General features: G+C 35.8%; 1 protein-coding gene and 1 pseudogene across 2 annotated transcripts; one reads left to right on the top strand and one right to left on the bottom strand.

The window, feature by feature from the left end:
* Positions 1–10649: 10649 nt before the first annotated feature.
* On the bottom strand, positions 10650–57749 carry ETNK1 (ethanolamine kinase 1). The gene is made up of 8 exons (XM_081127522.1): positions 57333–57749; positions 43678–43937; positions 33861–34001; positions 30747–30889; positions 22160–22243; positions 20100–20260; positions 14420–14493; positions 10650–14083 (listed from the first exon to the last, which is right to left on the bottom strand). Exons 1-8 carry the CDS (start codon positions 57486–57488, stop codon positions 14011–14013), a joined length of 1092 nt encoding a protein of 363 aa, XP_080983648.1. The 5' UTR covers positions 57489–57749; the 3' UTR covers positions 10650–14010.
* Positions 45120–46861, top strand: LOC308553596 (eukaryotic translation elongation factor 1 epsilon-1 pseudogene; annotated as a pseudogene). The gene is made up of 2 exons: positions 45120–45173; positions 46311–46861. The product of its transcript is annotated as a eukaryotic translation elongation factor 1 epsilon-1 pseudogene (transcript).
* Positions 57750–72089: the final 14340 nt, after the last annotated feature.

The raw sequence follows: 72089 nt of genomic DNA on the forward strand, positions 1-72089 counted from the left end.
CACCGTCACACCTGCAGCCTCATTGTCACTTCTAACTCCTTCAGCTCCTGGAGCACCTCTCTTATCTTTTCCAGCTCCACAGAAGTTATTTTTCTTGCTGAATGTGACGGAGCAGCATGGTGTACTCACAGGGAGCGGGAGCGGTGCCATAAGACGGAGGAGACGATGGGGAACCAAAGGGATGCTGTGGCAGGATGGCCCCGCAGCACCCAGGTCCTTCTCCGAAGCACAGCTCTAATCATGTGACTCTCCGCTTAATAACTTCCAGGACTTCTCCCCACCCGCAAGGGAGGGATCCTGAATGCTGACAGCGGTCCCCCCACCGTACACCCTCTGCCCCAGCAATCCCAGGCCCCTGGCTGCTTCAACCAGGCCCCCGAATGCTTCAACCAGGCCCCCAGAGGCTTCGGACTCTCTCGCCTTGGCACAGATTGTTACCCTGTCTGAAAATTCATTGTAATGCCTGGTGAACTCCTAATCCGTCCTGGTTTGTCTTAACTCAGATACTGAGCGAACCGGAGACCTAACACTCACGCCTGGCTTCACTTCGCAGCCGAGCCTTCCCACAGCACCGTCACTCTCTGGCCCTTAATGCACTCTCTTGGAGTGATGGGTTTACTGGTCTCTCTAAACGCCTACCTCGGGGCCCCTTGAAAACAAGTGGAAGGGGGCTGGAGGGCGCTGTATTTCCTGAAGCGCCCCCGCCCAGCGCGGGCCCAGCCGGTGTGGCCGTGCAAGAAAGGCCGGCTGCTCTCCACCCGCAGCTCTCCAGGACACAGAGGATGGCCAGGCTCGACTAAAGAAAAGAGGATGCCATTTCAGGCGTATCAGATTGGGTATCTTTTAATCATTAGGTGGCAGTAGCAAGGATTCTCTCTTCAACTTCAGGCAGGAGTAAAACATTGTTCAAGTCTTCTGGGAGTAAACACAACAATATACTGTATATCAAAAATATTCGTGCCTGGCCGGGCGTGGCTCAGCGGTTGAGCATCGACCTGGGATCTAGGCGATCAGGGTTCGATTCCGGGTCAGGGCACATGCCCGGGTTGCGGGCTCAATCAATGACTCTCTCATCACTGATGTTTCTATCTCTGTCTCTCCCTCTCCCTTCCTCTCTCTGAAATCAATAAAGATATATTTAAAAGGAAAAAAAGAAAAAAAGATATTTGTATTATTAGACCCAGAATTTCACTTGTAAGAATTGAAATTGATAATGTGCACAAAGATTTGCATATAAGAATGTTGTCACAGCAGTAATAATACAGTTCAAAAAAATCTAGAAACCCCCCCAGCTCCCCCAAAATCTAGGAACCCCCAAACGTCCAGAATAGAAGCATAACAAACTGTGGTACAGTAGTTTCCCCTCACCAGGGTTTTGCTTTCACGGTTTCAGTTACCCATGGTCAGCCACAGTCTAAAAATATTGAATGGAAAATTCCAGAAATAAACAGTTCACGTTTTAAACCGCATGCCGTTCTGAGAAGTGTGATGAAACCTCATGCCGTTGCCCCCCATCCGCACTCTCCCCACCCAGTCGCAGTAGCCATCCCCTTGATCAGAATGGGTATTGCAGTGCTTATGTTTATTTTGCTTAATAATGGCCCCGAGGGCAGGAGCAGTGATGCTGGCAATTGGGATGTGCCAAAGAGAAGCTGCGGAGTGCTCCCCTAAGTGCAGAGGTGAAAGTTCTTAATAAGAAAAGATTGTACGCAGAGGTTGCTAAAATTCACGGTCAGGACGAATCTTCTGCCCATGAAATTGTGCTAGTTTCTGAGACAAACCACATTCACATGACTTTTATTAGTATATTGTAATATTTTTTCTACTGTATTAGTTATTGTTAATGTCTTACCGTGCCTAGTTTATAAATTAAATGTTATCATAGGTATGGATGGATGGATAGGAAAAAACATGGTATACATGGGGTTTGATATTATCCACTGCTTCAGGTATCCACTGGGGGTCTTGGAACGTGAACCCTGTATAACCATATAATGGAATTCCAGGCAGCCATTAAACATGATATAATATGAAATTGAAAATTATTCTTTTGAAAAGGAAAAAAAAAGGTTGGTTATGAAACACCTGTGGTTAATTTTATAGTGTGTGTGTGTTCATTTCTATCATGGACTAATGCAATAGACGTATGTACATATATTTACTTCTACACAAACATAAGGTACATATGCATAATAAAAGCTTACGAAATATAAATACAAAAATGAAAATAGGTTTATATATTATTTAATTATTGGTATCTCTAAATTTTCTGATTTTTCTCCAGTAAATAGATATTATCTTTATAATAATGAGGGAGAAAATAATAAAGGCGTGGTGTGTGTTTTTTAAGAGAAAAAGAAAAAAGAAAAGGAGTCTGAGTCCCTGAGGCCATTAAAAGGAGAAGCTAGGTAGCTGGCCTGAATTTAAAACAGCCTTTGAATCTTAATAACAGAAAGACCTACGGAATTTTACAGAAGGTTAAGCCAATTGGTTGCCTGTGCCTCAGTGTCAAGTACTCAGATCAATATGTACTCGAGGTCAGTGTCAGTGAAGGGAAATGATCGGGAGAGGAGGGAGCTGGGAGGAAGAGGTGATACCTGCCGATATTATGGGTCAGGGTACTCACATAGCCCTTTCCTCGGTCGTCCCCCCACCCCACCCCCCTTCACTATGCCTCCCTCCTTGCTACAGGAACTTGGAGAATACTAGAAATGTCCTCCATTTATTAAGAAGAAAGATACCTGTGGAAGTAGTACACAAAGAATATCTAGGTCATATGCCTGTCCAGTCTACTTGGGTCTGCTTCATAGACTTGGGCTTCCCCCCACTAATCAGAGCTCATGGGCAGACAGAACTTTCCAAGTGCTTGAAATTTACTTAAGTTGAGGTTTCATCAAAAATTACAGATTGACTTGGAAAGAAAACCAATTTTTAAAAAATCTGCTCTCATTAGAATGGATATCACATATTTACTTTGAAAATTCTTTTGTTCTAACAATACATTAAAACCATAATAGATAAAAGAATTATTGAAGGTTGTGATGCTTAACCATCTCTGCCAGGCCCAATCCTTAGGAGCATAGGGCTCTGAGGAAACGTCTTGGGGCATCTGGTTGCCTCATGCAGGGTAGAGGGCCAAAGCGCTCTCCAAGGGGAGAAGTGGGAACTGGAGCCCAGAGGGTCCTCGTCTAGTCTTGGGGTGTCCTGCCTGGATGGCAGTCCCAGGCCAGCTAGTCATAGCACCAGAGGAAGACTTTTAAAAAATCACCGGGAAGGCGTCTGCTTGCCCACATCTAACGGTGATGAGGATCTCCTCATTCTGCACTGGCCAGGCTCCCTTGGCTGCAACCTCCTGTGCGCTGGTTACTTTAATAACTATGACTCCATGGTTTCTGGCAGTTAAGTGCCACCGTTTGGCCTCTACATGTCCGAATGGTATTATCCCTGTTATCACTGTGACAAGTTCTGTGGTAGCTTCTCTGAACTTCTTGGTGACGCTGGTAACCCCTTCACCTGTTCATTCCTGGTCACAGTAAATGATGTGTCCTACCTTTGAAACATAATCCCTGGGTGAGTCTTCTGGCCTCGAATATCCAATTTCAGTATGTCCATTCTCCTGACCCTTTAGAACCCGTTCTCTGATGCCTGCCGCGGCAATATTGGCCCGTCAGCCTCAGCCTCACCGGGTGGCCACTTCCTTTGAAGTTTCTAGTAACCAACCTAATAGCAAGTTTGGATTGTCCCCTGAAGCCCTTACTAGGGTGTTAAATTTCATATCCCAGGAGAGTGCCCCAAATCAATAACTCCTAAGCTACCAGAGAGACTAGCTCTATTACTTAGTTTTCAGGCACCTGTTAATTGACCCGTTTTTCATTACTCAGCTGCAGGATGTCAGTGCAATTTATGAACAATTCAATTCTGGAATCTCCATATATATCATCCCTCTTGTTTTAAACTTCTGAATAACCACACTGACCAGTGCATTCCATCCAGGTGCCCACTACCCCAGCCCACCAGCAGTGAAAGTATTATCAGTCGGCCATGTAGTGCCAGGATCTGCCTGTGCCCCACCTACGAGAGTGGTGAGTGGACCAGGTCCAAGTCTAATGTTCTTCTTACTGCTGCTTTCTTGGACCACTCCTGTCATCAATTGTTGCACGTTGGGTTTTTCAGAAACAGATGCCAAGATAAGAGTTTGAAATGTAAGAGGCTGCGAAAGGGGAAGCAGCAGTATTTGTCAGGGGGAAATTCCAGACCATGAGGCACACCTGACAAAGTCTCTGCCAGACCAATGGGGAGCTTCAAGGCAAGGACCTCCGACCAGGGGCATCCCAAATGGGGCAGAAATGGCTAGGTCTTTGCACGACCGGATGGGGAGCTACCCTGAAGAGTGTGAAGTCAGTGTGAATGATGACGCAGAGCCTGTGTCAGCTAATCACACTCCACAAAGCAAGTTCCTTCTTGGTGATTTGAGCAGCACATTTCCAAATCTGCCATAGATATTGATATACAATATTATTAAGTTCAGTAAGATAAATATGAGCATGGTTTATAAATTAAGGTCACCACCAAAATAATAAAAATGTTTAACTTTTAACCCAGCAATGATAAATTTTACATCTACAATAGAAAATAGGGAATAAAAGGGAACGGAGTACAACACAGTGAAATATTGAGATAGAATTGGTTTTAATATCATTGCACTAGATGTTTTAACTCACCAATTAAAGGAGACTCTGAGATTGAATTTAAAAAATATAAACTGTTGTCTTCAATAGCCACTCAGAGCAAAAAAAACAAAAAAACCCACAAGGCTGAACATAAACAATGGAAATAAAAATATACCAGGCAAATATGAACCAAAATAAAGCTAGGAAACCTATAGTAGCGGATTTAATATCTGAATATGTATATTCCTTATGAGATAGATGATAGATCTAAATATAAAAGAAACAGTACTCACAGACAAAAGGGACATGAGAACAACCCAGAGAGCATTCTGGCATAACTTTGCCCAAATAAATGAATCACCCAGCAATTTTTCTTCTTGCATATAACCCAGTAAAATTATTCTCATGTCTGTTAGTAGATATATTATGAGCAAGTTCATTATTGTATTATTGTTGGTGGTAGCAGATTTGGAGGCAACCTGGGTGCCCATCATTGGGAGAAAAGATAGATGAGAAGTGTTGGATGCACATTATAAAATATTATGCAGCTGACTGAAACAGTACCTTAGAGGTATATTCATACAGCTACACAAATTATCTTAGAATACTTGGAGAAAAAAGTGAGAACAAGAATGGTATCAATAACGTATCAGTTGTGTGACTAGGTGATATCCTTAGGAGGAAGGCTATTCTCATCTCAGTTAAAGTAAGAAAAAAAAAAGTACCTGGTAAAAGTTAGTAGTTACATACTCTCGTTCCTTAAACCCCACCCTGCGACACTCTGCCCTGATGTACTTACGATAGAAAAGGCCTAATGGTCCCCAGTCCTACCAGCTGCGAGTCAGCTCAGGATGCCATGCCGAAATACCAGACTTGGTTGCTTAAGTAGAAATTTATTTTTTCATAGTTCTAGAGGCTAGAAGTCCATGATCAAGGTGTCAGTTAAATGGTTTCTGATGAGAGCTCAGCCTGGACTGTAAATGCTGTGTGCTCACATGACTTTGACTCAGTAATCATTCAAAGAAAGAGCTAACATCTCTTTATAAGGACACTAATCCCATGGGATCAGGACCCCACCCTTATGAATTCATTTAACTTTAAATACTTCCTTAGAGGCCCCATCTCCACATATAGCCACACTGGAGGTTAGGTCTATAACACAATGAATTTGGAACATACTCAGTCCAAACACCATCCAAAACCTAGGTGAAAATGGTCCCTATAAAAGGATAAGCCAAATAACATTTCAGAGATAAAAGACGAAGACTTAAAGCCCAAAGCCTAAGACCTCCCAAGACAAAGTAGCCAGTGTTCAGATAAGGGATTGTCAGCTCATGTGTCTTCTGAGTTAGAATTCTAAGCAAGGAGCACAACAAAGAAAAAGTGATGTGCCCAAGTGACAGAATAATATCAGAGTCCCAATTTTTATACGAAATCTTTTCAAAAGTATTTTGGTTACTGTATTCTAGCATTTTAAAACTAGAGGAAACTCTATAGAGGTAATCTTATTCAATCGGATCATTTTACAAATGAGAAAACAAAGCCCACAACACCCATGGTCACCACTGGAATTCCCTGACATACACAACACTTTACCTCTAGTTTATGGGTGTCTCCAAAGAGATACTCTAAATTGACAAGAAAAAGAGCAGAAACTCAACTCCATTCAACATCTTTACAAAGACTGGTGCTTTTAGCAACGACCCCCCCCATTTTCATTTAATTGCAAAACATAAATGAGCTGTTTTTATATATATAGTATCAGGTAACAAAAGACAAAGAACTCTGCTTCCCTAACCAAGGAAGAAAACTGACTGGCAAATGTGGTCAAGTGGTTACATTTGTTTTGTTTTGTTTTTCTCAGAGTATTTCAAAGCTGGAGCTCAGAAATCGTTTATAGCAGGATTGCTTTAGGTTCTTGTTAGGGATGTCACCAAGACAGCCTTTTACAAGGCACCTATAAAGCCTTCTGCTAACATGTGAAAAAAGAAAAAAACGGCAAGAAGCACAATAAAGTTTTTAATTTTTCCAAGTGTTACAAAACTGGGGGGGGGGGGAACAGTTTTAGATTCTTAAAGTGCTGTGAGATTAAAATGGCAATCCTTTATCAACTCATTATTAAATATATAGCGTTTCTGTAAAAGAGACTGAATAAGTTTCAACTATTAAGAGTCACAATATAGCTCAGAAAACAACCAGAGAAATTGCAGTAAAAACTAAAATTAATTTTTACAAAAATCAGTTTCAAAGTAGCTCCTCCCACAAGACACAAGAAAATGGAAAGACACCTGACAGACACCACTTTAATAAAGTGACTGTAAGGTTAAAACCACTGGTAATATAAAGATCTTATACCTCATATGTGCGCTGCTAAGGGCACATCAATTCTATGGTATTCTTAACAAAAATAAATATATTTATCAGAGTAAGAAAAAAGTGAAAAATATGAAATGGGAGGAAAGGAAAAACTCTGTGAAGCTGAATTAGAAATTGAAAGTGTATGATCTCAATTTCTAAAATATATATTTACATAAAATGTGAGGCAGGGGTGTGTGGGTGTGGGTGTGTGTGTCCTTGCTTTGCCAGCTAAAAGGGCCTAGGATCAGCCATATCCCAGGAGCAATAAGCAAACATAGTTGTTATATCTAAGTTTCTAAGTACCATTCCCCCTAAAAGGAATCAGGCTCCTTGGAGAAATGGTTGATTCCAGGGCTCAGGAGGGGAAAGAATAAAATTAGTCTGGAACATCTTGTTTTACTAGAAAGTGAGGAAGTGCTCAAAAAATGTTGGTGTATATCAAAATGACACAGGAACCAGATTTGATGGGGCTCCCCAAAGCCAAGTCTCAGACAATTTTAACATCAATATAAATACGTCCAGAAACATTATAATCCACACAATAAAATAGAAACCTAAGAGTCTATATTTAAAATACAGCCACATGGATGGTATATGATAGATACATCAACAACGAGTCCCTCAGATGTGATACTCTAACAAGGACACATCACTATCTAGTATTTTGGCTGGATAAAGAACCTCAATCTAATCATTGGAAAACATTCTATAACACACACATGTGCACACACATACTTCCACTCACTAACTTTTTTTATTATGGGGAATTGATCTCATAATAAACATTATCTGAAGGTAGAGATCATGTTTTTGTATCTTCATCTACCACAATGAATGATAATTAGAAAGAGCTTAGCACATGCTAGTTGGATGGATACTCTCTGACTAAACTGTAGACCAGAGGTGGGAAACCTTTTTCTGCCAAGGGCCATTTGGATATTTATAACATCATTCTTGGGCCATACAAAATTATCAACTTAAAAATTAGCTATGAAAAAAGCTCCTAGATGTACTGAATTTCGTTGGAGTCCCGCCTGAGGCTGGCTTGGCAGGCCTGCAGGCCGGACGTTCCCTATCCCTATAGATGCTAAGTCCCAGACAGTGTCTGTGTTCATCTATGTTTCCAGCCCCAAGCACAGTGAAGACACAAAGGATAATGGTTAAAAGAATAATGAATTTTTAAACTAAGTAAATGGAATTTGTACATGAGTTATATTCTACACTCGTCTCAGCCAAATTTTCTAAAGTAAACTTTTTTCAAAACCTTTTAACACTATAAAACCAGAGAATTTGAAATTAAAAAATTACTTCAAATATACAAATAGTTGTACATTAACTTTAAAAAGTCTTTTACCACAAAAGGAAAACTACAAAAATTAGTTGAAGTGACAAGATTTATGGAGACATTGCAACTAGAACCCAACTTTATTGTTACAACCAATTTTTTATTTACAGAATATAAATCTCTTCAAAAAGATACATTCCTTCATTAATCAATGGTAAAAGGCCTTATTAAACAGAAATAAAGCCTAAACATCACTTATATTTAAACAGAAATACAAAGTTTCATTAAAAGTTTATGAACAAAGAGCAAAAACATATTTTTACTTAAGCAGTTACATGAATGAGGCTGTTTTTAATTTTCTTCACTGGCAACCCCATTTTATCCACAGAACAAATTTTACTTAAATAAACAGTAGTAAAAATGTAAAAATTAAGTCTTAAACATGAAAATATGCAACAAAAAACAGGAAGTATCTTCACTACCAAACAGATTAACAAGTTCTCAGAATCTCAGATACTTTCTGAGGCATATCAAAACACCTCCATCAAAAGTTGCGTTCACTTGAGAGGTATCAATACATGTTCAGTGCTGAGACTATTTGTAGCACTTACAGTATATACAAAGCAGCATTATACTACTATGGTTCACATTTGATAAACACAAATTTAAGCTTTATGCCAATTTCCCAATTTAACATACAACTAAATGCAATGACAATTATTCATTTTGGTTTTCTTCTTCTGAATCTGAATAAGAAAATTATCAATTAAGAGCATGGAATACGCCATGTCTTCTTTCTTACAACGGTATATTTTAAAATTCAAATATTTCATATCACGGAAATTTCACCCAGCTGTACAAAGGCTCCTAAATACAGTACAGTTTAAAAGTTTCCTCTTCACAAATTCCACCAATTTATAGTTACTTTAGTACAAATAACAGGAAACTTCTTCAGATTTTTGGACAACAAAAATTTCAGTGTGTCACTACCGAAACTAAAGTAGCAGCACACCACAACCATGGCAAGTAAATTCTCTCATCTCCTCCACTGCTTTTGGGGGGTTCTTTTCCAGGCATGTGAGTTAGTTTACATGGATACCATCACGTCTCAACCTAGCTTTGAAAGTTTCTTTGTTAGAGTTAAAATTTTAATGTAACAATTTAAATCAGACAGCTTTTTCTTATTCATCACTGGTTTAAACACAGTATGTAACCTTTTCAATTTTTATAAGTATCTTGTAAGTGTTTTGTTAAAATGATTAATGGGTATTTATACCATTAATGGATAAGAAATAAACAAAAATATGCCTACATTAAGAGTATTTCACAACAATTTTTTCATAACTAGAAAAGCTATAGGATTCATAATTAACACATTTTATTTTAACCTTCTGTTTGATAACATCAGTAGCATAGTAAGTGCATAGGAAAGAAGAGAAAGCAGATTTCAGGACAGAAACCTACTAAAAACTTTAATTTTGGATTCCCAACACAAATGGGTATTCTCTGTAAGCACTACCATTATTTTTTCCATTGAAATAGTTGAAATCTCCTATTTCAAATTATGATCCAGAAATGAAACTTTTAGCATAAAAATTGTGTTCCGAAAAATCTAATTCATAATGTAATGTATCTTATTAATTTCAGTTTTCAAGATTTCAAGTAATGCAAACCCAAGCATTTTCTTTTACAGTAACACATTTTAGAGACTAAGCTTCAAAGATGGGGGGAAATTCACTTAAAATAATTGATATGCTATTCTATCCCAAGACATCAAACCCAAAACGAAACACTGTAATCACACAGGTGGTATGTAAGAAGAAGAAAAAGGCAGTTCAATATAACTTTCTTTTTAAAAAAGAAACAAAAACAAAACAGACTGCCTTATGTAACTAAGTTTCCAGTCAAAGAATATTCTAAAATTTAATGAACTAAAGGAAAGTCAGAGAAAATTAATTTTGAAATAAAGATAAAGCTGCTTTACCACATACTTATATTTCCATTTTCCTCTGTGCATAACAATTACTAGCATTTGCCTTTTGTGTAAAGTACTGCAAGTTGCTGCCAATTACAAAACTCTCCCTGTTAGCACAAAGCATTGTTAACTTTGTCTATCAACTGAAGTCTGTATCACTTTGGAATGCAGTATAAAATGCTTATTAAAGGCAATTTAAAGCAGAAAAATCAACTGATAGTATTCTCATTTGTATTACAAAGGAATTAAAAATGGTACAGAAGGCTTTGTGTAATGTAAAAAAGAAATACCTATATAATTATTAATATGGAGGCTTTTAACTTGTAACAAAGTATCTGGGGGACTTTTTTTCTTTAATTCTGGAAGCTTTGGTAACACATTTATGAAGTTAAAATAAATATTTTTAGCCCTGCAAAAATGGAAATAGCAGTCATTAAAAGACTACTTATGTCTTTTTGTTGTTTGCAATCCCATAATAAACAACTTTATATTTAGAGAAGCCAACTGAGATATGCTTCAGCTGAACTACGAGTTATTATTTATCATACCTCTTGTAACATGGGATTTAGATTCACACTGAGATATCAAAAACTTCCTGTTTTTTGTTTTTGTAGAAAAAGGTTAACAACCTTGAAAACAGGATAGGATAATACTTCAGTTTGCAATCACTGAATTATATTTTTACTTTGCTTTAGCTTGGAATCATGGAATGGAACTCTAACAGTGTATATTAATTGACCACTTGCAGGAATCTAACCTCACAAAAACGAATGAACAACTAAAGAATGAAGAAAAGTCATATTAGGCACTGAGAGGCTAAATAAATAAGTACTGACGTTAACAAAAACTGATAAACCCTATTTCCAGTTCCTCTTGTTATCCTACTGTGCAGCCAGAACTGCTGGCTGTTTCCAGTCCAAAACCTAAGAACTGGGTCAGTTCCTTACAGAAAATTTTCTAAAACAGGGAAGAAAATGCAAAACAATACACAATCTCATATGCAAGATACAATTCACACTAATTTACAAATTTTTATTTACACTGTTTTATATACATTCCAGGCAGACCTAGTTGACGTGTTTTGTGCTCATTTTGATCTCAAATGATCATGTGAACAGTATTGGTTTACTACATCTCTTTGATTTCTGGAAAATGGTGGTAGCATGGGGTTTGGGGGGTGGGGGGGTCGACCCAAATATTACTGGTCAGGTAAGATCTAACAAGTATGTAAAGAACAAAGAGGGAAAAATTGTAGAATTTTGCTTGTTAAAGCATCCAGGCCACTATGGTCGATTAACTAACAATGAGTACACATGAATGCCACTTCTCTAACAACCATTTCCATATTTACAAAGTGAGCTTACAAGTTGAGTTATTAGGTAAGGCATTCAAGTCCCTTAGCTTAACATAAAAAGGCAACAGACATCTCAAGAAGCCACAGGATAAATTTAAGAGAGATGTTTTTCCTTTAGAATCTCTTAAATCGTCAACAAAAAGGGAAACAATTTTGAACCCTATTAATAGCCTGCAGCATGATCCAAAAAAAAACCGTACAGAAGTGGGAGCATCACAACATCCAAAAATCTAACCAAAAAGTGAAGGAAATACCTTAAGTATCTGATTATGTTCTCAAGACCCACTGGCTACTCCTGGGGATCAAGTGAGAGCCTGTTACTCCCCTTTACATTCACTTCCATATGAATCTTTCTGAAATGCTTATTATAGTGTCACAGCTAGTATGCACAGTCTACCAGCAATGGCTCAGTGAATCTCTATTCAAAATAGTTCCAAGAATGTGGAGTACGGCAGAAAAATGATCTCCTCTCCTCCATTGTAGACATATACTGTTGCACTTTAAGAAGTCAGAAAGCAAAAAACTCTAGTATTACATATTCTTCATCGTTGAAAATATTCCAACCACAGGTGGAAATTCCACCAAAAACAATTTTTCAAGTACACTCTAACATTATATAAAAAGGTATTCATTGTTTGATTCCATTCATTTAGTCAATTAAGTAAAATTCTACTGATTCTACAACAATGGTGTATAAAAACAGAAGTGAACATTTGTAACATTGGGGAGGTAGAAAACAAATCTTGGTCTAACACTGTTATAGATACAAACAGATTTTAAGATTCTATTTATGTAACTAGAATTTACCATTTAAAATGGCCTTTAAGTGTTTCTACTTGATTACCTTTAAACATCTTGAGGTAACCCAAGTATTTTAAAGCACTTATCTGAGAATACCAGTCATTTGGAATAACACATCAGACTCCCCAGAAGATTTCTCAGAGGATAAATTTGTAGTTGCATATTCTGAATATGCAGATCCATTAAGCCAACTTTGTACACGGGCACTTATGTGACCAAAGTGAAAGCTTGTCAGACTAACTTGCTAAGCAAAGACAACCATGACTACTCAACTCCACACAGCAATCTTCAAAACTCGAAGCCTACTTGTCCCAAAGATCTAACTTCCGTCCACATAATAATTACCATTCTCTCACTCCAAAACAAAATAAAAAATACACAAACAAAATAAAGAGAAATAAAAACTAACAGAATCCTTCCTACCAGGAGTATTTCTGCTTAATTCACATTTTGTTATATCAGTTTTTAAGTGTACAAGATCAATGCCTTAAATGTTCCTTATTTCTTTTAACCGCCTCAACTTACTTCTCTGCACCTACATGTATCAAGCAATCATTTGCTATCATTCCAAAGACATGGAGTCAAACTAAAACATGAAACAAAAATGTAAAAAATAAATCTACACGGGTAAACCAGAATTCATCTAAATGACATTTTCTTGTTCCCAAGAATGATAAACATTCTATCTTTGTTTCCAAAATTAGCAATTGTTCTACTAGCTATTATTTAATAACAAATACACAGAACATCTCAATAAGTAAAACAAAACGTTTGGTTAGAAACAATTTGATACACTAAAATCTTAAAAACAAACTAGTAACTTAAATGACCACATTTAGAATATGAGAACATTACTGAATGCAGATTTTGGTAACACAAAATCATCACATCTATTCTAGGATTATACAGTAAATATTAATATTTATACTGCCAGACTATGTAGGAGAATTAAATTCTAAGGTACATTCCCCCCAAAGAAAGTTTCCAATATTCAATTCAAAACGATATACCACTACCATAGATAGTGAATGTGTTTCATTCACCCTTCTAAGCAGGTATTTTTCAACAAACACCCTAAGTTATCTATACCAGTGTCTGGCATTTCAAGAGTAAATGATCCATTTTACTTACAGTGCATCAAGATTAAAAAGTTACAATGACCCTAGAACATCTAACTAAAATTAATCTTAATAAAGTAAAAAAAATTTTTTCCTCTGGAACATTTTCATTGCTGACACTTAACAGATGAACTAGATGAAAGCTGTCACAGAATTGTGTTACATTTATAATAAATAATTCACATATAACAGATTAAATTATCAAAGAAAAGATTAAACTGACATCTTTATACCTTTTTGCAGATTTAACAAATTTCTAATCTACCGCATACTGACAGCAGTAGGTATATTTTTTTACATCATTCAGTCTATTTAAAAAACGAATTGGTTGATAGAGGCATAATTCGTAAAGCAAAATAACCAAATTAAATAACAGATAATTGGCTTTCCGGAGTTTCTTAAGAAAAGATTCACAAGCATTGTTCAACTACTTGGAAAAAATTACATCTTTACTCAGGCATTTTTAATGCAGTAACCTCAGGCTTCATTTTAAAGTACTGGTTAAAACGAACAACTGCATACCTAGTGAGGAAAGAAAATAACAGAATGAGTCAAAGCTGAACATTTAATTCTCCCTTTACTTCCACTCACCCCTCTAGACTAAATGTGTTTAACTTTCAAGATTTTTCAAAGAACATATTTTTAGTTAATTGCACCACCTACTGGACACCTTTTTAATATTAAGCTCAGTTTACAGGTTAAACCAAATTTCCTCTCAGATCAATTATTAAATGTACATAGTAACCTTTATAACATTTGATTGATAAAATAATAACAACAATGTCTCCTATGAGTTCTAAATGCTAATTCAAAAGAAAGTAGAGAAAAATATACTGCATACAGTAAAATTAAACTTACCCAAGGAAATCAAATTCAATAGTGGAATATTTGGCTTGAATCAAAGCCCACAATCCCCAAAAGAAATGAGAAGCCTAAAAAGGAAGGAAGAAAAAAATCAAGAATTATGGTATTTCATTTCTTTGTAAATATCATATTAATTTTTTGTCTTCATCAATTTTATAAATACTTTCTTAATGCTTTTTAATATAAAATATCTAAAACAAGGTAATATTTAAGTGTACAGTTATACAGGTGGCTATAAATCACTTTTGCCTATACCAAAAGAGGATATAATCACCTATTGTCATTTAAAAACTAGAACCCAATTTCTGCAACCTGCTTCATGTAGGCAGAGTTCAGCATCAGCATTGAGAGGTGTTGGTTAAATGTTTTGTTTTGTTTTCAGGTTTCTTGGGGGAGGGGGGAGGAGCATTTTAATATTAATTGTTAACAGGTTCTCCTATAAAATACATCATCAAAGGACATCAAACTATAAACAAAATGAAAAATCCAAATCTCAAAACAAAAAAAATATATTTAAATGTGAAGAATGTTCTAGGGGTGACAAACATCTGAAAATAATTTATACTGATCCAACAACAATTCTGAATAACTTGCCTTTTTGACTATATTAAGATTTGCCCTGATGGTTCAAATTTTCATGGAGATGAAGCTACTGATACCTTAACATTAAGCCAAGGCATGTATTAGTATAGTACCTATTCTTCATCAACACACACTCAAGAATAAAAAGTCAATCTCACTAAAGAATGTCTTTTATGAAGCCTTTAAAACTACCAATTTTATTAAATCTCTTCCCGAGTACATGCTACTCTAATATTCTGTGAAATTATATAGAAAGCACACACAAAGTATGTCCATTACATGAAGACTGTCCTAAGTGAAAAAAACACTTAAATAACTTGAGTTGTGAGCTCAACTTGCGCATTTATAATGGAACACCATATTTTTACTTAAAAGAACAACTGACAAATTAAAGTTATTATACTAGGGTATTTGAGAGACATTTCTCATACAAAAAAGAAAAATTCTTAAATACAAAAAAGAAAACTTGTCCTTTCAATGAAAATAACTGACAGTATTTATTGTCAATGATAGACTTTAAGTATTAAACTTACAATATGAACTTTAGAAAATTTGTATTTGATTCTATAAGCTTACCAGCTTATCCATACAGTACTTAGATGATACTGGTGGTGATATCAATTAATGTGATTTCTTTAAAATATGTTTTTATTATTTTTTACAGAAAGAAGAAGGGAGAGGAAGAGATAGGGGGAGAAACATCAAGTGAGAGAAAAACCTCAACCAGGGATTGAACCTGCAACTTGGGTATGTGCCCTGACCGGAATCAAACCAGCAACCTTTTGGTGCACGAGACGACACTCAACCAACTGAGTCACACCAGCCAGGGCCGAAGGTGACTTTTTTAAAAAAAAATTTTATTGATTTGTTTAGAGAGAGAGGAAGGGAGAGGGAGAGAGAGAAACATTGATGTGAGAGCAAAACATCAATCAGCTGCCTCCTGCAGGTCCCCCTACCAGGGATGAAGCCAGCAACCCAGGCAGGTGCCTTGAACAGGAATTGAACTGGCAACCTTTGGTGGACTGGATGACACCCAACCTAGTGACACCGGCCACAGCTGAATATGATTTCTTGATATCTCATGAGATATATCAATATTTGGGAGATCTATACAACTCAATAAATCAAGATTTTCCAAATAACGAATGATGTTAAAATTACAAAATCATGAACTGGTGAAAGAGCCATTGGAAGTGCAAGATAAACCAAGGAATTTTAATGTAACAGAATACAAAAAAAAATCAACTGATATATTCAAAGACTGCACATTGTAATTAACCTTTAAGAAACTATCACTTGTTGAGTTTTGGTGAAGTATCAAAAAATGATGGCATTGTAAAGACTCCACCAAAAAACTACTAGCTCTAATAAGTGAATCTGGCAAAGTAGCAGGATACAAAATTAATATCCAGAAACTGGTGGAATTTTTATACAACAATAATGAACTATCAGAAAGAGAAACTAAGTAAACAATCTCATTTACCATTGCAACAAAAAAAACAAGGTACCTAGGAATAAATGTAACCAAGGAGGTAAAAGATCTATACTTGGAAAACTATAGGATATTGAAGAAACTGAGGAAGATACAAATAAGTGGAAGCATATACCATGGTTAAGGGCTGGAAGAATTAACATCATTAAAATGCCCACACTACCCAAAGCAATCTACAGATTGCTTTTAAAATATCAATGGCATATTTCACAGATCTAGAAGAAATACTCCAAAAATTTATATGGAACCACAAAAGAGCCCAAAGAGCCTAAGTTATATTCAGAAAGAAGAACAAAGTTGGAGAGATCACAATACCAAATATCAAACTACACTACAAAGCCATTGTAATCAAAACACCCTGGTACTGACACAAGAACAGGCATACAGATCAATGGAACAGAACAGAGAGCCCAGAAATAAACCCATGCCTTTATGATCAATTAATACTGACAAAGGAGGAAAGAGCATACAATAGAGTAAAAACAGTCTCTTCAAAAATTGGTGCTGAAAATATTGGACAGGACATGCAAAAAAATGAAACTGGAACCACCAACTTACACCATACACAAGAATAAACTCAAAATGGATAAAAGTTGCAAAATCATAAAAATCATAGAAGAAAAAGTAGGCAGTAAAATCTCACACATCTAGTGTAGCAGTATTTTTGCTGATATATCTCCCAGGGCAAGGGAAACAAAGGAAAAAGTAAACAAATGGGACTACATCAAAATAAAAAGCTTCTGCACAACAAAAGAAACCGTAACAAAATAAAAGGGGAACCCACTGTATTGGAGGGCATATTTGCCAATGATACAACTGATAAGAGGTTAATTTCCAAAAACATAAAGAACTTATACAACTCAACACCAGGAGGGCAAACAATCCAATTTAAAAATAGGCAATGGACCTGAAAAGACATTTCTCCAAAGAGGACATACAGACAGCTAAGCGACATACGAAAAAATACTCAACATCACTAATCATTAGAGAGTTGCAAATTAAAACTACAATGAGGTATCACCTCACACCTGACAGAATGGCTACGGCCAAAAAATCAACAAACAAGTACTGACAAGGATGTGGAGAAAAGACATCATGCACTGTTGGTGGGAATGCAGACTGGTGCAGTCACTGTGGAAAACAGAATTTCCTCAAAACATTAAAAATGGAGCTGCCTTTTGACCCAGTGATCCCACTTCTGGGAATATATCTTAAGAATCCCAAAACGCCAATCAGAAAGAGTCCATTCCTATGTTCAAAGCAACACAATTTACAAAAGCTAAGATCTGGAAACAGCCCAAGGGCCCATCAGTAGATGAGAGGATAAAAAAGCTGTGGTGGCCCTAGTCAGTTTGGCTCAGTGGTTAGATTGTCCGCTTGTGGACTGAAGGGTCTTGGGTTCAATTCCAATTAAGGGCACATACCTGGGTTGCAGGCTCCATCCTGGCCAGTCAGGGCGCGTATGGGAAGCAACCAATTGATATGTCTCTCTCACATCGATGTTTCTCCCTACCCCCTTCCCTCCTTGCCTCCCTCCTCCTCCCTCTCTCTCCCCCCTTCTCTTCCATTCTCTCTCTCTGAAAAGCAATGGAAAAAAATATCCTCCAGTGAGGGTAAAAAAAAAAAGTTGTGTTACATTTACGCAATGGACTACTACTCAGCCCTAAAAAAAAGGAAACCTTACCCTTTGTGACAGCATGGATGGACCTAGAGATTATTATGCTAAGTGAAATAAACCAGTCAGAGAAAGACAAATACCATATGATCGCACTTATATGTAGAATCTAGTGAACAAAACAAAACCAGAGGCATGGATACATGGAAAAGACTAGACTGACAGATATCAGAGAGGAAGGGCTGGGGGGGTACTAGATAAAAGAAGGTAAAGGGAGTAGCCAAAGAACAGATATACATAGCCCATAGACACAAACAATACTGTGGAGAAGGCTGAGGGGAGGGAGGGAAAGTGCTGGGTGGTGGTAGGCAAAGAAGGGGAAAATGGGGGACATCTGTAATAGTGCCAACAATTTTTTTTAAAAAGAGAAGAATATCCACAATTATCTGAAAAGGCAATATACTCCTCCTCTCTTTTCCAACAACATATGTGTGTTAAACAGGACTTTCTTTTCTTTTTTTTTTTAATATATCTTTATTGGTTTCAGAGAGAGGAAAGGAGAGGGAGAGAGAGAGATAGAAACATCAATGATGAGAGAGTCATTGATCGGCTGCAGCCCACAACCCAGGCATGTGCCCTGACTGGGATTCGAACCCCGATCGCCTAGATCCTAGGTCGACGCTTAACCGCTGAGCCATGCCCAGCCGGGCAAACAGGACTTTCTTCATTTACTTCAACCAAAACAGTATATAGTAAAAGATGAAATGCAGAATATGAAATTCCAGCGTTTATTAAGCCAGACATTACAGAGATTTGCAAAAGTATAAATTAATGCCATACTTCTCATTAAATTATTTTTTTGTTTTAGAAAAGTTATTTTTCATTTTAAACGTGCTGTTTATGTTAACATGAGTTTATTGGTTTGTTAAAGATATGTATTTAATATATATTTGGGGTGTGTTTTAATTCCCAGTATGGTAAATATTAATAATTAACCTATATTAACAAAAGCTCACAGAGGTCTTCAAAAAATTTTTTTGAAGTAGAAAGGGGGGTGGTTTTGAGACTAAAATGTTTGAGAAATCCTAGTCTAAATCACCTCAGCATATTTTAAGGAACATAAAAATCAATCTGTGGATGGTGTCAATCTTTTCCTAGTAGGTTAATTTTATAGTGGGAAACACTGAAATCAGGGGACATTCTACACCTAAAAACAACGTCAAATAAGCTCTTCCCACCATTTCAAGCAGCACTGGTAAATGTATTTATCAATCAATTTCATTCATATAGTAAAAAATGAAAGGAATAGCCCATTCATTTGCTTTCCCAAAAAATGGCAGAGAGAGAATACTAAAGTCCAAATAAAATAATACAACATCCTGTGATTCTGTGACTTATTTATACTATTTCCCTCAATTTTGAAAGTTATAGATATGTAAGAATCTCCGTTAATTTGTAGGCTCTCCGCTTTGCTGAACTTTCTTTCCTTTGAAAGAAAAGTTCAAAGCTTTATATGGTAAAGAGACAGCTAAAAATGAATCCACAAACTGTTTTCTAAAAACCCCTATATATAACTGTTTTACTTAAAAATAATCCGAAGTCTGTAAACAATGTGTCTAAAATCTCCTCAAACCTTGCCCCACCCCATGTGGCTCAGTGGTTGAGTGTCGACCCTGAACCAGGAGATCCTGGTTCAATTCCCGGTGAGGGCACATGCAGGGGTTGTGGGCTTGATCCCCAGTGGGGGGCGTGCAGGAGGCGGCCGATCAATGACTCTCATCATTGATGTTTCTTTCTCTCTCTCTCTCTCTCTCTGAAATCAATAGACTCTTTTTTTAAAAAAGTATTATAATGGAAGAATTATAAACAATTGTATTTTGTCATTATTTTGAACAAAATTCAAAATGAGAAACTGTTCTATAAGATGAAAATTTTAAGTTTTTAAATCATATGAAGAATCTTTTGCTGTTTACATTTAAACTTACCAATGCAAACTGATTGACTTGAATGAAGAGTATTTCTACCTCCTTTTCAGTAACTTCAGTCCCAAAGCCCTTATATTCTTTGTAGGCTTCAAGGTAAGAGCGCAGCCACTGGCCCTGTAGTTCTCTACCTGGGTAGAGACTATAATCTACATCACTCACACCTAAAGTGAAAAAAAAGTGAAATGAAAATTTTAAAATCACATTCTCGTATGTATACTTTAATAATTCTTACTATCCTCATAATTTACAGAAAAAATAAAATAAACAATCATGACGTACTACAACTTACGTTTGAATGCACAATTGACCACAATAATCAATTCTCATTGCTTCAACTTTTCCTCAAAGTGTGAAGCTTAACTACCTGCATCAGAAGCACACAATCTTCTTTTTACAAAGCAGCCCAGAAGACTCTTGTGCACACTAATATTTAGAGCATTTCCTAGAACTATGGCTCTAAATCTTTTTTGACCATTACTCACAGGGTTAAGAAATACATTTTATATTGAGACCTCATACACACACACCTGATACTAAGTTTCACAAACCACATTTACCCTAACTATACCTTCCAACTTGGACACTTTCTATTAATTTTCTGGTCCTTGCTTTAAAATAATTTGATTTCATCATCTGCAGTTTACAAAAACTAACCCAGAAGATAAAGTTCATACAAATTTTGCCTAGCATTCAAAGTTCTTCATAAATTGGTCCAAATTTACTTGTCTGGTCTTACAACCTTCTATTCTCCTTCCTGAATTTTATATCCTACAAAAATAAGTACAGTCATTTTGAAGTTTTCTTCCTTCTTCCTGCAGTACCCTCCTTTATCTTCCATCTGCAAATGCAAATTCTACCTAACTTCAAGTGTTAGCTTAATTTTTTTCTACACAAAATCATATTAAATCAGTGGAGTTTCCTCTTTCATATCCACAGCAGTGATTATCCTTAATACTAAAACAGTGATATTTCATTATATAAATAGCTGCTTTCCCTTCCTACAGATGTGGAAATATGTACAGTACATATGTAGAGATATAGCACATATATGATAAGCTTGGTGTAGGGAAATTACTGAATACATATAAACTGAAACTTTTCCCCCAGAATTTTTTTCCAGTCTGGTAACCTAAAGTATATTCAAATATGTGAATGCATGAATGTATACAAATACAAATTCAGAAATGAAAATCCCTACTAGTTGTAAACCATCCAGAGGAATTTCCTCTTCTTAGTTTTAGAGCACTTCATGTTTCTAAATATAGTCATAAAATGTATTTTAAATTAATTCCACTTACATTTAAAAAAAATAAAACTTTTATACTTGATGGTACTAACAGATTAATTTTCAGAGGCAAAAATGACCAGCTTCTCAATTACTCATAGCCAAAGACCAAAAAAAAAATTCTCAAGTTTTTTAGTTAACCAACATTCCAAAAGCCCAAGTACAGAATGCAAATAGCAAAGGCTTTTAAATGATTTTTAAAACTTGGTTTCAAATCTCTATTTTACTGCGACAGTGGTGAGTTACTTCCCTCATCCGAACACTGGGAATATTACCTAACTTAAAAATTGTTGTAGCCCAGCCAGCGTGGCTCAGCAGTTGAGCATCGACCTAGGATCCAGATCGGGGTTCGATTCCCGGTCAGGGCACATGCCCGGGTTGCAGGCTGCAGCTGATTAATGACTCATTGATGTTTCTAGCTCTCTCTCTCCCCCTCTCCCTTCCTCTCTCTGAAATCAATAGAGATATATATATATTTTTTTTAATTGTTGTAGAGAAAACAATAAGGTGAGATGAGATTTGTAAAGCACCTTGCACTGTGTTGGGTCTTAATAGAAGCCACAATAATTATTTCTTATTTCCCTACAACATTAATGAAGAAGTCTCCTCTGTCCTCCCTTAATACACAAAAACAAAAAAAGAACAAAGGTCAGAAAAAAGTGAAAAGAATTTTACTCCCCTTCCTAGGTTATCTATTTTAAAGGGAAAAAACAATTCTAAAAGGGTCATATCAAAGTTATATATGTTATTCCATTAATTAAGCCCTGAGTTTTACCTGCAAATTCATTGAAATGATTTCCGATATCATATGCCAGGTAGTTGTATCCAGAATATTCATAATCAATGAACTGTACATCACCTATGTGAGACACAAAAACAAAGACATAAGAAATCATATGTAAGACCAGAAAATTCCTAAGCTATTTGTAATTAAATAGCTTCCAATATTTTGTCTCATTGTATGTGCTTGGTTACATGCACTTCTGAGACAATACAGGGTAAGGCTGTGAATTTATGGCAATGAGCTTTACAAAATTCAAATTATGTATCATTGTCAACAGCTTCTTTATGAACATTAATGTCCACTATAATCAAGAAAAGTCAAAATACTGTATAGTCATTCTCTAAGTTCAAACAAAAGCAAAAGGTCTTTCACCACATGGGGGCATCAGTTACTTAAAAATTCAAGTTTAATTAGAAATTAACACTATCTTTGGAAATTGTTAATAAAGCAATTTTAACAACAAAAGCAATCTATGATACTCTAACAGTGAACTGACAAGCTAATCTACATATTGAAATGAAATATAAACTCTGAAAGACCTGAATTCTGTGAATGCTGCAGTTATGCTATTAACACTTGCTGATCAACTTAACAATATCCCTAATTAAAGAATTTAGTGGCAATCCAACTTTTACATTTTCGTGGAATGCCATATAACTAAGGTTTCCAATACATACCTGAGCAACATGAAAGTGGTTATTTTATCTTTTTTTTTTTTAAGCAAAGGTACACTGAGTACTATAGAGAATTTTTGACTCGACAAAGATATATGTGTGTTTTTTAAAAAGAGAAAAGAGAAAAAGTTGAGAGAGAAAGAGAGAATCTAAATGGGTCACTGTCTACATCAGGGATCACAATCTCGAAGACTTACAAGGGCCAACAGTTAAAATTGAAACATAAACAGAGATCCTGTAAGAAGAGTTTCTAAGCGGCAATTGTGAAAATAAATAAGCACATGCCTAGTTACACTGTCTTTTAAAGATAGTTCATAGTAAGGTAATAAACAAATTCCTGGTCTTATACACACTGGCATTTCCCCCCAAAAAAGATCTTTTGAACTACAATGTCTTGATAGAGATATATATATTTAATTTGGGGATGTATGTTGATCATATTCAAACTCAGAGAAACAGAATTTATGACAAAAATGTCACGGCAAATGAAGTATTTTATACATTTTTAATGTAATTGCATTTAATATAATTTTAAACTTGTATAAATAATAGTCAAGTCTAGAGTAAAGTAACTGAGAATCATCAAAGTATCAAAGCCCAGTTATTAAAATCTATATGTATATTGACAAAATACTTAAAAGATTTTAAAATGTTGGTAACTACAATAAATCACTGCAATTCAACAACAGCAAGTATTATATTCTTGAATGCACAACAAAACATCCATGGAAAGTCTTAAAGTTAACCAAATCACTTTACTAAATTGCAGAATGGAAAGTCAGAACATGTTTTTAATTTTTTTTTTGGTTACCATTGGGAATGAGAGGGTGAAGATCACACCGTCATGATAAAACACTTTACAGCCATGGAAAAAATTTCTCATTTTCATTTTCAAAGATGACTTAATGACTAGAATTAGAAATGTTATATGAAAAAAAGATATAAAATAGCAAATGTATCGACCCAATTTATTAAAATACGATGTCTAAAGAGAGAAAATAAAAACAAATAATGCACGGGGGAGGAAAACGGTGAATGGAAATAAACCAAAATAAAATATTTCACCTGGTTTCATTACCAGTGGCAAATGACCCTTTTTCCCTTATATTCTAAATTCTTTACAATAAACATCACTTTTAGGAGAAAAAAATGATAGTTCAAAATGATTAAGATGAATTCTCTACAAAACTATAAATAGGTAAGAGTTACTTAAATACAATGATTTGGGAGATACCTATCCAGTTGGTCTTCAAGAAATCAGGATTCAAAATTTACCAAGTTGCACAACTGAACTAACCAAACAGTTTTAATACAAGAATGTTTTAATTGCAGCTGTTGATTGTTTTAGCTCTTTAAACACAGATTCTTGTAAAGCTCATATTAACTGTTATATGCCAATAAAAATACACAGCCCAGTCCTGAAGCTTACTTTTGCCACATAAACAAAAGTTTCTATTTCAATTTTCAAAATTATATTTAGAATTTGGCAAATATAGTTACAATGGCAGGTAAAACATGCCTGCTGGTAAATACAATTTAAATAAAGCATAGACCATTTATTTTAACAAAAGTTAAAATCTGTTTCAGTATGAATGTTTTAGCAATGACTTTTTGTAGTAGCATTAATTCATTAAAACTAGCCTTTATTTTTATATGCTATGTCGAGTTTATAAATAATGAAAATTTAAAAATAAGAAAATGAAGCTAAGAAGATACAGATGAGGCTGTTACCAGGCTCCGTGCATGTGAACAAGTGATGCGATAAACCTCCAGTCAGTGCGTTTAAGAAGCACGGGGTGCGCCGCCACATGGCAGCAACAATGGCATACCTAATCTGTAGCAGATGAAGAAAATTTGGCAAACTCACATTTTACAAGACACAAAGCTTAAAAGGAAAAAAAATTTAAATCCGCATTAACTATTCTTTTTCAAACTATTGCAAACAAAGTGGAACTCAACCTTAAATTTAATCTTCTGCAACAAAGTAAAATTAAAGACGTCTACTTCCTTTATTCTGGGTGCCAGAAAAATCAAATTACTACAAAATGCTTTCTACTAACAGAAAGTATTCTAAACTTTTTTTTCTTCTAAAATTTTAACTTCTGATTTCTAAAATTTCCAATTATTTAGAGGAACTTTGACATCATTATTTAATAATTAATAGTTTACATGGCATGCTTATCTTTGTTAATTCTTTAAAACATAAATTTTTAATAGGATTTCAAGGGTGGAAAAGAATAAGAATATTCCTTAAAACTTTATATAAAATTTTATATGTATATGCATTTTCTGAGAGGATTCTCAATTCTCCAAATTCTCAAGGGATCCTTGACATCTAAAAAGTAAAGTAGTGCTTTAAAGGCTAAGACTATATTTATCTTTATTAGTTAGCACACTAACTAACAATAGGTAAAGCATACTCTGAATTTTCAAAAGCTAAATTTTTCCTTTTATTACTGTATTTCTTGTATATCTTCACAGTAATATAATCCACACACTATTAAGTTAAATAAATTGTTCAAATCTCAGTATAGCTGAAAAGAGGCAGCCCATTTTTAAAGTACTTTAAAACCAAAAAAAATTATATTAACTAAGATTATAATTCACATGACATTTGTTTGGATTCCTTTATTTTACTGTTAAGAAAGGAAGAAAGATAAAAAGTAAAATAACCAATATAAGAACCTGAAAATCTTTCCAATTTACTCTACGTCCTCTGTAGTTTTTAGGTAAGGCAAAAAGGAACATAAAGTGTAACCATGATTACACTAATGTTAGCAAAATGCTTCTCTCTTACACAGAAAGAAGAAATATTCTGCTCTGGGAAACTATCCCTTCATTCCTCACTCTGGCGTCCAGTAGTAGACTTCACCACAGTACTCATCACTCTGAATGTAAATGTGTTTCATGATCTGACTCTCCTCCACTACATGGCAGATGGCTTCCTGGGAGGGCAGTAGGTCCCTTTCATCTTTCATCATGCAATCCACAAAGCAATACCTAGCACACAGGAAGTATTAAAATACTAGTGGAACAAATGAAGGTTTTTCAGAGAATGCTGACACACAATGATAACACACATGTTTAAGTGGGGTATGGGGGAATAAGCATGATATAACAAAGAACAAAGGGTGGCATTTTTGACATTCATATTCAAGTATATGACTGAATATACAGAGGGACTGAATGTATGTACAGAAAAAATATTAAACTACTAACTATTTTAGGTAGCTCTTTTTACAGTCCATTTAAGTTTTTTATTATCTTATTTAGGGATATCTTATTTTATGCCAACTATGATCTGAAATACAAGTTAAAACAAGGTTTAACTATCCTTCATAAAAATTCCACCCTGGAAAATATAGGTTACTAAATACAAAAATAAATTTGTATTTATTTAAAATTTAAAAAACAAACAAACAAAAATCTTTTATTTCCAGTCATTTGTATTTCCTTAAATAGCTGTAACTCAGCTTCCTGTATTTTGCAGACACAGAAAATAATCAATGATTGCCATTACTGAAACTTAAAGATAATATTAATTCTTTATATGAGCTTTTATAAAGAAATGAGGAGGGAGAAAAATGAAACAGCCTCCAATTAACATTATGACAAAGCATCAAGACATGAGACAACAAACTAAAAAACTTCAGCAATTACTTCTAACATGTCAGCAGCTAAAGGATTAGCTAAAATTAAAATAATAAATTTAAAATCAGGCAATAAGCAGTATTACAATTTGTTCTACTTAGTATAAATTCTTTTTTAAATTAATTATTGATGAATTTAAAAGATGACTGGTAAGTCTTATCTTACAGATCGGGAACAAGAATCACTGCTTTCGTTTTTCTTATTATGTAACAAATCCTATCATCATAACATTAAGTATTCTTTTCTTACCTTTTTAAGATGTCATGTCTCTGAAGGCCAGAAATGGGCTGCTGTTTAAAAACCACCTAAATTCTGGGACTAACTTTTCAAAATCTTGACAGCTACCATCAACTTCAGAAAGGAAGCTCACTCTTCTCTCTTACTCCTGAGTCCTGTCAACTGACATGGTGAGAAGAGGCAGTGGCAGTACTTTTCCCCATGATGCCTACCATTCCTGTGATGCCTACCATTCCTATAACATTCACAGGTGAAAATGCCTATAAACTGCAGGGTGCTCACAGTCTTTGTGTATGTCTATATGAATATGTACTAATATATACATACATACACACATACATATATACATTTTTTAAACTTTAATCATTCCAGGTAGTTACAACAGAATCTATAAGTTGCACTGAAAGACAAACTGAATTGTCATCTCATACCTACGAGCCATAATTCCCCTAATTATAGGACATAGTTAACCTTCTGGATTACAGCAGACAACCCTTAGTTACAGGACACAGTTAACCTTCTGGCTTACAGTAGCCATTTCCACTTATGCAGAATCAGATACATTTTGTAAAATGCATCCTAGAGACAAAATACAGGGTTGGCAAACTATGTATGCTGAAGCCAAATCTAGCCAGCCCATTGCCTATTTTTGCAAATGAAGTTTTATTGGAACACAACCACACATATTTATGTATTACCTATGGCTCTGTTTGTGCTACAACACAGAATTGCACAGTTGCAATAGAGACTATAATATGGAATGCAAAGCCTAAAATATGTACTATCTAGTCCCTTTACAGAAAAAGTTTGCCAGCTCCTCTCAGGTGTAATAGTTGTGACTGAGAGCTGCCAAGTACCTACTCCAGTGCTATATACTTGATAAGCATGATGAGGAACCACCTGAAGTAGGTATTATCTAAGTTGAAAATAAAGCAAACTAAATTTCTAGACTACCAACAATATAAGTACCATCCGGAACTCTGTTAAACACGCAGATTCCTAAGCCCACCTATAGAAATTCTTGTTCATGTGGTCTTGGATTTTTTTCTAGTAACCTACGTGATTCTGTCACAGAATCAAATCTAAACTCTTAATATAAAGATAAAATGACTTATCTAATGCCACTTACTTCCATATGTGATTGAGCAGAAATGTGAACCCAAGTGTGCTTAGTTCCAAAAATCTATGCTCTTTCTGACTTCTCGTGGTTATTACTAAGCTTTAATATATCTGCTTTTAAGAGTTAATGTAAAGATTTTTAAAATTTAGTTACAATATACAAAATCTAAGTTATTATGGTTGAAAATACACGTGAAAACGTCAAGATGATCCAGTATAAATTCGTGAAGTTTAACTACAATTTGCACTTCTGATATATGAAGGATCTAAAACATACAACAGAGAGATACTAAGCTTGATGATGTTAAAGCCAGTCCTCTGGCTTTCTTATTGTTATTTTTATATATTTATATCTCATAGGTGGATAGAAAATGGTGAGGCCCTGAGCTCAAATTACATGAATAACTTAAAAAATGATAAATCAAACTCATTTTGAATATAATATGCAGCTTAATCATTTATTCTATGTAGAAATTATTTTAACCCCAACTCAACACTTGGCTTTTAGATGCTGTACAAGGTAACTGGTTAAGAAGGTAAAGAACTCTGCAATACATTATTTCTCATTTTAACTATCCTCCTTCGGACTGCTAAGCCAGTCTATTTTTTGCTATTAAATTTACTAAAGTTATAGAATTTACATTTTTTAGTCTGAGGCATGGTATCTCCTTATAAAAACAAATATGTCATACAGTTATATTAATTCAAAACGATTAGCTCCTAATTTGAAACAGAATAAGATGATAATAAACAGAAAAGGCTACTAGCCCCACTTACATGAGTGTTAGGTTTTACCTGAGTAAGATTCCAACCACATTTTCTTAATGCTTATCAACTAATCACATAAGAATTGATTTTTTTTTAAGTGGATGCCATGGAGTCCACACTAGCCTTTCTAACAAACAGTATAAAACCATTGGTAAGTAAAAACAGCAAAACATCTCCTACAACTAACACACAAACATAACCACAAAGACAAGAAATAAATGGTACATAAAAGACTTCTATGAAGAAGGGCATACTCTAAAATATATATCAAAATAATTATATTTGTTGAACTTTGAAATGTATTCTTCTGTGTAGGAAAAACATTAGACACAGAAGTATTATTTAGGTAACTCTTGGTAAAATGAACAAATAACAACCTTGATGTCCTAAAGCCAAACAGCAGCATAAAGACTTTATTTCAAAGTATGAGAACTTTTCATATCACTGATCAATAGTTAGATAGGCAACTGGTAAAATTAAAACATAAAAATATACTTTTTAATACCAAGACAAAGTAATCTGATTTTTTTGGTCCCTTCTATTTTAGCTTTATAAACAAGTTTGCTCTATGAAATGAAAATGAGAAAGAAACATAGAAGCATGAAAAGTTAAAATGCTATTCCAAAGGAAATAGACTCTCTCTGATTAACTTGCAGTTAAAAATAAAGCTGAGTGTCCACTTCAAACGTAAGATGAAGTCCCTCACTTGAAATTTCATTACATAAAATAATGTGTTATTCGGTCTTGCACTGAACTTAAAAGCTAATACATTGCTTTAATGGATAACTAATGCGCTTGTCTCATAAATGGCATTGAGATTTGGTTACTAGTATATAATGTAGTACCTATATACTATGACAATTATATATAATAAATGGACAATAAATACTAAAGGACACTGTCAAGTACATAATGTTTTAGGGGGTACTACTGAAGTTTTAAATAAAGAATTCCACACAAAAACTTCCAGACATTCAAAATAAAGATGTTAGCTTAGTATATCTTTAAATAATATAAAAGTTATTAAAAAACGTTTTTGAAAATAGGTGCTACAGGCTACCACCCTTGACAGTGTTCTTTACGTGGTTTTCTTCAAGTAAAGCAAGTTACAAGTATTAACCACCTTTGCATTAGAATAGTCTCAACTTACAATCTATTAATAATGGTCCCAAACAGTAATGTAATGTAAATATGACCATTTAATCGTAATTATTTGGCTTTAGTATCTTCACAACAGCACATTTTGATTCGAAACAATCTTCCAACTATAATGATTATCTTCAAAACTGACTTCCTATAAAATGCAATAGCTTCATAGTTTCAAGCAGATTTTTTGAATACTAAGCCTTCAATCAAAATAGTATTTTTAAATTTCTATTAAGTACTGAAGGACATCTATTGTTTAGCAACCAAACCTCAAACCACTTCACCCAATAATAATACAAACAAGTGTTTCTTAAATATGAAAACAGAGAATTTGAATACAGAAAGATATGAACAATCACAGAAAACATTTTGCCAAAAAGTATAACTGTCTACCACAAAATACGTTAAAACTATTTGCCAGATCTTCTTGATTATTACTTTAGTAGGTATAAATTTCAGCAAGCACAAATAACATTTCCTCCATCTGTGGCTCTCTCCTTAGCATCAAACTACCTAACAAATCAGCATAACAAACAGGTAACAAAAAACCTGGAAACATTTGTTTCTAATACTGTTGTCCTTAACACTGAGAAATTTTCTGTATTTATAAAGCAGTTGTATACCAATTGGTTTTTCAATAACCCCCATTACAAGCAGGTATATTTTCAAACCATGAATTATCAAATAGGTTTTATAGTTAAATATAAACAAAGTCATTTTTATCATTTTTCATTTAAAACTCGTTTAACAGGAACCAATCTGTTTCTATTAAACCAATTCTAAGAAACATTTTATACAAATATATAGAGAATATATAATTCTAATTAGCAGTTACCATGACTTTATAACCTAAAAGAAAATATTTAAAGACGTCATGCATGTTTTCAATCCTTGCATTTGAATTAAATTTGAGACAAAGATCAAAAGACCATAAAGAACATCAAAGAAATCATCTCTACTTACTGCTAAGGTCAAATACCTACCTTGTTTCTCATTGTAGATTATATTCTTACATAGTAGATCATTATGGCAAAGCACAACAGGTGAGCCCAGGTTGGAAAGAATCCTCTTCATCCAAGTCATCTCTTCCTGAAGAATCTGAGAGCTTGGAATATCACTTAGGAACCTTTTAGTTTTAAAAGAAGAGTTATATCTTGTTTAGATTAATGACATTTTTTCAAGTTGGATTAAGGATTAATATCTAACTTAATAAGTTCTTTCCACTCAATTGCACACACTCCTGAATTAAAACAATCCAATTATTACAAAAGGTGGAATAAAAAAAAGGTTTACTTAAAGTTACAAAGGCAGTCCATTAAAGAACTAAAACATCTATTTCAAGTTTGGAAGGGTAAATGCAGTATAAATCAGCTACATTCACATTTCAAACTCAATAGATATCTACCATTGATAAATCAACTAATTACATGGTAAGCATATAATCACTGTATTATCATATAACAGTCATAACAAAGAATTATCATATTATCTATTATAGGTATTATCTCAGAGTGGTCAGACTGGGAAGGGTGAGAGGTAGTATGGCAAGCGGGCCTAGAGATCATAGCTCTTTACCCTACACTCTTCTGTACTATTTATTATGCTACATTTGTATTAATTTGATAAAAATAAAACAAAAATAGGGTGTTACCACAAATTCCTTAATAGCACCATCAAAGGCTTACAAAGTTGCTGGTAGTTTATTCTTTCTCTTCTTCCCTTTACACTTTTAGATAAGTTCTCTTCATGCGTTCTCTAGTCTCTCAAATTACCCCTTACTTTTCTATTTAACAATACAATAAAGATTCTGCACACTGTATTTGTTTTAATGAATGTGCCTATTCAGGTGGTTGCTACCTGTACTTTTCCCACTACTGCATTCTCCTCTACACAGTTTCCAAAAGTAATCCTTGTAGGTTCTTTTTTAGATGGTATAACTTGGTTCAAGAATCTATTTTAAAAGTACATAGTTAAATGGAAATAACAGGATTCAAAGGATTATGAACATGATAATTACAAACATGTACAAACAGAAATGTAATTGTTTTCAATGTTCTAATTGTATATTATCTTTTGGGACAAGATGCTTTCACCCTGTTATTAATCACTGGACATCTCCAGCTTTTCCAAAGTATCACTAACATCAAGAATTTAAAGCACACCTTGAAGAATCTAGGAAATATGACCCAAAACTTACCCTAAATAACCTTCTTTGAATAATAATTTTAAAAATAGCAGCTAACATTTATTTAGCACTTAAATGGCCAGGCACTGTTCTACTTCCAAATACTAATTCAATTAATTCTCACAAAAACCCTCAAAGGTAAATGTACCACTCTTATTTTTTCCATTTTACAGATGAAGAAATAGACAACTTGTCCGGCCAGGCGTAGCTCAGCCTTTGAGCATCAACCTAGGATCCAGGAGACTGGGTTCGACTCCAGGTCAGGGCAAATGCCCAGGTTGTGGGCTCAATCCCCAGTCAGGCGTGTACAGGAGGCAGCCGATCAATGACTCTCTCATCATTGATGTTTCAACTCTCTCTCTCCCTTCTCCCTTCCTCTTTCTGAAATCAATACAGATATATTTAAAAACAAACAAACAAAAAAGAAAGAGATAACTTGTCCAAGGTTAAATGTTAACTGGCAGAACTGAGATATAATCCCCAGGCAATATGGCTCCAGAGTCTTGTGCTCCAAAACCGTACAATGCTATACTGCCTTCTCAACTCCACTGTCATCTTTAAAAAAATAATAAAATAAAAATCAAGAAAATCTTGCATTCACTGTTGCCATCTATTTCATTATTTTTAAGTTGTCTTCCCTAAAATCTTTCAATAAAACAGCTATTTCCAAGAGAATTTTCTGTTTTTATGCTGTCACTTCCCCAGCACACTGGACACACTTCTAAACATTTGCCTATCCCACTTAAAGGAGTATAATATCCTTACCAAATTCAAAGTTTGACAAAAACCTGCAGATACAAACAGTTACACAGCCCTGGCCGGTGTTGCTCAGAGGTTACAGCACTGGCTCTGTCTCGGGATTGATTCCCAGTCAAGGGCACATACCTGGGTTGCAAGTTTGATCCCTGGCCCTGTTTGGGGCACATTCGGAAGACAACCAATCGATGTGTCTCTCTCACATTAATGTTTCTCTCTCTCTCTCTTTTTCTCTGCCCTCCCTCCACTCTCTCTAAAAAAAAAACAACAAAAATAAACAGAAAAGTTACAAAAAGTGACTCAAATTAATCAGAGAAATAATCATACTCAACAGAATAGAGCTATTTTTCCTTAATTGTTTAAAAAGAAAAAAAATCTATAGGCCCTATATGTCTGTTGTTGTTAAAGACTTCATAAATACGAAAGCTGAAGTTTTCATGTATGTTTTAGATATAAAGAACAAAATAAAATTTCCAATGTTTGTGCTAATACTACTAATCACACTATGTAAAAATATGTTCATATAAATTAGTCTAAAAACTTATTTACAAATTGTTTTATATAGAAAATAATGAAATACTGTAGTCAGTTTCAAGCTACAAATCTGAGTAAGACTCTAGTAAATTCATTTTCAACCTCATTATATGGAACTTCAATAGTCATAGTAAACTAAGACAATCCAAACTTTTTCACACTCCAATATTACTATGCTGTCCCAATGTAGACCTCTAGGCCTATTCAAAACAGCTGTGAACAAAAACGATTTTTTTTAAAAAGTCTCAAATGGCCAACTCATACTATGCAAAAACATACCTATTCACAGCTATCTTTATATTTCAGTTACTTTCAAATAAATACTCCATCTTTATTTTTTGGCCCTCACCTCTGCCCATTCCCATAGCCCCTGCTTTTGTAGGGTTTTGTTGTTATTGGGTTTGGGGTTTTTTTTTTAGTCATCTGGGGGAAGAAAAAGAGAGGTTTTTTTCTGTAGTGTCATCTGAAAGTGAAATGAATCGATGCTTATTTTATTTCAATGCAAAGAGATAAACCAAACCAAATTTTATACACAGAAACCTCAATTATCTTTGAGACCCAATATAGAACAAAGCAATGTAGAACATCATTTCAAATGTAAAAGTAATTTTAATAATTTTACCTTTTATTAAGATCTTCATCTGCAAAGCCTGTGGGAATGAGAGAGAAGTATTTTCTCATCTTTAGCCATAGATTAGACTTGGGAATCCAGCCATTGTGTGCATGGATAGCATGAATTTTAGCAAGCTGACGTGCTATGAGCCTGTTTAAAAACAAAACAGCATAAAAAGAAAATATAGTTCATGTCTAGCCACAGGTAAACTAAAACAACTACTGTGCATTTTTTATAACATAATTTCTTTTTTACCATAAATGTGTAAGATTCAAAATAATTTAGCAAGTCAACTCTCACAAGGAGAGGGAAAACAAATGCTTAAAGCATCAGAAAGAAGAAGACTACAATTAATATGGCAATTAAATACTGTGTCCAAAAAGGGCTGAGTGTGTGAAAGTAGGTGGCCTATTTTTATTACACAATGTTTGGGACCAGCAGAAGAATACACAATTATAAATTATATCAAGGCACATATTAGAAATTAATCAGAGATACATACATTTAAATTACACTGAGTCACTTTAATTTTGAGTCTTTGAGGTTAAGGGTCAAAAAGGGACTAAAGTAAAAAGGTAACCAGAGGGATAGATGGGTTGAGTTAATTTCTATAACTGTTAAAGACAAATTCTCTGAACAAACATTAGGATTCTATGATATCAGAATCAATCTTCTTGATGCAACCTCAAAATAATTTGAAGTTGCATATGCTTGTGCCATGCTACGTTTGTCTCTATAGAACCCAATACAGCAAATGATGGAGGAACAAGCATATCAAGCAGAAATAAGAAATAAGTTACCAAATGGCCTATAGGCTACAGGTGGAAAAATGACTTAACAGTAATTCACAAATTAAAGAACTTAAAACTGGCAAAATTTTCAAGATGCTAATCTAATGTAATGCTTCTCAAATTAGTTCTATGACCTACAACACAGCACCATGTACAAATGTCTGAGGTCCCACCTCAGATCTACTCAATCACAATGTGAGGGTGGGCCCCCAGCACTCCACATTTCATTTCATTTCATTTCATTTACTTATTTTTATTTTATTTTAAATCCTCACCTGAGGATATTTTTTCCATTGCTTTACAGAGAGAGTGGAAGGGGGAGAAAGAGAGAGAAACATCAATGTGAGAGACACTGATTAGTTGCCTCCTGCACATGCCCTGACCAGGGTCTGGGATTGAGCCTGTAACCAAGGTACATGCCCTTGGCTGGAATCAAGCCTGCGACACTTTAGTCCAAGGGCCGACACTAAGCACTGAGCCAAACCGGCTAGGGTCAGCACTCTACATTTTAAATAAGATCTCCAGGTGATCCTAATCCACTGTAAAGTCTGAAGGGCACTAATATAATGCTCTACAGCTTGACTATGTACTGAAATCAAACTTTGGAACTTCAAAGAAAAAATACAGAGCCCTGGGTACTGACCCCTCAGAATTCATGATTTAATTGGTCTGGGCATCAAGATATTTAAAAGCTACCAAGATGATTTTAATATGCAAAAACAGTTGAGAACCACTCAAACCAAAGCACACAGGAATCTAACACTAGTAATCCTTCACCAACCTGTGATTACATAACTTTATTACAGTTTTATACTATAGTGAATATTCTTATCTACCTAGTTTCCAATAACAAGAGTTCTGATTTTCCTTTGGAGAAACTTCCATCCCCCTCATTTTTAGTTCATGTGATTCATACAGAGTTTATTTCAATCCTGATTCCCTGTCTTATCTGCAACAGTAACTTGAGGAGTGAAGATAGGACACATACTTGCCCGGAGCATTCATTCCATCCTTCGGGCCACAATAATTGGTTCAGGACATATTACCCAAGCTATGCCAAAAGGACTTGATCCCAGAACTTTTGTTGAAACTCTGATTTTGGTTGTAGCCATTAGAAAAAGAAGAATCCTCCACCCCACAACCTGGGGTGGGAATACTGATTAGATAAGCCTGCAACTGCTGATCACTGTACTTGTCACTCTTAAGAAAGTTTGCCATTTGCCAGAAAATACATCACGTGGCCCAGTGGCTGGAGCATCAGCCCGGGCACTGAAGGGTTTCTGGCTCAATTCCTGGTCCAGGGCTGGTACCTGGGTTGCAGGTTCAAACTCTGGGTCAGTCGGGAGGCACGCTGGAGGCAACCAATTGATGTGTCTCTCTCACATCAATGTTTCTCTCTCTCTCCACCCTCCCCTTCTACTCTAAAAATCAATGGGGAAAAATATTCTCGGGTGAGGATTAACAAAACAAAAAAAGACAAACACAGACTGTTTTTTAAAGAGTGATATTCATAATGATACTGATCTAGAGCCCATGGATCCATCCTTGCTTGAACTCATTCTCAGTTATATGTACCAATAAATTCCTTCTTCAAGTCAGTTTGAATTCTCAACTTATCATCCTCAATCAAGGGTCCTAATGCATTACCAAAATATTAAAATCTGTAACCTTTTAAGGTATATGTGCTTTGGTTCATACCTCTCAAACAAATTAGGAAACAAAAGACTCTTTATATAAATTAAATAACTGCTACTTGACTGACCTTCCCAAAGACCACATACTCATGTCTAACAAGAATACAGTGAAAAAGAAATCTCTTTTTATGCTACTCTTTCGTATATGCAGAGGCCCAAAGGAATGTATGGTACTACTTTAAGCAACAAGAAACTTCAGAAAAAGTCAGATGATAATAAAAACAAAACAAAGGAGAGGGCAAATACATATACACACACACGCTTATGTATTTACCCATATATACATGTGTGAGACACACATATAATTTAAGCCAGTAATAACAGTTTTAAAACTTTAAGGATATAGTTGGGACAAGAGGTCTGAAGAAAGGTATGATCCGTGTTACATAAAACTCATGGGGCAATCTATGTCAAGAGAACATTATGTCCTAGAATTGTTTAATGAACAAATGAGACTGGTGATGCAGGAGAAGAGTCACATATTAGAACAGATATTTAAAACCAACAAATAGTATTTACTGTGATTTTTAAAAATAAATAATGTCAATTTTTATAAGTTTTATCCCAGAGTTTGTATGAAACTCTCATTTGTAAAATATAAAATATAGTCTCAGAAGTTGTATGCTTTTAAGTTATTTAACTGGGAGTAACTGGAATGACAATTCTATGGAAAATACTTCAAAAATTAGTAATATATATGCCCACAATTCCAAGGGGCTCTTATAGATTAATGGAATCTGTTGAATATGAATAGCTGCTAGAAGAGAAAGCACCTACAAATTTTGAGTGCCCTGACTTTTCTGGAAGAAAGGTGGTTAACTGGGGCTGAGCCAGGATTTGAACTGGTTATGTGATGCAAAAGCCAAGCCCTTTTCACTACAGAATAGCCCCCATAACACTGCACAGAATTAGAAGGTTTCCATTCTGACTTTGCCATTGTATTTTCAATCTGAACTAAAACAAACTATTTAATTTCTTTGAGTTTCAGTTTCCTTACAAGAACAAAATTGCTGTTTTATGTCATAACCTTTAAGTTCTCCTTCAAATCTAAAATTATATGCCACTGAATACCAGAAAAAAAATTACATAAAAATTTAATTGATACCCAACCAGCGTGGCTAAGTGGTAGAGCGTTGACCTATGAACCAGGAAGTCACGGTTCGATTCCCAGTCAGGGCACATGCCTGGGTTGTGGGCTCAATCCCCAGTGGGGGGTATGCAGGAGGGAGCTGATCAATGACTCTCTCTCATCACTGATATTTGTATCTCTCTCTCTCCCCCTTCCTCTCTCTGAAATTAAAAAATATATATACATATATATAAAAATAAGAATAAGGATGATTCTTATTAAAAAAATTAATTGATGACAATATGAACTTCATATTCAATACACAAAGATCTTGTAGACTAACTTCCCATTTCACATCAATTTCCTACTAGTTATAATAGAAATAGTAAATGAACAAAAACTATTGATTAACAAGCAAAATTTCCAAATGATAATGATTTTTATAAAAAATTTACCAAATATAATTTTCTCCTTTCAACAAATTTGATATTACACATAAAAATGAGTTACTTTTATATGAAATTTTAAAAATAAACATTTCTGCATAAGGTAATATATACCTACTGAAATAGAAAACAAACTAAAATATTAATGACCTTACTATAGCAAAATTAATATTTTCAAAAAATCTGCATCAAAACTTAAGCATTAATTATGATCTTCTATTTGCCCTATCTACATAGGTGCATTGTTAGAAAAAAATTAGATTATATAAGGGGCAAAATTAATATTTAATAGTTGTATTGTGTTTAATAGGTAAAAGTACAGAGTGTTATTTAAAATGTTTTATAGCATTTTCCTATAAAATTCAAAACAGAATAACAGGAAATAATAATAGTAATACTTGAGATTGCTTTGTCAATACTATTGATAAATATTTCCATAAGTTACCCTACAAGGAACAAAGACCATGCCTATTCTTCCATGTATTCTAGAACTCAGCACTTAAAAGAGGTACTTAAACAGGCATTTGATGAGTTAAGAGTCATTATACCTTAGCACAAAATTCAGAGTACATTTAGAAACTTACCGTAAGACCAAGGGATTCTCCACTATTAGGTATATTGTTAGATGGATTAAAATCTATCTTGGATTTTTAAAAACCTCATACAGTAAGAATTGTAAAATTAATGCCTTGCTATACAAAAACAAACTGGCCATTTGAAATACTGCCTGCTCTTTTACAAGAAAGACATCTTCTACAAGCCTCTTCTCAAAGAACAGAATTCAGTGAACTTCTACAGGTCTTAGAACTATCTGGTCTATCTTTTCTGTAGAAAAATTAATAAGAGCCCAGCTGAGTGGTTCAGTTGGTTGGAGTGTCGTCCCATACACCTAAAGGCCGCAGGTTTGATTTCCAATTAGGGCACATACCTAGGTTGAGGGTTCTATCCCTGGTAGGGGTGCATATGGGAAGCAACAGATCAATGTTTCTCTCTCACATCTGCCCCCCCTAAAAACAATAAACATCCTCAGGTGAGGCTAAAAAAAATTAACAAGAAAGAAAATCTATTTATAATACAAATATCCTAATGGGAATAACAAATATAGTTTAATTGTAATCGCAGCACCTATATACTAAAAAACTAGAATTTGCTAACAGACTTTAAAAATTAAATAAAACCTAATTACAAGTTCCATACTCATCTAAAATTTTGATAAATTGGGCTTGATCAAAACATGCAATTTATAAAGAATGGCTTTGTTAAGAAAATTAATAGTTTTTACTGATAAATGAATTCAATAAAGTTGCAGAACACAAAAGCAACACAGAAAAATTAGCTACAGCTCTACATTAACAGTGAGCAATTCAAAAAGGAAATTAAGAGAACAATTCCATTTACAATAGCATCAAAAATAATAAAATACTTAGGAATGAACCTAACCAAGGGGGTGAAAGACTTTGAACACTGAAAACTACAAACGTTGCTGAAAAAATTTAGTTACACAAATAAGTGGAAAGATAACACATGTTCACGGACTGAAGACTTAATATTGTTAAGATGTCAGTGCACTCAAAGTGATCTATAGATTCAATGCACTCTGCATAAAAATTCCAATAGCATTTTTCTGCATAGATAGGAAAATCCATCCTAATTATCAAACAGAGTAAGAAACCCTAGATAGCTAAAACAACCTTGAAAACCAAGAATCAAGCTGGCAGTCTCATACTTCCTGATTCCAAAGCTTATTACAAAGCTACAGTTATCAAACCAGTGTGTATAGGAGGTTCTCAAATAACATTTCATTCAATGTTGATAAGAAAAATAAAAATCAATTCCCAGTCAGGGCCACTATCTGTGTGGAGCCTGCACATTCTCCCTGTGTCTGCATGGGTTTTCTCCAGGTAATCTGGTTTTCTTCCACCTAAGACGTGCATGTTAGGTGAACTGGTATGTCTAAACTGCCCCCGTCTGAGTGAATGAGGATAGGTGTGTGAGTGTGCCCTGTGATGAAAGGGTGTTCTGTCCTGGGTGGGTTGCTGCCTTGTCAAGATAGGCTCTGGACAGCCACAACCCTGAACTGGAATAAGCAGGTTGGAAAATAATTATCTTATTTTTATTGATCTTTCTTAAATGTATGTATAGCTCACATTTATTTCAGTGCTTAATATTAGAAGTGTTTTGGGTCATTATTTAGAAGACTTGTGCTGTTTCTGTGACCAGAAATATGCCATAAGAACTTTTATTTACAGATGACCCTTCAACAACGCAGCAATTAGGGGCACTGAGAAGGACTCCCCTGCACAACAGAAAATCCACAGATAACTTTGACTCCCCCAAAACTTAAATACATTATATAGTTGACCCTGGAACAACACAGGAATTAGGGGTACTGACCTCCCATGGAGCTGAAAATCTGCATATAACGTTTGACTCTCCGAAAAAATAACTACTAATAGCCTACTATTGACTGGAAATCTTACTAACATAAAATCAATTATCCACAATGGGATACTACCTCATAGCCATCAGGATGGGTACTATAAAAAAAAAAAAATTAAGTGTTGGCAAGGACATGGAGAAATTAGAATCCCTGTGCACTGTTAGTAGAATGCAAAATGTTGTGGCTGCTATGGAAAACAGTATGACAGTTCCTCAAAAAATTAAAAATAGAATTGCCATATGATACAGTAATTCCACTTCTGGTTATATTCCCAAAAGAATTGAAAGCAGGATCTCAAAAAATATTTGCACACCTGTGTTTATAACAGTATTTATTCACAGTAGTCAAAAGGTGGAAGCAACCCAAATGTCCATCCATGGACATTTACATAAAATGGAGTATTAGTCTTAAAAAGGAAGGAAATTCTGACATGTGCTACAATAGGGATGGGTCTTGAAGACATCATGCCAAGTGAAATAAATCAGTCACAAAAATGACAAAAGCATGAATCCACTTACAGAAGGTACCTAGAGCAGTCAAATTTATACAGACAGAAAGTAAAACGATGGCTGCCAAGGCTGGGAGTAGGAGAGAATGAGAACTTGTTTAATGCATAAAAATTTTAGTTTTACAAGATGAAATGAGCAATGGAGGTTGGTTGCACAATATGAATGTACTTAACATTATATACTATATACTACATATATACACTATATACTATGACACTATATAAACTGTATAGTTAAAAAATAACCAAGATAGTAAATTGTTACATGTATTTTAACTCAATTAAAAAGAAATACATTTTAATTAAATAAAATGGTCATAAAAAAGAATATAGTTCTTAAAAAGACTTGATTAGAACACTCAATTGTTTTCTATTACCAAATTTTTATACACAACAGGAAAATAAAACTATTAAAAAATCTCTCCAATAAGGCAACAGCATTATTTACTAAACATTAATTTTTGTGTTATATATACAAGGTTAAACATTTCATGACTATCATATCATCTACCTAGTCTCAATAAATAAGGTCTTACTGAACTAACATCAAGGCAAATGCTACTTCAAAATCCCATACTCAGTAAAGCCAAATGTGTAAAATCTTAAGGCCTCAGAGAATTTCTCAAATACCCACTAATACTAACTGCTCCCCCTCTTGGAACTTCTTAGATTTAAGAGCTTTGTAACAATAAGAGGAATTTTTTTCATTGAAAAATAATCCCTAATCCTACCATTCCAATATAGTTTATTTCATTTTTACATACTCCCTTTGAATTTTCACATAAGCAAATTATTGCCTGATTGTAGCTACAGTTCAGCTATCAAGCTGATTTTTTCTTAGCCCTGTATAATTTTGCCTGTTTTAGACAATATTCAAAATTATCATTTCAATTGCAGCATAATACTTATTAGTGCTGGTGTACCTTAGTTATACCTAAATGTGAGTTGTCATAACAGAAACATAACATATAACTTTGTTTCATAAGTTACTATATTTCTTACTGATTTCCAAAAGAGAACATTACCATTTTACTTCCAGCTCACAATGAACCAGTTCCACTACAATACCTGCAGCACTGTAAGTCAGTGTTTTTTAGTCACACTTCTTGAAAATGTACAATTCCTTTTAAACTGTATTTCTCCCATTATGTCTGTTGCTGGGTGGTTTTTAATTTAAGTTCAGCCAGGATTCCCAGCAAGAGGCAAGTTTTAGAGAAATACCTGATGGGAAAATTCCTAAACACCTATGAATTTTAAAAAATTTTCTGAAGGTCTCTGCAATACTTGATTGTTACAGAAGAGTTCAAATAAAATAGATCATGATAACTTACCATAAACTGAATTACTAATTAAGCATTAAGTTGGTACCACTCATCTTTACTTATCATCCCATTGCCTCAGTTTTCTCCATGCTCTGCTTCATCTTTTAAAGCCCAGTTTAAATGTGATCTCAGTGAAACACTGCCTAATTTCCCCAAGTATACCACAGTAAACTATCTGTACTATTCTTAAAAGCTTTTCTCTTCTTCCAGTTATACCATTTCACTTTTCCCCCCAAAGATTATTGTCTCTAACAGACTGTAAACTACTAGGAGAGCAAGGACTGTTTGAATTTTTTCCTCCCCTAAACTAGATCAAACATAAACATATATTCCAACACCTTTTATATTCAAAGTAGATACTCTTTTTTATAATCATAACACAGGCAAGTGGATAAGTCTGAATGAGCCAAAGTAAACAGAGTACTGTGGACTTTGATCTAAGGTTCAATCAACATTTACTGAAGCTGTGATTAATCAGTCCAGATTGTTGGCTGCATATTGAGCTGACCTAAAAACAATGGCTTAAAATGTGACATCTAGTCCCAGACAGGTAGCTCAGTTGGTTAGAGCACTGTCCCCATATGCAAAGGTTGTGGATTCTATCCCTGGTCAGGGCACATACAACAATCAATCAATGGCCTGGCAAGGCGTGGCTCAGTGGTTGAGCGTTGATCTAGGATCCAGGCGATCAGGGTTTGATTCCTGGTCTGGGCACATGCCCGGGCTGTGGGCTCGATCAATGACTCTCTCATCATTGATGTTTCTATCTCTCTCTCTCCCTCTCCTTTCCTCTCTCTGAAATCAATAAAGATATATTTTTTTAAAAATTAAAAAAATCAATCAATGAATGCATAAAGGAAACAACAAAATTGGTATTTCTCTTTCTCCTTTTCCTCTCTCTCTCTAAAATAAATATTTTTTTAAATTTTAAAAAGTAATAATAATAAAACAAAATAAAATAAAATGTGACATCTAACTAAACCCAAACTGGTAATAAGAAATGTGAAATGCCCGGCTGGCATGGCTCAGCAGTTGAGCATCGACCAGGACACTGTGGTTCGATTCTCGGTCAGGGCACATGCCCAGGTTACGGGCTGGATCCCAGTGAGGGGGCGTGCAGGAGGCAGCCAATCAATGACTCTCCCATCACTGATGTTTCTCTCTTTCTCTCTCTCTCTCTCTCTCTCACTCTCGCTCTCCCCCTCTTCCTTCCTCTCTCTGAAATCAATGAAGATATATTTTTAAAAACAGAAGAAGAAAAAGAATGTGAAATGCTTTGAGTCAAGCACTGCTTTAAAAAATTAAGGGAAGGCTTGTTCTTCCACAGCAGACTAATTCAAAACCTCTTGTAGTTCTTTCTTTTGCAAAGAGTCAACACTTAGAACGGCAGATAGAAAGAAAATGGTTCTTTAGCCAAAAGAAAATCCTAACTAAAGAAAGTTTTTAAGTTAAACAAATAATTGCTCAAAGAAAGAAAAGGCAGTTTTAAAATATCTTTTCTTAGTGCACTTAATACTCGTTTTTCAAAAGGAAAAATTTTAGAAAAAGAAATGTACCTGAAAATGGCAGGGTTGCAGACATGCTTTGGATCCAATGCTTCTCCCTGTATAAATTCATAGCACAGTCCATTATTGAAGGTACAGTAGAGTTGTGGTGCACAGCCATGAGCCTGTAGCACTCGGAAACTCTTCACTTCCTCATCTCGATCGACCAACAACTCAGTCTTATTGCCATAAATTCGCACCAGGACTACATCCTCCATGGTGTTACCCACGTAACAGCCAATAAGTTTATTTGTGATTCCATCTGTGAAGAGCTGCCCAAAAAAAGAAAAGAATGGGGGGAAAGCAATTACATACTTTCAAGGAAGTGATTAAGAGGTGACATGAAAATAATCAAATACCAATTAAAAGAAATTATCTACTTTTTAATATAAAAGAACTACTGAATACAATTTTGCTTAACATGTCTATAATTTTAATTCTAGATTTAAACAAATAATTATACTGTTTAATCTTGCCCTAAATTTCTGTAACATTATCTTTCTTTATTCAAAAGTGTTAATTATTCAACAGCCAGTATTTCTATAGAACTTTTGGATAGCTATTGTCTTTCAGTGTGCCTTGTACTTGTAATCATTGCAAATGAATGTGTATGTGTGTATTCTATATTCTACACACACACACAATCTCTCCTATGTCTAACAGAGTGGAAAATCTCTGAAGACAGAGGAACTGCCTTCTCCTTAGCATGGTATACAACATAAAAACGTCTTTAATAATGTTCATAAGTTTAAATATACAAATACAATCTATCATAATTTACATTATGATTAATCTCCAACTTATAAAACAATGAACTTTAAATGTCAATTTTAAAGGTTACTTAACATAACATGCATTAGAAAATGTTTAAGTATTCAGGTTATAATAATTTCAACTTGAATACTACAGCTACAAAAAGGAGCACAACCTTAATTAGAGGAAGACAGGTAATTAGAGATTTCTACAATATTTTCTTAAATGGACTTTTGGGCCCTGGCCAGTGTAGCCCATCCATACACCAAAAGGTTGTGGGTTCAATTCCATGTGTACTCTCTCTCTCTAAAATCAATAAAAACATACTCAGGTGAGGACTAAAAAAAATGTATTATTAAAAAATTCATAATCAAAATATGAGCAACCAATATATAAAAAGAACACACTGCAACCAAATGGAATTTTACTCCTGAATGCAAAACAACGGTTTTAAACATTCAAAAAAAAAAAAAAATCTATGTAATTCAGCTCAATAATAGAAAAATGGAGAACAATCACGCAATCATTATGAGATGCAGAAAAAGTGCTTGATAAAATTCAAAACTCATTCATGATTAACACATTTAGCAAACGAACAATAAAATAAAACTTCCTTAATCTGTGAGTATAGCCAAAGAAAACCTACAATGAATATCATTATTACGTATGATAATGATACCTGAGTTTAGAACAAAACAGGAATGCCCATTATCGCCTTCTATTTCAATACTGTGCCGGATGTCCTAGCCAATACAGTAAGACCAACAACACCCACAACAAAAGGACTAGGAAAAACAAACTGTCATTATTTGTAGATGTGGAGAAAATGAAAGAAAGAAGAAAATCTAAGTGAAAAACATTCGAATTAATGTGTGAAAAATTCAATATATGACCATCAATTAAATTTCTATAAACTCACAAGCCATCCTTTTAAATGATATCCTTTACATTAATATCAAAAAGCTTCAAATTCCTGGGGTGGTGGAAATCAAATGAAATGTGTAAGATCTCTACATTGAAACCTTCAGAAGTTTGAGAGAGATTAAAGACCTAAGTAAATGGGATATAACACATTTATGGGTTGTTAAGACTCAATATTATTAATGAATTCACTTCTCAAAGATCTATAAATTCCACAAAATCTCAAAATCCACCCGGTTTCTTTTGTGAAATTAAAAAGCTGAATCTACAATTTATTATGGCAATTTAAATAGTCAATAGTCTAGACAATTGCAAAGAAGAACAAAGCCAGAGTCCTATATCAAGGAATATAGTAACTACATCAGATACCAAAACCTTGAGAGTAATCAAGTCAGTGTGGCAATGATACAGAAATACACAAAACAGACCAAGGGAACAAAACAGAATTCATAATCAGATCAGTGCAACCTCATTTAGCCCAAAGGTTACTCTGAAATGGGAAAAGGATGGTCTTTTCAATAAATACCAGATCAACTGATAGCCATCCAGTATGTCAAAAAAATGAATCATGACCCTCTCCACCTCACACTATAAACAATTCTATATCAAAATGTAAAATATCAAAACAATAAAACTTCTAGAAAATACTGAGGAGTATCTTCATGACTTTGGCACAGAAAGAGATCTCAAGACACAGAACGTGCTATCCATAATGAAAATAATTGAAAAACTGATCTTAAGACTATCAAAAGACACTATTATTGCCCTGGCCAGTGTGCTCAGTTGGCTGAACATGGTCATCTCATGCACCAAAAGGTCACTGGTTAGATCCTGGGTCAAGGTACTTGCCCAGGTTGCCAGTTCAGTCCCCGGGGAGCATACAGGAGGCAGTAGTCCGATGTTTCTCTCTCTCCCTCTCCTTTCCTCTCTCTAAAATCAATAAAAAGCATTTTAAAAAATTTTTTTAAAAGACACTATTATTGAGAGTGAAGCCCTGGAGACGGAAAGATGGTGGCACTGCAGAGTTGGCGCTGCTGATGAAGTCCCTCAGGCTGAGTAAAGGGAACAAATACAGCGCTCAGGGTCAGTGTCAGATTCCAGTTATTCAAACAATGAGCCAAGTCTAACAAGACTGACTAGTATAGCAGCTCACCTAGTCAAGCAAATCAACAAAGACTATTTGCTTGGGTGCACTGCAGAAGAAAAATCAATAGTTCATCAACGGTTAGAACACAGAGTAACTCAGGAAGATGAAACCTCCAATAAAGATGATATCTGCATTATGTTGAAGAATCTTAATTCATATCTTGAAGATAAAGCCTACTTTACAGGATATAACTTTACCTTAGCAGATACTCTAGCATAGTATGGATTTCACTGTTTCATAGTTGACTTGACAGATCTCGAAAGAGAGAAATATCTTAATGTGTCTCGCTGGTTTTGTCACATTCAGCATCACCCAGGCATCAGGCATCTGTCTAGTATTGTCTTCAAGAACAGACTATATGCTAATTCCCATTAGAAGCTACCCATGCTGTACAGAAGAGTGATTAAAAATATGTTAGCTCGCTAGAGTGGCTCAGCGGCTAAGCATCGACCTAGGATCCAGGAGATTGCAGTTTGATTCCTGGTCAGGGCACATGCCCGGGTTGCAGGCTAGAGATCCCCAGTAGGACGCGTGCAGGAGGCAGCTGGTCAATGACTCTCTCATCATTGATGTTTCTCTCTCTCTCTCTCTCTCTCTCTCTCTCTCTCTCCCTTCCTTTCTCTGAAATCAATAGATATCTTTTTAAAAAATAATAAAATATATATGTGTGTGTGTGTGTACATTAAATGGAAAGTGTATTCAGGACCAGAGGATTTATGTAAATCAGTATGCACTCATTCTTTATTTGCTGAAGTTGATAGAATTTTTAAAGTATAATTTGTGTCTGAATGCTTTAATTTAGTTAAAATTTTGCAATTTTTGATTCAGCTGCTGTCAAAATTTGAGTTAAGATCAACTTATAAATTACCTTCTTTTTATAGATGAAATTTATCTTAGTAAAAGTTGGGAATGAGTAGCTTAAAAAAATATACATTCTTTTTAATGGTTTACCTTTTTGGCTACTTATTTACCTGGTGTCATGACTCCTTTTCAAGGATACCAAGACCACCCTCAATTTTATAGGTTCACTAGTATGACCCTAGACTCACTGTAATAGTGTTAAAGGATTACTTGGGGGAAAAGAATAAGAAGAGGCCAAATCATCCATCGTATGAAACAGCAGGCATGTTGCCATCTGTTACAAAGGAGGTAAAAATAAATGACACCTACAAATGAAATCCAACACCAGAGGAGTTGAGTCATTCCACCACAATAAAGTGCAAAATAATGAGAAAGTGGCTAAATGCACAGTTCCTTGGCAGTTATTAACCATACTAACTAGAACAAAAAAGTAAAAACAGTTTTAGGGTGGATCCTGATGTACTGACCCAGATTCCAGCCCGTCCAATCCAACATCAGGCTGTTCATCTCAGAACTATCATAAAAGAGAGGAAGTTGTGCTGACCAGCAGGTAATTCCACTACAACCACTGTTGACCAAGATAATCCAGGTGTAGGGGACAAAAATGAGAACTACTTAACAAAGGGATGTAATATGAAGTTGTCTCATTTTTGGATCAATATAGCTAGCTCCCTGAAAAACCTTTATTAATATGGCTAATAAGAATGGTTAAGTTAGCCCTGGCCAGTGTGGCTCAGTTAGTTGGTCCAGTGCACTGAAAAGTTGCTGGTTCCACCGCGGGGCTCAGTCCCCAGTAGAGGGCGTGTAGGAGACAGTTGATTGACGTTTCTCTTATTGATGTTTCCCTGGCTCTCTCCCCTTCTCCCTTCCTCTGTCTCTAAAAATCAATTAAAGAAAGTATTTTTTTTTTTAAATGGTCAAGTTAGGAGCAGTCTATGGTTTGAAGACCATGGCATGGTTTGGGCTAATGCAGGACCCATAGCTCACTACTAAACAGGCCTAAATGGCTGAGATAAACACAAACACAAGTCTGTTAGTCTGATACGATAGAAGCAGCTAGAAAGTTTGTTTATTCTGAGGGGAATTGTCCTGCACTTCCTTTGCATGTAAAGTGGAATACTCCAGATGAAGTGGATTATCTAGATGCAGGCCATACCAGAATGGCCTGTATATGTATATATAGTGACCAAAATATTCGACCATTTAATATGCCCTGCCCCCAGGTCCTGGTGAACACTGTGATAAAGGTGGCTCCTTCTACATGGGTTACCACGTAACTTTATTATACCAACACAAAAAAACTGTTCAGGATGTTATATTTAATTTGCTGTCTCAAGCTTCCTTTTAAGGATCATAGGGATAATACTAAGAAAATCAGAATTGTTCAAAAGAAAACAGAAAAGGGAGGGAGACAGCAAATCTATTTGTTCCAAAAGAGTGGAAGCTTTTAATGGTTATTGAAAAACTGGATGAATAAAGCAGACATTGATAGGGCTGAAGCAAAAGTGGTGCAGTGGGTCGTATGGGAGGCAACCAATTGATGTCTCTCACATCGATGTTTTTCTCTCTCTCTCGCTCTCTCCCCCTTTCCCTTCCTCACTCTCTAAAAAAATAAAAACATATCTTCCGGTGAGGATAAAAAAAAAAAAAAGTTTTTAAATGGAGCATTATCAGAGGTTGGGTGCAATCTCTATTGGTTTCCCACCATTGAAGGGCCCCAAAAAAGTCCCAAACAAGGAAGCAGAGTTCTGTTATGTAGTTATGGTCTAGAATGACCAATTAACTACTAAATAAATTCAAATGAATGAGTTTCCTCAGGCCAATAAAACAGTAAAGACAAGTTTTGAATATTAAGATAATGGCTACTACTAGACAAGCCTAAGGAGCCTAAAAAGGTGGAAATTAATGCACACCCATTAACTGTTTAATGAAAGAAACTATTGGATTCCACCATCTTCCAAAAAAAAAAAAAAAGTAATGTAACAGCAAAATACCATCTTCATGTATCCAGCTGACAAAAATTTTTAAGTTTGGTATCGGGCCTTGGACAAGGTACAAAGAAAAAGATACTCTCCAACACTGTTTTGAGGATTACCAGACTGCCCTACAAATTTCAAACTTACCAGACTCCACAGCTGCATGAGCCAATTCCTTGAAATAATCATATATGAGAGAAACTGTTTCTCTGTACAACCCTGACTGACACACAGTTTTTAATCTTTTAATTCCATTAATGAGAATTTACGGATATACTTTTTAAAATTTTCATTCATTGATATATATGTATGTATAAGCAATCCACTGCAATACTGTTTTTAATATCTAAAAACAGAAACAATTCAATGTTGATTTAAAAATATGGGGCAGATTACATATATTAACATGGGAGGATGTCTAAGATATATTATTTTAAAAAGCAAGATACAGAGTAACTTAGTTATGTATACAAAATAAATATAGTGGTACTTTTGATATTTATAAACATACTTGGATATGCGCTCTGGTAAATCCGTAATTTGCTATTTTTTTTTAGAAGTTCAAAGGAAACCATTCACAAAATTACCTATGGGGAGTATGACTTGGAATTGAGGAAGTTAGACTTTTCAGTTTTCATTTATATCCTTTTATGTGTTTTAAGTATTTTATTAAGGTCATGTATCATTTATATGTTTTAAACAAAATCAACAGGTTTAGATAGAATGTCAGCCTTCTAATTTTCATATTTATACTCTTCAGAATTTTTTAAAAACTTCATTTAAAAATAAATGTGCCTGGGCTCAATCTCTGGCAGGAGGCATGCAGGAGGCAGCCTTTTGATGTTAGATGTTTCTCTCTCTCTCTCTCCCTCTCTAAAATCAATAAAAACATATTTTTAAAATATGCATTTTTCTGAATGTTTGTTGTATCTCACAAATTTTAAAAAGGTGATAAAAATTTACCTATTTATAACCCATTTGTATCAAAGAGTAAAATAACTCCTTATAAGACAAAATCATGAGATATATAACCTCTGACTCCTTAAGTATAGATTTCTATTACTTCCCTATCTTTGTCACTCACAGAAACAAAACAAAAACCTTAAGCTTCCCTCTTCCCTTACCTACAAGCAATTAACAAGTCCTGCACATTTATTTTCTGAAATGTCAAATCTGTCCCTTATTTCCGTCTCCAAGGCCACTGTCCTAATTAGGGTCCCAGCACCTCTCATCTGGACTAACAGTCTCTCCTAGATTCTTTCTCAAACATTCTTTAATACAATACACAGAAAGAAATATATTTATCATCTACTTCAGTACATAGATACTTTTATATAAAACTAAAACAAGCTTCACAGATCTTGGAAGGCTCTATGATATACCCTATCATCCCATTTTAATTCATCTAATTTAAAGTGTAGTGGTTTCCACCCACTATATTGATTTAGCATCCTATAGTGCGTGGTAACCACAAGTTTCAAAATCTATGTTCTAAGTAATCACTTATTCCCCAATTCAAAACATTTCCTTCAACCTATGCTGCCTATATTGTAGCCTAACACTACTCTAAAAAAAAATACATGATATAACTCACCTACTGAAAAACATTCAACAGCTTCCCATTATATCTTACATAATAAAATACCACCTCCTTAATGAGGCACAAAACTTTCATATCTAACCACTCCCTTTCTCAAAAATCAATTTAACTTCCCCCCTTTTTTTAAATTCTCACCTGAGGATATTTTTTCATTGCTTTTTCAGAAAGAGTGGAAGAGAGAGACAGAGAGAGAGGAGAGAAACATCAACGTGAGACACACATCGATTAATTGGTTGCCTCCCACATGCGCCCCAACTGGGGAGTTGGGGATGAAGAGTGCAACTGAGGTACATGCCCTTGGCAAGAATCAAACTTGGGATCCCTTCAGTCTGAGGGCCAACACTCTAACCACTGAGCCAAACCAGCTAGGGCGAACTTCCTTTCTTGTTCACACTCCATTCTGCCCAAAATACTCACAGCCTAACTCTGCGAAAGTACTTTTCTTTACCCAGAAATGTTTCCCCATTCCATGTGATCATAACTTTCCTCAAAGTTCAGCTCAGGTATACTCCTCTATGAAACCTTCACTCCTACATTTTCCCATGCTTGCCTTCTGCTATAGTTAGTTGTACAAAGGAATGCTGCTAAAAATAAGCATTATGCCTAGTACAAAAAAATACATGTCAGAATTACTGAATTTTAGGGTCTTACAATTCTTTCAGCTCAAGTTTTTCAACTATAAGTGCAAGGAGGGGAGAGTGAGAGATGAGAGATGCAGGCATGTAATACTAAAACACGCTATGCATAATTTTATGTATTTGATTTAATTCTCAGGATAGTCTATTAGTAGTAAAGTAGTATTAGTAGTAAAATTAGTATTAGTAGTAAAGTAGTAGTAGCAAAATTCTGTAATTCTATTTTCCATAGTCCATAGTAATCCCATTTCAGAGATTTTAAAAGGTGCCAAAAGTTACAAATGACTGGAATCAGGATGGAAACACCATCCTCTTCCACCACAATATGCTGAGGCCCCAAAGAGAGGAGAAGCGGTTTGCTCAGTCCAAGTAGAGAACTTAATACCTGAAAACAAACTAGCATATTAGGCTCCTGTCTTTTTATTCATATCTTAATAAAATACATGGGCGTACTTCCTTAGGCGGCACATATTAAAATTGGAACCATATAGAGATCAGCATGACCCCTGCCCAAGGATGACACACAAACTCGTGAAGTGTTCCATATTAAAAAATAAATTTTATATATATATTTACACACACACACACACACACACACACATATATATGGGAGCCTATCAAACATTATACATCTCTCTTAGCCACAGTCAACAGCCTTAGGTCCTACCATCCACTCAAATACCTTATTATTATAAAATACTGAAAACAAAGAGAAGGAATAAAGAACAGAAAACTGGACCTAACCATTGATGTTAAAAGTTATGTTAAACAAAAACAATGACCCCTTATATGTATCTATAGGACTCATTTATCCTTTTGGCACCCTTAATATATTATTACTTAAGTTTACCTAAGACTGTTCAGAAACTTCTATCACATAAAGGAACAAAGTCACCTTTATAAAATTGGGAATATTAATTATTAAATTAGAACACTAAAGGAGATAAAATTTAATAGAGCAACTATATATTCATATTTTGGTTCCTCATTAAAATAAAAAAATATCAAATATCAATATTAAAAGGAGTTACAGATTTTTAATAGAATATTTCAGTATCTCAAACATAGGAGGAAGAAGGGAATATGAAAACTACTACAGCTACACAATCTAACACAAGTATTGGTTTCAAAGTCATTGTATGTATACAGTACTTTAAAAAAATAAAGAGGTTTCAAAACTATGCATTGAAAAACTTGTACTACAGCCCTGGCTGGTGTGGCTCAGTTGGTTGAGTGTCCTCCCATGCACCAAAAAGTCGCCAGTTCAATTCTCAATTCTGGTAGGGGCTTCGGGTCCAATCCTGGTGGGGGTGCATACAGGAGGCAACCAGTCAATGTTTCACTCTCACATCAATGTTTCTCTCTCCCTCCCTCTCTCTCTCTCATCCTCTCCATTCCTCTCTCTAAAAATCAATAAAGAAAAAGGAAAATGTTTCAAAAAAAATTTAAAACTTGTACTACAGAACAGTATGCTTTTTAAGTGTTTTTGTGCAAACTTTACACATGAACAAAATTTGAATGTTCATTCCCAAAACACTATACTGTAATTATTTTCTTCCATTTGTATTGCACATCAGAGTGGAAATTTCAAATAACAGATGTACTGTTGTTTTTTTATTCAGGCATCCAATATATAGTAGGTGCTCAGCAGTGGTTAATAACTATCATGAGATAGCATTTATTTCATTTTCACAACCACCCTTTGAGGTAGAGCATTTGGATCCATTTTACAGCTAAGGAGAATGAGGCCTAGGAAAGTTAATTAACTTGACCAAAATAACACATCTAGTCAAGTAAAAAGCCTATACTCAAAACCAGCACTATGTTCAAACTCCATGTTCTTCACCACTATGATATACTGTTTATTGAAAAATTAATATAAGTACTGTATAGCAACTGATCTCATTGAGACCTATAACAAGAATAAATATGCTAGCTTACCATGCCACAGAATAATTAAGGTCTTTCTATCCTATCAAGCCTTTCCCATCATCTACTATAGGTCCCAAGTTAAAAAAACAAAACAAAAAAACCTCAGAAGTTAGTGAAAACACATTGTTCAACATTGCAGAGAAAGATCCAGAGACAACATACCAGATTATTCCAAACAGTGATTCATCAACTTTTTTATTTTTATTGTATTCTATTTTTTTAATTTTATTGATTGATTGATTTGAGAGAGAGAGGAAGGGGGAGAGAGGCAGACATCAATTTGTTGTTCCACTTATTCACGCATTCATTGGATGATTCTTGCATGTGCCCTGACCAGGGATTGAACCCACAGCCTTGGGGTATCAGGACAATGCTCTTAACAACTGAGCTACCCGGCCAGGGCCTTCATCAACTTTTCTGGAAGGAAAACAATTTTGAGAGTCGCCTGAGAATCATTCCGTTGGGCCTAAAAGATCTCATTTGATTCCTTATTCCTTTTTCAAGGACTATCCAAAGAAATGAAGGTAAATAAAAACTGCACATCTTCATATAACATGGGTAGTTGTTACAGAACAAAATGAAAGCTGGAGTGAATCCCTTTTCTAAAATGTCACACGTGTAAAAAGTAATGCAAATTTATGTTCAGGAGAACTTACAACAAAATCTTTTCATGGGCCAAAGTTTTTACTTTTAAGAAATTAATCTGCCAGGCCGGGCATGGCTCAGCGTTTGAGCGTCGACCTAGGATCCAGGAGATCAGGGTTCGATGCCCGGTCAGGGCACATGGCCGGGTTGTGGGCTTGATCAATGACTCTCTCATCATTGATGTTTCTGTCTCTCTCTCTCCCTCTCCTTTCCTCTCTCTGAAATCAATAAAGATATATTTAAAAAAAAAAAGAAAAGAAAAGAAATTAATCTTACACAGAAATGGCTTCCCTGCCTTAACCATAATATACGAACATAAACTTTTCTTGATCAAAGAGCAATAATTCATAAGATGGGTTCTCATCCCAGAACTGCTACTTACGAATTGCAAGTTCAATTTCACTGACTATAAAATACATGTTAACAGTCTACATCTACCTCACAGGATTGTTATTAGGAGAATGCATGTGTAAGTGCTTTATAAACAGCAAAACATTATTAAATAGAAAGCACTGAAACTTAAATTGCTGTTTTAGATATTACACTACACAAAAGGCTCATCACCCCTTTTATACTTTATTATTTAATCTTGTACAAAAAGCAAAAAATTAAATTTGTTAAAACCCTATCTAAAATGAGATATATTGTTCCATGTGTCCTTAAGTTTTAAGCAAAGACCAGGCCTTCTATCATTTTGACTGCATCAAAGTCTTTTCGGCTTGCTTCTGAATTTTCTGATATGTTCTGAATAGTTCGGCTGGCAGGAGTAACTGCCAAGTAAAAAAATATATTACTAGAGTAAGCTTCTAAGGTACGTTTAAAGCATATTTTAAATCAAGTAAAAACTTTAGAAAAAAATCTTTGAGAAGAAAGGACTATGTTACTGATACTGTTTTAATCTGTTGAGTACATGATACATATTTCCACTTCTAAAATGTGAGGTATGATTTTTATTTTTTACTTCAAAGAAAATAAAAGCAAATTTAAAAATATATATTCCCAATGAGATTTACTAATGAAATCCTGAAACATCATAAAAGCCGAGTTTGTAATGACCTAGAATGTGGAAGTCAAATCTAAATTGAGAGATGAAAAACCATTAATTCAGCTTGGTTGTCTCAGCTTCTGGATCAAAAGCTTTGCTTGCACATGGAGGAAATGTATTTCTGATCAACATCCCCAGAACAAAACAAGTAGTGGTACTTACCTTCACTTACAAATAAGTATATTAGAGGTTTGGATTTATGAGTCCAAAGTTGCTACATAGATAGAAGACAAGGATCAATCCCAAGTACTTTTTACCTATTTCCTGGCTTTACAGGAGGGAGGGAGGGAGGGAGGGAGGCCAGCTATGGACAGGGTGGCTCAGTTGGTTGGAGTGTCTTACCACAGAAAACGGTCTCAGGTTCAATTCCCCATCAGGGCACATATCCAGGTAGCAGGTCTGAACCTCTGATCTGGGTGTGCACAAGAGGCAACTGATGGATCAATGTTTCTCTCTCAATATCAATCTTTTTCTTTCTCTCTCTCTCTCTCTCTCTCTAATATTAAAAAAAGAGAGAGAGAGAAAGAAAGCATCTACTTAAATGGTTGTTTGGGGGATTAAATGATAAAAGATAGAGATCACCTAACCCAATTATTACTGTTCTACAGACAAACAGAGACTCCAGTCAGTCTTCAAAGCTTCAAACTTTAAAATCTCTGCTTAAAAAGTAACTAATTTGCCAGCACCAGAGTTTACCAGGAAGTAGCATGGCTGTAATTAATATCTGTTTAATTTATAACAGACTGACAGAATACAAATCATTTTAATAAACACAAAAATCTATAATAAACTATAAATAAGTTAATGAACAATGAACTAAAGAAGTCTGGGGTATTAGTTAGTTTAAATTCTCCTTAATTAAAGGAAATACATCATTAATTTTTAAAAATTACACATGAAAATCGTTTGGATTCGCACTGTCCTACATAGCTGGCAAACAAACACTCCCTTAAAACTTCAAAATTTTTGTCTAACAATTTTTTTCCAAAACATTGGTCTTTTTAATGTGCTCAAAAACTCTTCTAGGCAATAAGAAGTGAAACTAACACTGGCGAAAGCTTGAGTGTCAGGAAGTGTTCTGGGCCCCAGGGCACTGTTCATGTTTTATTCATCTTTGTATAGGTGGCTACTTTAGCAAAGAATCTAAGATACTGTTAAGTCAGTAACACTGTTGAATAAATCAGTCAACAAAACAGGGCAGATGATTTGGCTACTTCAAGTGATGGTCTTAACATTACTGCTCAGATCTGAAACAAATCCCGAATATCCCAGCCTTTAAAATTACTTTGTGTTTGCAAGAAAAAAGGAGGCTCCTTTTTGTAAATAGTTCCTGAAACTCCAAGTTAGAAACAAATTAGTGTTCATAATAAATTTCACGCACGCTAAATCGTCACTTACTAGAAGTTACTAGAACACAGCTAGATGAGGAATTTGTCCTCCCGCTTTCTGTCGATCTCTGAATACAGAGGCTCAAGAAAAAGAAAGACTCACAAGACTCTGATCATTCTAACACCGGATGTTGTTAATTTCGCTAGGGCTAAAAAAATTCCTTAATATCGATCCAAATAAAACAATGTGTGTAGTGCTGCCTAAGAACCCAATCTAGTAATACATGGCCTGGTTATTACTCTGGAACCGAGTACTCTCGCCAATCCGAGGATTTGAGAAGGTAAAACGCAGGGTGAGGCATCAATGGGAATAAACCGCCGGGGGAGGGGAGGAAAAGGAAAAGATCAGAGGGGATTAATTCCAGCGTTATTTGTGGAAGGAGGAGAGAGGGATGCTAGGGCCCGTCGGCGAGGACCCCTTACAAGCGGGTGGAAAAGGCCCATTTGGCACTTAGAACGGACCAGGGGGTGGGGGGAGGGGCGGCCAGCAACAGGAATCCCCCGGGCGTGGAATGGGATCGTCACTTACGTGGCCGCTTCTGGACACAGAAAATATGCCCTCAGGACTACTTTCACAAGCAATTGTGAAGAAGGGGGAGTGACCTTCCTCGGCGTGGGAAGGAAATACACGGGGTCACTTCTCAAAGGGCTGAGGGAGATGTTCCCGTCGGTCCTCCCCGGTTGTCCGGGGATAGGAGGTATTGTGAAGACCCCAGGGCGGCGTCGGGGCTGTGAACCGCCGAGGGCTGAGGTGTGGGCGTTACCTGCAGGGTCACCTCCTGAGGGTCCCAGTGCGGCCGCAGGTGTTGCAGAAGGCTCAGGGCCCCTTCCCGGCAGCGCTGCTCCTCCTGATCCTGAACCGTGACGTCCAGCTTGGGCACCTCCGGGGAGCCGGACGGGACGTGGATGTAATTGGCCATGGCCCAGGCGACCGCAGAGACTACCACAACGACGACCGCGACGGCGACCACGAGAACGGCGGGCGCCGACAGACTGGTGGATCCTTCCGTCCCGGGGCGCCCTCGCGGGAGGGCTAGGGGCGCTCAAGCTGACGGGTGGGCAGTAGGAGAACGGCTGGAGGCAGCAGTCCGGCCGACCCGAGTCTGGACAGCAACTGAACTGAGCCCAGGCTGCTCTCGGGAAAAATTCCTTTCCTCTGCGTTCGACCGCCGGTGGCCGCGGAGCATGCCGGGACTGGCCTGACGCTGGCGTCACGCGCGGGGCGGGGCCTGCGCCCGCGTGAGGCGCCGAGGCCGACTCTCTAGCCGCCCGCACAATGGGCCCGCTGACGCGCGCTCGGGTCGGCGGCTGCTCTCAGACGCCCTCCGGGGCGCGCTGATAATCGGAAAAACGCCGGCTCCTCCTCCGGAGTGGGCCTGCGCCCCGCCGAGACCCCAAAGGCAGTGAAGCTTTAGCTCACCTGCTCGGGAGGGCCTTGGGGTCTGGGTTGGAGCTGGGCTTTCTGGGAAGCAGGCACAGGCCCTGCGGTAACCCCGAGAGCCGCGTCTGACCGCGGCCTGAGCCTGGGGAGCGGGGTGACTGGGTCGCGGCGATCGCAGAGCTGCCGGGCTAGGAGGGGCCCCGTGGTCGGGCTGGCGACTGAATTTCCGCGGGACGTAGACTGAGATCGCGGTATACGGCACAAACAAGATACTCGGATTAGACGACGGCACTTCAAGATTTATTTTTAAGGTCAGATGTTTGACCATACTGAGAATTAGAGCCGGGGAAAACGGGTTATAGTCTGGAGCGAAGATGAAAGGCAGGGAAAGGAGAATAGTTACGAGGCTCAGCGCCTGAGTGGAGACGGCCGGATGCCCGTTTGATGGTACCCCTGAGCGGACCTTAAAATGCCTACCTTAGGACTTGGACTCTGAGTCTTGCAGCAGCCATGCCCCCTGTTAGGGGAAAGCTGGAAACTGGACAGCCCACACGTCATTCACTGGGACTTCCTGATTTTCCTTACGATTGGTGAAAGTGGGCTGAGATTTGACCTCTTAATCTGTTTTTCCTGTAGCACTTAAGACATAGTTACATAGTGAATGGGTTTGTTAGAAGTAAATTAAATCACCAACTGGATTCAGCTTAATTACCTTATTAGCATGAGTTTACATTTTGATCGTTCAGAAAAACTTACCTTTGTAAATCACAAAGTAAATAGCTCACTGTCCGTAATGGTTAAGGGCATAACCTAAAAAGAGGGAATTGACTGACCATCTTGTAAAGACCCACACCAGAGTTTGTGTGCAAAGGACCCAGGCTCCAGCTGTGGCCGCCACATAATTTCATACCAGAAAAATAAAGTGAGTTAAGCCCCCCCCCCCAAAAAAAAGAGGGAAAAGAAAACACAGTTTTATGATACAGCAAGGAAGGAGATTTCAACATTTTCCAGACTAAGGCATATATATTTTTTTAAATCATGCACTACAAGAAATGCCAGATTATGTGTTTCTTTCAATTTGGGGAGAAATAATATATTAAAACTTTCACATTTCAGATAGTATGTCTTGTAATTTTGTATAGTTTGTAAACTATTAACATTTTAAGAATTTTAAATCTTTTCAGTTGTAAAATGGTCTACTAGCAAATTATTTAAAAAAATATTTTGGGAACTGCACAAGTTTACAATTTTAAAGAAACATCCATTAACAATTATAAATAAAACAACTGTTAGGTACCTAAGAAAAAAAGTTAACGAAAGATGTGCAAGACCTCTGCTGATGAAATTATATTAATGGAGAAGTAAACCATATTCATAAATAAGACAAGATACTTATAACAAAGATCTCAGTTTTACTGAACTAATCAATAAGTATATGCAATTACAATTACAATTTCAACAGGGTTTTTCACAGAATTTGTTGAAATGACATTAAAATTTATACCAAAACTTAAGATCCAAGAAAAGCTGCTATAATTTTTTGTGGGTGAGGGAGCCTTGAAGAATGAGTTGGGAGAACCCATCCTACCAGGATTTATTGTATAACATTTAGGAATGGACAAATAGACCAGTAGAACATAACAAAGACTGCAGAAAAAGACCAACACATATATGAGAATTCTGAATATGACAAAGGTGGCATTAAAAATGTGGATGAAAAGGGATACTATAATAAATCATAAATCCCTAAATGGGGAGGTCATGCTAGGTAGTCATGCCCATCTGAAAAGCTTTTAGTGAAAGGTTTTAAGCAAGCCCTGTCCATTGTCCTTGTGCATCTAGGTTAACAAACCTTTGAAATGCTAGAAGTAATACCCCTTGAAAATGTGACCACCCTCATGAGAGCACATAATTTTGCTTTTTCTCATCTTCATGTAATGTAAAGATTATGCTTAATTTCAAAAGCTTAAAAGAAACTGCAAAACTTTCATTATCCTGGGCATTTGAGATCTGGTTTCCTGGCAATTGTCAGTTTGGGCTCAAATAAACTCATAAAAAATCTACAAGTTTATATGTTTCTTACATTGGCAAAAATTAGGAAAGGACAGGCTAGTCAATAAATGGTACTAGAACAATAGCTCTTCATATGGGAAAATTTTTTGATCACTGTATAAAAATTAATCCTAGAAAATTAAAAACCTAAATGTTATATGCAAAACACATATATATATAAAATGTCCGGGTTTTTTAATTTTTCAATTAAACTTTCATTCAGTATTATTTTGTATTATTTTATGTGTACACACAGTGGTAAGTAATGTCTGTTTTTATCAACTTGATCTATAGATTCAATGCAAATCTCAGAAAGTTATTTTAAGGATATTTACAAACCAATTCTAAAGTTTATATGGGGAGGCAAAAGACCCAGAATAACCAATACAATACTGAAGAACAACAAAGCCAGAAGAGAGACACTACCCAACTGGACCACTTAATATAAAACTATAGTAACCAAGACAGGACAGTATTGGCAAAGAACAGAAATTTAAGTTAATGGAACAAAATAGAACCCAGAAATAGATTTACACAAATATAGTTAACTGATCTTTGAAAAGGGAGCAAAGGCAATTCAATGGAGAAAAGATAACCTTTTTAATAAATGGTTCTGGGATTGTGATAGGCAGTTAAAAGACATGAGCAGAGCAAGGACAATGGGCCAGGTGCAGCACGTCTTCAGGGTGGAAAGCCCAAGGTGCATAGCAATGGACAATTGTAGGGTGGGACCTCAACCCCAGGGTGGCCTTTTCCTCCCCTAGCATATCGCTGGTCTTGTGGTTTGGACCCCCTGACCTCTTCTCTCTCTAGAGAGAAGCCTAGGCCTCAGTTGTTTTTCAGCTCTAGGCCCAGAAAAGCAACAAAACCAGCCACAGCTGACCGCGGAACCACCTGCATTGGATAATGACCCCCACCCTGGCACCAACCAATCAACCAGTGGAGACCACGACCCTGAAAGGACACACCTGGAAAGCTGCTGAATATTATAATAAGATCTTCCCCTGGGATCTCCCCTAAAATCACCCTGAAAACCTTTAGGACTGAGAACCCAGAGCTCTCCCTCCCTGGAGCATGCCAGATCCTCGCTCCTCCCCGCCCCCCATGTTACCATTAGCATCCTCACTCCCAACCTCCAAAGGCCCTTCCTTTGCCTCATAACTTGTTTCCTAAGCCTGTTTCTTCTAGAAATTACTTTTTCTACTTCTGTAATTTACCAAATTCTCTTACAATTTGGGTCTTGACTTAGAATTCTTTCCTAGCCAGAACCTAAGTACCAAGTTTGCTGAACCCAAGTCTGGTCTGACCCCACCCGACTAACACCCAGTGCCATACCCACAGCCTACGACAAGTTGACATTCAATACTGTATTAGTTTTAGGTGTATACCATAGTGGTTAGATAGTTCTATAACTTAAAAAGTGATTCCCCCAGCCCCGCTGGGTGTGGCTCAGCAGTTGAGCGTCGACCTAGGATGCAGGTAATCAGGGTTCAATTCCCGGTCAGGGGACATGCCCAGGTTGTGGGCTCAATCCCCAGTCAGAGGTGTGCAGGAGGCAGCCAATCAATGACTCATCATTGATGTTTCTATCTCTCTCTCTCTCCCTCTCCTTTCCTTTCTCTGAAATCAATAAAGATATATATATTTTTTAAAAAGTGATTCCCCCAAAAGTCTTGCACCCACCTGACACCATGTCTAATTATTACAATATTATTGACTATATTCCCTAAGCTGTGCTTTACACCCCCATAACTATTTTGTAACTACCAACTTGTACTACTTAATCCCTTAATGTTTTTTCACCCAGCCCCTCAATCCCCCAGCCCCACAACCCAGCTATAGATGCAGTTTGTTCTCTGTATCCATAATCTTTTTTCCTCATCGATGTTAAAGCAAGGCAATGTTGAATGAAGCGACATTATTAGAGAACCTACTGTACTCATTATGCTGAACTCTCCTGCCTGACCACTTTCTAAGCCACAGGCCCGCCCATTAATTATCTTTGGCCTTGAAACAAATCCTTAGCTACAGGAAATCATTAAAACTGTCCGGGACCTTGCAACGTGTCTACAGGATGTAAGATAGTTATGAAGATGTAACATCAATATAAAGTGTTAATGCATTTTAGTCCCGTTCCTTTATTTAGCATGACATTGGGGCACTTCAATACTAAGATTGACCAGTCATCTCCTATCTGCTTCTTGAAATCCCACTCATTCTGTTCAATTGGTATTTATGTCTGCCTTTATGCCAGTCCCATACTGTTTTGATTACTGTAGCTTTGTAATATGTATGAAGTTGGGAAATGCTTTATTCTTTCAAGACTGAATTTTAAGATTTTTTTCTATTAAAAAAATTGCCATTTTTTGTTTGTTTTTGTTTTACTAAATAACTTGAATTTCTCAAGTCTGCAGGGAAGGACTATATCTCCCTAACCAATGCAAACAAAATATAATTGAAGCCCATGCTGTTTTGTGTAACATTTTCTTACTTCAATAAACCTGTGGCAAAGATCTTTTTAAATTATTTTTATTATAGCATAATTGATGAATAAAATTAGATTTAAGTGTACAACATGATGATTTGATATAGCCATTGATATCCTGATAGGTACTGCATGAAATATGTAGCTCACTTTGGGTAGTATGGACATTTTAGCAATACTTCTTCCAATTCATGAACACAGATGTCTTTTGATGTTTTTGTGTCTAATTTCTTTCAGCAATTGACATAATTTATTGAATCAATCTATTTTCAGTAGATTTTTAGTTTGTCCCAATTGTCCACTATTCTAATTAACATTTTTAGTAACATCTTTGTGCATGTATCTTTACTTTCATTTCTGATCACTTCCTTATGGTAGGTCCCAAAAATAGAATTACTGTGTTGAAGGTTATAACTATATATAAGATTTAATTCATAATTCCATATTGCTTTCCCAAAAGTCTGATTCAAACTATGCTTCTATAAGCTAATGTGTGTCCTCACTGGCACTGAACTTTCACCAAAATAAGTGAGAAGCCTTTAATGTTTAAGCCATCGAGATTTGGAGGACTGTATATTAACTGCAGTAAAATTCTGTTTATCCTGAATAATAATTATGACTTAAATTGTTTCAGATTATAGCACCAAAATAATTAAGGTTTGGGAAATATTTTTGTGGCTTTTGAATCTTCATGGCATAAGATAAAATCTAAATGTAAATCAAAAGCTTTGTATCGGGGAGGTAGCAGAAATTTCATAATGATTTAAAATGTCTTTTGGAACCTCTGAAATGGGAACTTAATTAAGAAACCTTTTGTGAAGAAGATAAAAGGAAATTGATTATGTCAAATAATATCACTGAGTGTTCAATTCTGCCAAGTAAGTAGTAAGGGTAATTTACATGGGAAATATTCCTTTGAATCCCGTTTGAAATTCTGGAGCCTAAGTAAAGATGATTCTAAACATTATGGGATAGGTCATATAACTTAGTCATTAATAATGGGCCCTTTACCAAAATTCTCAAGTCCCAAAGTCTTTAAAAACCAAAAAGTCTCTTTGACATTTGCTGCAAACTAACTGGGTAACAAATTCAGACCTGAAGGAACAAAATAGAAGCAGAGGCATAGATACATGAACCGGTCTGACAGCTGTCGGAGTGGAGCGGGAGGAGAGCACTGGACGAAAGAAGGTGAAGGGATTAGCCAAAGAACATAGATGCACAGCCTGTAGGCGCAAACAGCAGTGTGGTGATGGGGGGGGGGGGGGTAGGTGGAGGGGGACATCTGTAATGGTGTTAACAGTGACAATAAAAAAAATTCAGCTCACCCGGGTGTGGCTCGGAGATTGAGCTTCGGCCTAGGATTCAGGAGATTTCAGTCAGATTCCCGGTCAGGGCACATGCCGGGGTTGTGGGCTTGATCCCCAGTTGGGGGCCTGCAGGAGGTGACTGATCCAGGACTCTCTCATCATTGGTGTTTCTATCTCTCTCTCCCTCTCCCTTCCTTTCTCTGAAATCAACAAACATATATTTTTTTTTAAAAAATTCAGATCTGACCTGAAGTCAAATTACTTATGGTCCTCACTTGTCCCACTTTGTGTGATTTCATGTCTAAGTCACATATATTCATTTCTTTGCTATGAGGAGGTTACCAGACCCTGATGAAAATGTAAAATAAAATTTGGTATATGTGCTCATTTACCTTTGTAAATCTGAAAAATTTTGAATTCCAAAACAGGTAAAATTTTATTGGTCTCTGATAAGGGGTTACAGACATGTAATAGTTAAGATTTTTAATAATGTGTAGTCTGTGCCAGACTATTCTAAGTGCTTTATTTATTTTAAATGAATTCATATCATAAAACTTATACGAAAAGTACAGTGGTTATTTCCATTTTACAGATGAGAAAACTGACATACAGAAAGGAGAAATAACTTGCCAAGCTAATAAGGGGTGGTGCCTAGGTCATATCATGGTCCCAATCAGACAGCTGGACTAGCTAAGCTGGCTTTTGAATCAGAGCTCAGGGCTTACTTAGTTAACAGGTGGGTAAAATCAGGCAAGTTTAATGACCACTCCCACTCAGTTTTCTCATTGTAAAATGTGAATAATATTACAAACTAGCTCATCAGATTATTACCTAGATTAAATAAATCATGTAAATCACAACATAGGGGCACGTAGTACCCACTCAATATACATTTCCTATTGTTGATAGTGTTGGTCAGTTTAAATCAACCTAAACTAACCATCTTAATGGAGACCTTGAAATACCCTGTACTTAGAAGCAACTTAGATTTTGCATTGATAGAAAGAAAATATATATTTGGACTATCTAGGAACATGTTTATACCTTTTAAAAATATATACAAATGAAATATTTTTTTTTCTTTGCTGTGGTTTGACCTGTGTAACACAGCATCTGACACTGATTAGGTTATCAAGAAATATTTCTTTTTTTAAAAAAAAATGTGTTTTTATTGATTTCAGAGAGAGGAAAGGAGAGGGAGAGAGAGAAAAACATCAATGATGAGAGGGAGTCATTGATCCAATGCCTCCTGCATGCCCCCTACTGGGATGGAGCCCACAACCCTGACATGTGCCCAGACCGAGAATCCAACCGTGACCTCCTGGTTCATGGGTCCACGCTCAACCACTGGGCCACTGGGGCTGGGCTCAATAAATATTTCTTGAATAAACAATGTTGTACAGTTATAGTCAACCACATTCTTCAAATTGTGAAATGTTGATGAGTCCACGTGAAATGTATATACCTGAAAGCCTTAGTTGAAATGGCAGATAATAAAAATGTTAATGGGTTCATTGACTTCCTGTAAACAGTAGAGTCCAGAGTCTATATTTCATTATAGTTGTACTGAAAAAGATTTTACCATACTTATCTGGCACGATGTCTAACAAAGTAAAAGATCAGAGCTTTCCTTCTCATTTCATGTCCCTTAGGACACTGGCTAACATGGGGAAGGGGGATACTCTAGTGAGCCACAGTAAGTCAAACTAGGCTGAATTTTATTTTATTTATGTATTTATTTTTAAAAATATGTTTTATTGATTTCAGAGAGAGGAAGGGAGAGGGAGAGAGAGAGAAAAAAACATTAATGATTGAGTCATTGATTGGCTGCCTCCTGCACTCACCCCACTGGGGATCCAGCCTGTAACCCAGGCATGTGCCCTGACTGGGAGTTGAACTGTGATCTCCTGGTTCATAGGTTAACGCTCAACCACTAAGCCGCACTGGCCAGGCTAGGATGAATTTTAAAATAACAATCTGACTGGAAAGCTCTGGGATCTGACTGGAATGTCATTAAAAGATGAGTCAGGGGGATTTGATATTAGAGTCGAAGTAATTTGGAAAAATATGAGCTTTATGTTTATACTGTATTAAAGGGAGTGTTATTAAACTATGTATATTTTTGTGGGAAAAGGGCTTTGAAATAACCTTAAAGTCCTTAAAAATTTTAAGAACCCATAAGATATTTTAGAAGAAAATAATGTGTAATATATGTGACTCACCTGATATTAACATTAGTAACAAATAGTGTGCCAAAACTAATTATTTGTTTCATTTTATTTTATCATGCTAAAAATATCACTTGTGAATTGTGATTAATAATTTATAATCAAAACAGTAGAACACCTGAAGTATGTCCCTCCATCAGTTTGTGCCTGAATAAAACTCCTACTCAGATTTCAAGACCAGTACAAGTCAACAAAATAAAAGGCAACTTACAGAATGGAAGAAAATATAAGCAAATCATATGGATTAATATCCAAAATATGTAAGGACCTTACACAACTCAACAGCAAGAAAACAAACAAAAGTCAAATAATCTGGTTTATAAATGGGTAGAGAACCTGGAAAACATTTTCCCAAAGAAGACATACAAATGGCCAACAGGTACAAGACAAGGTACTCAGTATCAGAGAATTGCAAAACAAAACCACAGTGACATATTACCTCTCACCTGCTAGAATGGCTGTCATCAAGAAAATGAGATAAGTGCTGGTGAGGATGTGTAGAAAAGGGAATACTGTACACTGTTGGTGGGAGTGTAAATTAATACAACCACTATGGAAAACAGTATGAAGTTTCCTCAGAAATTAAAAATAAAGCTACCATATGATCCAGTAATCTCACTTCTGGGTATAATTCTGAGAAGAAAAAAAAATGAAATCACTCTCTCAAAGAAATAGAGATAAATGGACCCCGTGTTCACTGCAACATTATTTATGATAGCCAAAGCATAGAAACAACCTAAGTGCCCACTGAGGATGTATGGGTAAAGAAAATTTAGTATATATATTATTCAGCCATAACAAAGCAAAGAAGAAAATCGTGCCATTTGCGACAGCATGGATGTACCTGGAGGACGTTATGCTAAGTGAAATAAGTCAGGCAGAGAAAGACTAATACTACGTGATCTTACTTAGAAGTGGAATCTCAAAACACAAACTCAGAAACAGAGAGCAGATTGCAGGCAGGAGTGCAGACTGAGTGAAGGTGGTTAAAGGCTGTACAACCTTCCAGTTATGAGGAAATTATGGGGATCTAATGTGCAACATGGTGACTAGAGTCAACGGTACTGTGTTGTAAATGTGAGAGTTGCTGAAAGTGTATCTTAAAAGTTCTCTCACACACACAAAAAGGTAACTATGTTAGGTAATGGATGTGTTAACCAACCTTATATGTGTTAACGAACCTCATTTCATAACATATGCATACATCAAATCATCACATTGTACACCTTAAACTTACACAATGTTATATATCATATCTCAATAAAACTGGGGAGGAAAATAAATAAATTCTTTTGGAACAAGATAGAGGTGGTGGTTGCATAACACTGTGAATGTACTAAATGACACTGGATTGTTCAGTTTTATATAATTTCAATTTCATGTCAGTAAAAAGGAAAGAAAAAGATCAGTACAAATGTCACCTTTAGTAAAGTTATAAGTATCATTTTGTGTTATAATGATCTGTTTGTGTTTCTTTTTCCCTAACTGGACATATGTTCTTTAAGGATAAGAACTGCATTTTGTTTTTGTATCTCCTACATAGCACAATGCCTGACAAATTGTAGTCATTTAAAAGCTGATTGAGTTAATCGATGAATTAACTAAGTTCCATATATTTCTCGTCATTGAAAAGTTGAAGTTTTGGATATCTAGCACATTTTGGAGAAGCCGTCATGTTCCTGAGCATGAAGTAGTGAATGAGCTAGGTTACTGAAACCCTTTTTCATAAGGTTACAGAAGGTTTACCTCACAGAACTGATAACTGAATTTATTGCTCACAATATTGCTGACACTAACATAGCTGTTAAAATTATGAAAAACATCTAAATTGTGTTGGCTCTTTAAAGATTATTGTTTACTTCAGGCTGTGATGAATGTGATAAATTTATTACTGTGAAGCCAATGAACAGTTCTAAGAGATCTGAATTTCCCAGTAACCAGTAACTTGATAGTGAGCTACATGGTGGAATATGACCTAAGGCTTGTAATTCTACACTGAGTGTTTAACTTTTTCAAGTAACTCATTAACTACCTGTATTGCAAAGATAAAGTGCATGATGACTCTGACATGACTAAACTGACTGATAATAGTTTTTGGAAATGGGAAATCCCTCATGCTTTCATACTGCTAGGGTACTCTACTGCTTGTGAGTTGACTTTCATTCACTGAGATATTCACTCAAGTTTTTCCTTTGTGTTTAATGATTCCAGCTTCAAACGTGATGCAGTTAGGTTTGTAAAACCTTGAACTTTGTTTTGTGACTCATTTTTCATAACAGTGGAACCTTCAACTTGATACAAACAAACATGTGCATGGAAATATTCTTCAAAGAAAAAAAGCATAGTGACGCACTGATGACTTAAAAAATATTCTATTAAAGAAACAAATTTAATGTTTTCTGTACAGATTCTTATGTGAGGATATACCTTTTAGATTCTAACTACAGACATTGGTATTAATATGGTTATTTTTCATTTTTACAAATCTGGTTCAGATATCTTCTGATCATTGACTTGGGTAAAGTATCTAATGTAAACATAAAATTTCCTCAAATAAAGATGAAATATTTTCAGTGAAACCCCAGCTTAGCAACAATATAGATATTTATGTCTGTCTTTTTTATCTTTTGTTTCTTGGTCAAAAACAAAAACAAACAAACAAACAAAACCCAAACCCTGAACTAATTATTTTACAATATAAGAGTATTTAAAACTGAACTGCAATTAAAGAATTTTCTTTCTTTTTGATACATAGCAGTGTTTTTTCACACAGAGTTGAGTAGTTTCTTGATCAAGGAAAGTAGATAGTTCCCCTAAACTGTATTCAAATACGACCTTTACAGGATTGCTATTAATTTATAATGTCGCTAAAATAAAAACAGAAGAATAATACTCTTTCAATGAGTGTATAGATAAATATAATCAAAAAATCTAGGCTGATTATATCTGTACCTCCTGGGAGCTAAAGTAATATGTTAGTTACTAATATGCAAGTGACACTTATTGACCATTACTCTATGCAGCCAGTGTCCTTTGCACTTTATGAATATCATTAATTTTTACAAATAATCTGTGAAAGAGAATCATGATGAGGCACATAGCTCTCTTCAAGGAGAGAACAAGTTTTTACTAAAACTTAGCAATATTAGGCAATTGAGCCTTTTTAAAATATATATATATCTTTATTGATTTCAGAGAGAGGAGAGAGAGAGAGAGAGAGAGATGGAAACATCAATGATGAGAAAGTCATTGATCAGCTGCCTCCTGCAGGCCCCCGAATGGGGACTGAGCCTGCAACCTGGGCATGCGACCTGACTGTGAATCGAGCCCGGATCGCCTGGATCCTAGGTCGATGCTCAACCGCTGAGCCACGCCCGGCCAGACGCAATTGAGCCTATTTCTAAAGGATATTTCCAATATAATGGACAATTATTTTCAGTTGTAGTTTTACAGATGTATAATGCCATATCTGGAATTCTGCTGTCAGTTCTTGGAAAGAGTAATAAGAGCATGTCCAGAAAATGCCAAGCAGTTTAGCGAGGCATTTCCAAATGTTATTGCTTGTAGAAAGATTAAAGTCACTGTTGCTCTTTAGCAAGAGACATCTATGTTCAGATATTGAAAGGGCAATTTTGTACGGAACAGATTAGATCTTTTTTTTCTTTTTCTGTTTCAAGACACAAATAAGATAAACAAAATGGGACATGGAGAATTTATGAGTGAATTAGTTCCCTTCCCATTGCTAAAAGTGCTCAAGATCAATATTATCAGGGTAAAGAGTTTGTTTTCATTCTTTTAAAATATACTCCAAAATAAATATAAAACAGCCTTACCAAAAAATGAGAGGAAAGGAAAAAAAGGGAGGAGAAGGAAATAGAGAATGGAAAAATCATAAAGGGTAATTATAAAAGATTTATTTAACAGGTAAATGCAAAGTAATTTAATATGATAGTCGCTATTTTCTTATGAGAATAGGAAAGTTTGTCTAATCTGTGATCTGGCAAGCTTATAAAAAAATCAGAAAGACAATCACATAATAAATGACACTAAGAAATAAAAAGCCTATATTGATGGATAATCTTATGTATTTCTGGTGGGAGTTATGTATAAGTTGATACATTTAAACAAAAAAGAAATTGACAGTATAAAACATTTCTACTTTCATCCTATAATTCTTCTTCTGTGCATCTATTCTAGTGAAACATTCTTAAATAAGAAGCTATGAGTACAAATATATTCATCACAGTGTTTTTTAAATAGTAGAAAAAAATGGAAATAATAGAAATCCAATTATAGAAGAATAATACATTGGCTATAATATATTCACTTGATAGAACATTATGTGTCATCAAAAAGATGTTTTTAAATAATGTGTGCCAAAATAGAAAAATATTTGTTGATATATGGAAAGACACTCAAAGAAGTACAGTTCAAGTAACCAAAATAGGCCTTGGCTGGGTAGCTCAGTTGGTTAGAGTGTCATGTCCCCACATGCCAAGATTGGGGGTTCAATACAGTCAGGGCACATACAAAAAGCAACCAATGAATGCATAAATATGTAGAACTGTTGGGGACAGAGATGTTGATCGTGCTCTGTTGACCATGATTTTGAAAGGGGAGAGGGCACCTAATAGGAATAGGACCATAGTTGTTTAATGATTATTCACCTAACTATAGATAAGAAATTTTTCTACAGATGCTGGGAAACTGGAAGATGTGCTGCAAGAAGAAAAACAGAGCTGTAAAAAGATAAGAGACACCTTGGGGCCTGGATGTGTCCAATGCTCAGAAAAGAAAATGCATTTTGAGAATAGACAAAGGATAGGATGCACTTTGATTTGGTTACTGTGCCTGGAGCCTGACCCCCTCTGGGAGTTTGCCTTAGGAATGCTTACCATTCTCAGGTCCCAGGAACTGGCTGGAGCTGGGTTTTAATACCATTGAAAATTAACTACCTTGTTATCAATCAGACTTCAAGATCCTGGGAGGAAACACAAGGACCACAGACCTTACAGTCATCCTCCCATCCCCTTTCCCTCTTTCATTCAGCCTTTCTTCCTTACCCATATATAACCAACCAGCTAGTAGAAGGAGGGGAGATCAGATTTTATATGGACAAATCCTGCTGCTCTCCCAATTTGCCAGCATTATTGGAATAAACACACATATGTAATTCAACCCTGACTCCACTTAATTGGCTCAAGTGGTGACAGGCAGCCCAGATCCATTGTGTTCGGTTTCAGACCAACCAGAATAGATGTCTTTCTCTCTTTTTCTCCTCTCTCGCTCTTAAAAAAATAAAGATGGATAAACAAATAACCAAAATATTTTAAAAATTCTAATAACTTACTTGGCTCTCCTCTAAAATTGTTAATAAATTCCCATTCACACACCCTGTAATATTTCCCACATCTCTTTTACTGTCATTTTCAATTTTCTATAAGCCCACGTTATTTGGGAGTTTCTTATTTACACACCACAATCCAATTCCTCTTCTCCTTTTCTCAACTGCCTTCCCTTTCTCTCCACCCCCTTACTGTCAGTTATTTTAAAATTTTCTCACAGGCCAATTAGCTTTTCTCTTGTTCCCACCCAATCTTGAATTTTGTATCAACCCAGTCTGGCGGAGTGACCTTTTCTCTGGAGGATAAAGGTGGGAGACTGGAATTAAAATTTAAAAACAGCAACAACAACAACAACAAAAGAAGCAGCATGCTCTTTTGGCAGAGGGAGGGTCATTTGACATTAAGATGCTTGTCCTGATCGATTATAAACAGGCTAACAGAATTAAATATACCGCCTGGTTGGGTGTGGCTCAGCGGTTGAGAGTCGACCTGGGATCCAGGTGATTGGGGTTCGATTCCCGGTCAGGGCACATGCCCTGGTTGCGGGCTCGATCCCCAGTCCGGGGCATGCAGGAGGCAGCTGATCAATGACTCTCTCATCGTTGATGTTTCTATCTCTCTCTCTCCCTCTCCATTCCTCTCTCTGAAATCAATAAAGATATATTTTTTTTAAAAAAAGAAATATACCAAATATTGGTATAAAGCTCCAAGTATTGAAACCTC

This window comes from Miniopterus schreibersii (assembly GCF_964146895.1).
Source record: "Miniopterus schreibersii genome assembly, chromosome: 2".
Classification (NCBI taxonomy): domain Eukaryota; kingdom Metazoa; phylum Chordata; class Mammalia; order Chiroptera; family Miniopteridae; genus Miniopterus; species Miniopterus schreibersii.

Bases quoted from the DNA above. Each gene is read 5' to 3' on its own strand.
- ETNK1 (XM_081127522.1), bottom strand. From the start codon at position 57,488: ATGGCCAATTACATCCACGTCCCGTCCGGCTCCCCGGAGGTGCCCAAG. The intron at 34,002-43,677 runs GTACATTTCTTT...GTTTTTAAACAG, and splicing joins TGCAACCCTGCCATTTTCAG to GCTCATAGCACGTCAGCTTG. The intron at 20,261-22,159 runs GTAAAACTCAGG...TTTTCACTTTAG, and splicing joins TCATTTCAATGAATTTGCAG to GTGTGAGTGATGTAGATTAT.